This window comes from Chenopodium quinoa, unplaced genomic scaffold, assembly GCF_001683475.1.
Source record: "Chenopodium quinoa cultivar QQ74 unplaced genomic scaffold, ASM168347v1, whole genome shotgun sequence".
NCBI lineage: Eukaryota > Viridiplantae > Streptophyta > Magnoliopsida > Caryophyllales > Amaranthaceae > Chenopodium > Chenopodium quinoa.
The window spans coordinates 6522501-6594589 of NW_018744693.1; positions in this window are offsets into that span (position 1 = coordinate 6522501).

Below are 72089 nucleotides of genomic sequence, written 5' to 3' on the forward strand. Positions count from 1 at the left end.
TTGATCAGGTCAGCTCCAAGTAGTTCAATTCAGTAAATGTGAACATACCCTAAAACTCCAATCTTTCATTACAAAATTAATAGTATGTACTAAAAAAAATTATTTTATATTTAAAATTCATTGTAAAAGTATTTTTAAAAGCAGAAACAAAAATATATAATCTTACCTTTGCTCGGTCTTCCCAAAACATTCTCATCTTTTCGATTATTCTTAAACATTCTCACCTTTGACATCAATGATCTTCTTTTAACAATCCCTAACCTTTTTGGTGCACTACAAGAATTGATCCCAATGGCCAAAATTTATCGATAAACATACCAAAAACCATAGGTATCATGTTTATCGATGGTTTCCATCGGTAGTTGGCCAATGGAGATCCATTCGTCGAAAAACAAGAAATACAGAAGAAAAAGCCATTGGTAAAAGTGATACCAATTTTCTTAAGTTATATGCCAAGTGTTGAATTTTAATAGAGTTATTTTCTAATAATTAAAAAAAGAACCCTTTCCTTACCTTTGTGCCGCCAACGACCTAAATGAATACCCCTTTCCTTTACTCATCTCCGCCCTAGCCTTCTCCGACAACCCTACCCTCGTGCTTTCGAAAAAGGAGAAAAGATGGGAGATTGATGGGTTAGGGATGGTGTTATTGGGTTTTAGGGGGTTTTGTGGTGGGGGTGGGGGTGGGTGTTTTTGGGGTTTGTGATTTGGGTGGTGGTTAGGGTTTTCGGCATAGGTAGGGGGTAGAGGTGGGGTTTTCATGGTTAGAGTTGGGTTTTTGGTGTAGTTAGGTGCTTTTTCGGCATAGGTAGGGGTTTTTAATGTCAAGATTGGCATTTTGGGTTCGTAATTAGAGGGTTTTTCATCGTGGTAAAGAGTTTTGTGGTGGTTGAGTGGGGTTTCGGGGTAAGTGGTTGTGGAGCTAGATGTTTAGGGGGTTTTGGGGTTGGTTGTGGTTCTATCTCAAGTGGTAGTGGGTGGGGACCGAATATGAAGGTTATGGTGGTAGGTAGCCATGGAAGGGGGTGGGGTGGTGGGAGGAGAGAGATTAAAAAACAATTTGACATTTTAAACAAGTTGCAGGTCACATAGATTGTTTAAAGAAGAACCTTGTCAAAGATGAGATTGTTTTGGAATAATAAAAGAAAGGTGAGATTATTTCGGGAAGGCTTTGCAAAGGTGGGATTATTTATTTCATTTTTTTCTTGTAAAAATTGTCTCTACCCCTTTGTTTTTTCTAGATACAAAAAAAGTTACATTCACGATAAAAAAAAATTGGTTTTAATAATCTCAACTTTGTTCGATTTTCTTTTAATAATCCAAACTTTGGATTATTCTAGAATAATCCTAACCTTGGGGTTGTTTAATTTCTTTAATCCTAATAACCGGTGACATGTTGAATAGGGTTTTTTTAATGACAAGTGTCACAACTTAATTGGTTAAAAATTAAAAAAAAAACAAATTAAAGATTTAAGAAAAATAAAATTAAAAACCCCATGATGAGTGTCATTTATGGCACTCATTTGATTCTTTTTATGATGAATTTCATGCTATTCTATAGCTCTTTTACTTAGCTTTTCCTTGATTTTACTCTTTATTTCTTTTAGTTTGCATTTTCTTAGTTTGATTTCTTTCTTTATGCATTTCTTGGTTGATTTTGTTATTTTCTCTTTTATTTGCTTGTTTTCCTTTATTTTTCAGGTTAAGGTCGTTTTCCAAGTTTTCCGAGCCTCTTCCCGAGTTTGGCATTGATTAGGATGCCTAGTGGTCTCCATTTGAAGCTCAAGCATAGAGAAGTGCAAGTTCCTAAAGACCTTGAGCTATGCATTCAAGCCGTGGGGGCTTGATTTCTAGTCTTGAACCCACAAACATGGAGTTTAGAAACTGCAAGGTTCCGTGTTTATCAAGAGCATTAAGTGGAACGCACGAGGAGCATCGGAATGATAGGGAAGAAGGCTCCCCTGCTCCCAGGCGCGGGCGTGCGGCCTGGTGGCGCGGGCGCGCCTGTCTAGGTCCCTATTACGTACCCAGTTTTGCGCGGCCACGCTCCCCCTTATTGTTAGCCACGCCTGCATGGGTTTATTTGGGGACGATCTAACTAACTTCTCTTAGTTAGTTTTACTATATATAGATTTTCTTTCTATTTTTAGAGAGAGGATAATTAGCGAATGATTAGACAGAATTAATTCAGAAATTAGGTTAGATTTTTAGAGAGAGAAATTCTAGATTGTAGAGAGAGAAGTTCTTGATTGTTGATTGATGTTTAAAGATTGTTAATTCTAGCATTTCCTCCATTGTATTGAAGCAAGTTTGTAAGGATTTCTTTTACTTTAATGCAATTTTCAGCTTATCATTTCAATTGTTTTGTTGATTTTTCAAGTTTGAATTGAATTTGTGATTGAATTAGTTCTATTGATATAATGATGATGAAATTGTTGATTAGCTTAGTTTTGATCTTAATTTCAATGGATTGTGAGTAGTTCTCTTGCTAGGGGAATGGTGAAGCATGTATGAGTGATGGATTGATGCTAATTGGGGGAAATTGATGGAGTTGATGTTGTTATTAAATTGGTTGATTGAATAAGTGCATGTGTGTGATTAATTAAAGAGTAGCTAACTTTGATTTGTTACACTAGAATGCATTGTAAGCTTGCATTGATACGGAAAATTGATAGGTGGCTTGCTTTTATCGATTGAGTAGGGTTGCAAGGCTCCTAGTTAGAGTCTCTCGTAGTTGGCGCTAGCTTGATCTCTAGGAGATTAGCGTACCTTACTCTCTTGATTGCTTGGTTGATTTTCCCTCGCAACACTTGACTTAGTCATCTCCAATCCCAATTAGCTATGTCCATTCCGAGTACATGCGGATCCTAACCCTAGTGCTTGTTAAATTTGATTTCATTTGATTGTTTGATTGTTTTGAATACACACACCTCACTCTATTGCTTCGAAATAGTTTAGCTTTGACTTTAGCATTCATTTCCCATTCCTAGTGGTTCGACCCTCGACTTACTCTATGATTTGGTTAGGGGTGTGTTGAGAGATTATAAATTTTGTTTCGACTGAGGGTAGATTAGTTTTCAATGACCTAGTCTCGCCCTAAATAAAAAATGGCGCCGTTGCCGAGGAATGACATAGATGATTGCTACTGTTGTTGAGTCTATTTCACCTTATTTGCAAAAATACAAAAAGATTTTCTTCTTTAGGCTACATTTGTAGTCGTGCTACTAATAATTTTGTTTAAGATTGTGTATGAAAGTGAACATGGGAGAACCTCAAAGGGTTACATTAAAAGAGTTGGGTACTCCGGGTGCATACAAGTATGAGAGCGGGATTTCTCCATTATTGATTCCGGATAGTGTGAAATCAAGCTGACAATGATTACCTTGATTGAGAGGCGACAATATATAGTGGTGCATCGAATGAAAGTCCTCTCAACCACCTTAAGGAATTTGAAAAATATTACAACACTATTAGGGTGAGTGGGGTTGCACAAGAGTTTATAAGGCTTAAATTGTCCTTTTCCCCTCATAAGGCGAGCCTTCGAATGATTGGACAAGGAAGTCAAGCCGAATTCTTTAAGAACATGGGACGATGTTACCAAAGGATTCTTATCCCGTTTCTACCCTCAAAAGAAAACGGCGGAAGCAAGGGCTTTGATCCAAAGTTTCAAGAAAAGGCCTAACGAAAATCTTTATGAAGCATGGGAGAGGTATAAAGAATATCAAAGAGAGTGCCCTCACCACGGAATTCCAACTTACCAAACAATTCAAATTTTCTATGGTGGTTTGAGTCCTCAAGGTAGGTCGAGTTTAGATGCCGGAGTCGGAGGCCCAATCATGAACAAGACGGTGAAAGAGGTTGTTGATGTGATAGATGACGCAGTGAGGAACTAAATGAGTTGGCAAGAGGTTGAGGAAGAGTCAATAAACGAGTGTGCCTCGGTTGATCAAGTCAATGCCATCAACAAATTGTCTACTCTACTTTCGGACTTGGGGAAGGAGGTGGCTTCTATTAAAGTTAAGCTTGAAAATTCATCTTCACAAGAACAAGATCTTCCCTCCCAATTTAAGGGGAGAGGTATATCTTCTTACTCTAACCCTCTTTTCGCTTCTTGTTGCATGATTAGAGAATGTTTGGCTTGTGATTTATGTGGAAGAAATGATTATGATATTTCTAATTGTCCAAATGTTCCTTGTGATGGATGGGATGAATACGATGAAAATGAAAATTTGCATGTGAATTATGTTGGTAATAGTGGTTTTGGATCTAGAGTTAATGCTCGAAAGAATGTTGGAAATAGGAACTATCACAACCATGGGAGCTACGATAATTATAACCAAAATAGTGGTTATAGGAACCAAGTAACCCAAGGGTTTCGTGGTAACCATAACAACTTTGGTTGTAATGATCAAAGCTACGACCAAGAATATGGAGATCATAACCAAGGTTATGGTAATCATAATCAAAATTCCAGCCAAAATCTTAGTAAGGGTACTTGGAGTAACCAAATTAGAGGAAATTTTCAAAATGATGCTCAAAGGGGTTCCTCACCCAAATGTACTCCAATAACTCAATGCCAAAGTGATGATTCCTATGATCAACAAATTCAATTTATGAGCAGGCTAGAAAATTTTATGGTAGATCAAGCCAAGAAGTTGGACGATTACATATCCTCTAGTGACAAAATGTTTCATGGCCTATTAACTCATGGAAAGATGATTGAGAACCAAATCATTCAACTAGCTAACCCTTTGAAAGATTGTGCTAGCCCATTGACAGGCAAAAGTCGTATCACCTAATCAAAAGTAATAACTAAAACCACTAACTAAAATAGATAGGGAAGTAGGATCGAATCCACAGGGAAACTGGTCTTTCTATTCCTAACTAATTCAAGCAATCTAAATTATAAAGTAACCAATATATTATAATCAAAGGAAACTAAGCTACGGAGATTAAGAGTAAAGAGAAAACAATGAATAAAAGGCCTAGGGCATAGGTTTACCAATAAATAACATTCCAGGGTAAAACATAATAATCAATCATAAATGCATAATTAACCAGATCATAAAGGGCTTTCGCTACGTATTACAATCACAGAATTAATCTACCGGTATTAAATCTCATCTCTCGAATCTCTACTTAACCATTTATAAATTAACCTGCCTATTAAAACTAGATCTAAACATCAATTCTCATCTCTCGAATCTCGAATCAATATTATCAAACCATGCATAAAAGATCAGGCCTAATCTAGTCACAGAGCATTAAATCAATCAATAGGAAATTAATCTAGCATTGATAATCAACAACAATAAATTACCCCTTCATATTATTTATGGATCCCCACAAACCCTTAAAAAGAAACTACTCACGCATAATTAAATCTAAACTAATCAAAGCAATAAAATAAGACATGATCAAAGAAATAAATAAATAACTGAGATTAAAGTAGAAGAAATCGTTACTAAAGTAATCTGGAATTAAGAGTAGAATTAAGAACAAAGTATTAGAGAGAGAAACTAATCTAAAAGCTAAGTAGAGAGAGAAAATCTAAGAGAAGAATTAAGAAAGAGTGAAAGGAAGATCCTAAACTCGCTTAACGGAAAAGTATTTATATTAAGTAAGAATCCTAAACTAAAACAAACTTAAACGACGATTAAACCGCCTAATAATAACACGTGCCCGATCGGGCGTGCCTTTTTCCTCTCAGGTATGTTTCTCGCGCCCAACCGGGCGCGAGTTTGGGCGCCAGCTTTGCTTCCCCCCACCCGGCCGGGCGCGCCTTCGGGCGGGACCTCTAATGGCCGGGCAGCACTCTTGGGCCACTCTTTGGACTTCGATTGGGCTCCAATTCTTCGGGCCAATCTGGATTTCCTTTTTGGGTCTTGAATACTCGATCCAAATGCCCTGGTATCACATATACCGAGCCCTTAATTACCGGTTCGATACTCCATAAAATCCTGGGAAAATGCTCCAAAAGTGCAAATCCCTACAAAAGTCAACCAAATCTACGAAAATACTAGAAAACACCAATTAGTAAATAAAGTGGCTCTAAAGAGCCAAAAACACTACTGATTATAACTAAGGGACGGGGGTAAAATACTATATAAAATGGACATATCAAACTCCCCTAAGCCAAACCTTTGCTTGTCCCTAAAAAAGATCTCATCAATGAATAAATAAATATGCTTCACCCCAAAAAGTAAAAATCAAGCACAAACCATTCAGGGTAAATCTAATAAACATGCTTCAAAATCAACCAATCTCATCCATCCAATTACTCTTCCTCCCTAACAATTGTCAAATAGAGCAAACCATAAGAGCTTATAGAATTCAAGACTAGTGCTCACACACTCAACTCTCATTTATGTGGCGAGTAAAAGATGTACTCGATCGCTCTCCAACCAACCCCTTTAATGTGAACAATTCCCTCCCAACCCACACTCTCGTGTGTATAAAAAAAATGTACACTCAACCTACTAGTCGACTCGAAATATGTCAAATCATAACTTGCATTGATAAACAACACTTTCACATTCATACAACTCTATGCACAGAGGTCGGAAGGTCTTTAAAGCTTGTAATGTAAGGCTAGGGTAAAGGGTAGGAAACATTTAGGAATAAGTGAGAGAAAAGCTATGCTTAAAGGGAGCAAATCCTAATAAAAACCATGATCAAAATAAATAATGATCAACATCTCCAACATAACCAACTCCAACAAAAATCCACCAAATATACTCCAATCATAAACAACAATCCCAACACTTACAAATTTCACTCATAAGATATAATACTGAAGAACTGAAGTGAATAAACAAACTTTATTTTCCAAACTTGAATTTTTCATTGAAACTAAATTTTTTTCTTTCCTTTGATTAACCTCCAACTAGAACATTTGAACATTGAACAATTTTTTTTCCTTTTGCTCTTTTTTTTCTTTTAAAGTTCACTTAACATCATACTTTATTTTTTTCAAGAAAATTTAACTTTCAAACTCATCAAAAATAAACTACAATCAAGAACAAAATAACTTCTCAAAACCCACCCAAATTATGCAAATAATAAGCACACCACAAACTCCCTCGCCTCACTCACTAATAGCTCCCCCAAGCCAAGCTTGGAACTAGTAACCAATGGGGCAAAATAGGATTGTAATGTGGCTAATAAACAACAAAAGGGCACAAGCAACAACAAGGGTAACAAGAAGGGAACTAATGTATCTAAATCATCTGAAGGCCACCTAAAAGAACAAATGCCTTCGTCCTCCACAATGTGCATAATAATGAGTCATATAAACATTACTTATAGTTGCAAATCAATACTCAAATTCATTAACATACCAGGAACTATCACACATTCCTAACCAAATCAACTAGTCAAGCACTATATTCACAAGCAGTTGGGCAAAATTGACGCATGTTAGGACATCTAAGCAATCAAAATTTAAATCATGGTCAACAAATCCACAATGCTTATTATCATATATCAAGAATCAAAACAATATTTTCCAAGTATGTGGCACAGGGAAGCATGATTTATTATTCATTGGAACGTATTTTTGGATTATTTTTTTTTTTTTTATTTTTTTTTTATTTTTCATATAAGAAAGCAATAAAACTAACCTAGAAAGCAATAAATCTAATCTAAAAAAACACACCATAAACAAAAGAAAAGAGAAAAAGAAAGATACCAAATCCAAAATCTCCCCCAAGCCAGAATCAGACAATGTCCTCATTGGCTCGGGAATTAGCCCAGCATGGCTAGTCCTCATCATCCTCATCCATGGAGCCGAATCCTCCACCTCTGCTGCCACCTGCACCACCTACACCAGAAGAGCTACCACCAAAATAATCAGCGTGAAAACTCCCCCCCCCCCGCCGGTCCCCCAAAAGGAATGTCCTGGCCGTACCCATGGAAAGTAGAATAGTTAGTATAAATAACATTGGCAGTGGGATCCCTATCGTATCCCTGGGGTGGAGGCTGAAACCAGTCAGGGTAAATGGCATCGTCGGGAATGTTGCCCCGACGAGCATAATCATCATACATAGGGAAGAGAGCTCTACCCTGGTTCCTCTTAAGGTACCCTAATCTATGGTCGATGGAGCCTACCATCCTCCTAAGGTCAGTGTGGGAATGCTCAATACGGCCTAAAGCCTGACCTATACTCTGAAGGTCTCAAACTGGATCAGAGTCAACATGGGGGACAGAGTGAGACATGCGAGGTGGTGAAAACGCTACCTTGGGCTCAGGCTGGGGTGGTGGAACTGGTGGTGGTACTGGTGGTGCTTGCCCCCTAGCATGGGAAACTAAAAGGTCGTACGTGTAGGACGCTTGCTCGGGGAGAAAGGCGGTCAAGTTAGGACTAGGTAGGGAAAAGATGGGCAATGACTTCTCGGTCCCAGTCCTAATACACCAGTGGGGGGATCTGCTCACTATCCAGTCGTACCCAACATAACTCCTCAAAATACCTAGCAGTCATATAGGTATCCGATCCACAGTTAGTCATCTGGTGGGGTCCACTCTTAACAAACCTTCCTTTTTAACTGCTATCCTAGTGATAAGGAATCCTATACGAATAGGGGTACGAGACTGGGTACTGGCAGTGGCATGTCTACTCAGGTAGTGGATGATGTATCTACCTATGTTTAGTTTACCAAACCCGTAGACATAGTGTCCAATAACAGCTAGTTCGTTGGTTTGGGCGTTGTGAGGCTCGTTCCTACCAAGAAAACACAATCCTGCAAATCTTTGCCAGATTTTTGGGATAGGGTGATGGATAGGTTTTGTACTAGCATGTTGGGGGTCAGGGGTCGGCAAACCAGTTAAAGCATGATAAATATCACCCATTTTATAATCAGCATGCCATTGAAAAGGTAATTCAGAATTCAATTCAAATAATTTACAAAATTCAACATATGTCAAACTAATATTCCTATTGTTCAACCTAAAAAATAAGTTCCGTCCATTTCTACTATTTACAACTTTCAAAGAAGACAAAAATTCACATGTTAATTCACGGTATGTAGGATAGTGCATGACAACGAATTTTCTCATTCCTATATCATTAAAAAATTGTTTAACAAAATCATGCAAACCATAAGATTCAAGAGTAGGGCGGTGTAACCACCGTGAAGGAATTACCTCCCGCCCGGCAAGGTGTTCTAGCCGTTCCCTTTGCTCCTGGCTAGCAATTCGGATTGTTGGCCAATAGGAGAGTTGCAAATCTAGTTCGTACTCCTCCCTCAAACTAGAACTCCTCCCAAAAATTGATTGAGCCCTCTTTGAAGCCATGATAGAAAAATGGGTATGAAAAATATTTGATTGAAGCTTGAAAATTTTTATATAGGATTGTAGAGGATGAAGAGAGGATTAAGAATATGTAAAAAAATTATAAGATTTGGGTGAGAAATGGAGAAGAAAACTTAGAGAGAAGGTAAAGGTTTTAAGGTTTTAGAGAGAGAAATTTATGAAGGAAAGGAGAAATGAAAAAAGAAAGAAGAAAGAAGAAGAAGAAAATGGGACGACTGGTGTCGCGCCCGGTCGGGCGGACTATCGCCCGATCGGGCAATCTAGGTTTTTTTTTGTCGCTGCTCTCGCTCCCGGTCGGGCGAGCTTCGCCCGATCAGGCGATCTCTTGCCCAATTTTTCTTCTACTCTCGCGCCCGGTCGGGCACCCTTCGCTCGATTGGGCGATCTAACGCCCAAATATTACTCTTCTCTCACGCGCGTTCGGGCGCCCTTTGCTCGGTCGGGCGGTAAAAATGTCTGTAAACGTCAACTTTGAAAATCACAATTTTTGAACCCTTGCTCTCGCGCTTGGTCGGGCGAGCTTCGCCCAATCGGGCCCGAGGCTAAATTGGACGATTTTTGTCTTTCTTCTTTTCTTCAATTTTTGGCTAACTCTTTTCCTTCAAACCTGTACAAAAACTCATAAAACTCATTAAATTCCCTCCTCTCTCTTCTCACAAGAAAAAGAAAGAAAAACTAGTCTAAAAAGCATTAAAATACGGGTTGCCTCCCGCAAAGCGCTGGTTTATCTAGGTCCCGCACGGCCTTTTTACCAAGTACAACAACTAGGACCCTTGGCCTAACGCTTGATCGGGTGGTTTTTCACCCGTTCGAGCGGTGTTTAGGCCACGACGCGACTTCCTTACATACCCTGTGGGACGCCAATTCACCTTATCTGGTGGATCCTCCTTGACTTGGGCTGGGGGTTTTTCAATGCTACGCACTAAAGATCCCTCTTCGATCGATGGTTGCTTTAAATTGTCATTACATTTAGCACTTGCAACTCGATCTGGCGGAACACTTATTGAGGCTCAGTTTCCACAACTTGCTTGTTTAATTCCACCTTCTCATCTTCGAAGCCAAGACCGACAGTGTAGAGGGCTCTTTCTATTACATCAACTTCCTTCTGTCATTTGTCTATCTCATCTGTAGAAGACGCAACACAAGATATTGCCGCCAAGGGATCTTTTACAAGAGCTTGGGGCTTGTTAGAATAATTTTGAACCACATCAACACTAAAACACTTCTCCTCTATCATGGGGCTTTTGGGGGTACTATTAAGATTATTAATAATTTTATCATCACTTACTAGTAGTGTTAATTTGCCACATCTCACATCTATAATTGCTCCTGCGGTGTTAAGGAATGGTCTACCCAAAATAATTGGGGTTTACATATCCTCAGCCATATCAAGAACAACAAAATCAACAGGTATATAAAATTTACCTACTCTAACAAGAACATCCTCTAAAACACCTAAGGGGTATTTAAAAGAACGGTCGGCCATTTGTAGAGTAATGTTAGTAGCTTTTAATTTACCCATATTTAGCTTAGAACACATAGACAATGGCATAACACTAACGCTAGCACCCAAATCACATAATGAATTATCAATCATTAGATTGCCAATATGACAAGGGATAGAAAAACTACCTGGATCTTTTAGTTTAGGTGGAGATTTATTTTCAAGTACGACACTACATTCTGCAGTGAAAGCTACTGTCTTTCTTTCATAACTTTTGCATATACAGGAATTTGTGTAATTAATTCAGTGAAGGGAAGTGTTACCTGCAAATCTTTTACCATCTCCAGAAACTTACCAAACTGCTTATCCAAATTTGTTTTCAAGTGACGATTGGGGAATGGAAGTTTTATAACTGGCTTTGGAGCATTACTGCTCTTATCTGGAGCTGCTACTTTCCCTGGGGTCGTACCCTGCAATGTAAAATAAGATATATTAGTATTACTTTTTAGCTTTGCAGGCCTGCAGGGCTATTAGCTACATTGTCAAGTTTAATGGAATCAAGATTAGCGTTATTTAATAAAACAGGTTCATCATCTCTGGGCATAGGGGGCCCTTCATAGTGTGAACCACTCCTTAGAGTAACTGCATAGGCTTGATCCGTAGGCCTGGTCGGCTGTGCTTGCAGGGCTCCCTGTTGAAGGGCTTGTAGAGTAGCAGAAATTTGCGCAATTTGATTATCTACAATTTTATTATGTGCTAGGATCGAATCAATTTGGGAATCTCTACTCCCCATGTGCTTCTACATATTAGCCAGCATCGCTCTGATTTCTACCAGAGTAGGGTTGGAAGATGAGGAGGGTTATTGTGGTTGGTTCTTCTGGCCAGCATTGGGGTGGTAATATTTCTGCTGAGTTTGTTGTGGCGCCTGTGATTCTTGTGGAGGTGGTGGATTTTGAACATTGGTGCTCCGGTAGGAAAGGTACGGATGATTCCGGTACCCAGGATTGTAGGTGTTGGAGTATGAGTTATTCTGCCTATAAGCTTGAAAGGCATTGACTTGCTCCACGGAACTCCTGCAATCTTGCTCCCAATGACCTAAAATTCCACAATTTTCACAGAAAGCCTCATTAGCATTATTATTAATTGCGAAAACATTAGCTACATTTGCAGTACTAAGATTATCTAATTTCTGGCAGATAGAGGTTAATTGAACTTGTAAAAAGGATACAGAGTCGACACTATGTTTCCCCTTGTTAGCAAAATCTCTAGGATTCCCATATTGGGAGTTATGTATCGCCATATCTTCGATAACTTGACCTGCATCATCAACATTAAGGTTCATAAACCTCCCACTAGCTGCAGAATCCAATATTATTCTAGATGAATTTCCAATCCCATTGTAAAAAGCTTGGATCAACTGTCATAGTGGCAAATTATGGTGGGGGCATTCTCTCTGTAGGTCCTTGAACCTCTCCCAAGCCTCATATAAAGTTTCATCGACTTCTTGGGCGAAGTTCTAAATTGCACTCCGTAGTACAGTTGTTCTCTCTGCAGGATAATATTTATTATAAAAATTCAAAACAAGAGTTTCCCAGTCAGTTATACCAAGTGTAGTTCTATTTAAACCATTAAACCATAATTTGGCTTTTCCGCTTAAAGAGAAAGAAAAGAGAATCTCCTTGATTTGGTCTTGTGTGACCCTAGCTTGCCTGATGGTATTACAGTACTGACAGTAGTCTGCAATATGAAGATTTGGGTCTTCACCCTTAGCTCCACTAAATTGCTTCCTTTTTATCATCGTTATAAATTGGGGTTTAATCTCAAAATGTACCCCATCAAGAGCTGGAGTGGGAGTAAGTTGTGGAAAATCTGTAAGCTTTGGTTGTGAATAATCACTAAGCTTATTAGGAACCGCCATCTTTGATTCTGGATTTAAAGATACCTCTGAGTCGCTAGAATCAGATGGAGGGTCTCGGTGATTATTATTATCACCAGAACCCGCCAGAATTTGCTTATAAAAATTCTTCTGTCTATGGAAGGATCGTTCGATCTAAGGATCGTTCGATCTCAGGATCAAATGGGATGTAATCTGATCTGGAACACTTGGGCATAAACAAAGAACTAAAAGCAAATATGAGACTTGCCTCAAAGAACTAACGTTCTCTGAGACAAAAAGAAATAACCTAGACTACAAAAACAATCAGAAATAAAAATAAAACCGTTTCCCCGGCCACGACGCCAAATTTTGACAGGCTAAAGTCGTATCACCTAATCAAAAGTAATTCCTAAAACCACTAACTAAAATAGATAGGGAAGTAGGATCGAATCCACAGGGAAACTGGTCTTTCTATTCCTAATTAATTCAAGCAATCTAAATTATAAAGTAACCAATATATTATAATCAAAGGAAACGAAACTATGGAGATTAAGAGTAAAGAGAAAAAAATGAATAAAAGGCCAGAGCATAGGTTCATCGATAAATAACATTATAGGGTAAAACATAATAATCAATCATCAATGCATAATTAACCAGATCATAAAGGGCTTTCGCTACGTATTACAATCACAGAATTAATCTAACGGTATTAAATCTCATCTCTTGAATCTTGACTTAACCATTTATAAATTAACCTGCCTATTGAAACTAGACCTAAACATCAATTCTCATCTCTCGAATCTCGAATCAATATTGTCAAACTCATGCATAAAAGATCTGGCCTAATCTAATCACAGAACATTAAATTAATCAATAGGAAATTAATCTAGCATTGATAATTAACAACAATATATTACCCCTTCATATTTTATGGATCCCCACAAACCCTAGAAAAGAAAATACTCACGCATAATTAAATCTAAACTAACCAAAGCAATAAAATAAGACATGAACAAAGAAATAAATAAATAACTGAGATTAAAGTAGAAGAAATCGTTACCAAAGTAATCTGGAATTAAGAGTAGAATTAAGAACAAAGTATTAGAGAGAGAAACTAATCTAAAAGCTAAGTAGACAGAGAAAATCTAAGAGAAGAATTAAGAAAGAGTGAAAGGAAGATCCTAAACTCGCTTAACGGAAAAGTATTTATATTAAGCAAGAATCCTAAACTAAAAAAAAACTTAAACGACGATTTAACCGCCTAATAATAACACGCGCCCGATCGGGCGAGGCACCGCCCGATCGGGCGCGCCTTTTTCCTCTCAGGTATGTTTCTCGCGCCCGGCCGGGCGCGAGTTCGGGCGCCAGCTTTGCTTCCCCCCACCCGGCCGGGCGCGCCTTCGGGCTGGACCTCTAATGGCCGGGCGGCACTCTTTGGACTTTGATTTGGCTCCAATTCTTCGGGCCAATCTGGATTTCCTCTTTGGGTCTTGAATACTTGGTCCAAATGCCCCGGTATCTGTCCCTAAAAATGTCTCCCCAAAACCAAACCCGATAATGAACAACCTTTCACCGCCATTATTGGTCGGGTTGAGTATTTAATTTTTGGAGTGCTTAAATCCATATTTCCATTTCATAAACCAACCCAATTCCTATCCCATTTCCCCAAACCATAACTTATTTTCCTCTTTTCGTGCCTTTAAACCCAAAATAATTCATTTCGTGTCCTTTAAAATCATTCATTTCGTGTCCTTTTTATAAAAACGTTTGATCCAGTTTATTTTGGTCCATAATCTGGGTCCAATAATTGAATAGTTGGATGGGGCTTGAAAAGATCTTTCCAAAGATATATTATAAGCCCAAATACGAGTATAACGAATAAGTTATGGACAAAATATTAAACGAGCCCAAACCGAACCTAAGCCCACCTTACCTACGACCCAATGATCATGTGGAGGGTCCAAATTATTTAATCCCATTCCCAAACCAATTAGGATTAATTGGAAGCTTCTATAAGTTTCTAAAAGATCTTAATTATCCTTTTTGAAAAGATAAGATTAAATAGTTTGAAATTGAATAAAACTCCTTTTTTTTTTAAATCCTATTTATATCCGAATTGAAAGACGTTCAAAGATAGACAAATATTATTTAATTGAATCATAGTTTTTATCCAAATTTTATATGTTTGGATAGACCTTGAAATTATCTTTCCAATGATATATTATAATATCAATTCCGAGCTATAACGAAAAAGATATGAATTAAATAAAAAAACTCTATCCAAAACTAACACCGTCCCAATATTTGTGCCATATCTTTACTTATACAAAATATTTTAATCTGATTCTAATTGGATTAGAAAGAAGACTTCAAGAGCTTTCCAACGATATCTTATTTATCTTATTCTGATTTCTGGATCAAAAGATATGATAAAAACAAAAACCGCAAAAACTGTTGTCTATTGCAAGAGTTTTAATCTGATTCGAACTCGATCTTTTCTTGATTCTTCGACCCTCTTTTTTCCTTATAAATAGAGGTCATATCACCCCTTTTTCAATCATCAAAAGCTTGATCATAAAATAATTCTCTTCTCCCTCTTTAGCCTAAATACTATCCATCCTATTTTCTCAAAATACTTCCCCTAATTAAGCACTCCAAGGAGTTCATACAGTACCCAAAGTTCTATACTTAAACCAAGGCGTGAAAGGTATAATTGACTGAGGGTTTGGAACAAATCAACTCTACTTTAATTTAATTTCCATTTGATTTATATTTTTATTGAAGTTACTAACAGTTTATTCATGATGTAGCAATTTAAAGGAACGCGCGGAATGTGAGTAATTAATTAATTTAATTACTCTTATTTTATTTTAATATTGCTAGTATCATGATTAGGGTTATTTTATATTTGATTTGACTAACGCTATTATTGTTAAATTGCTTCCAATATTAATGTTTCTTCTATTATTATTATGATCACTATATTACATGTTTAAAGGGAATATGTAATTGAAAATCACGCTTAATAATATAATTTGGACAACCGGTTTAGGTTCCTTTTTAATCTTGTTATTAAATCAAGTGATCACGATATTTTAGAATTATGTGTTGCATTAATATTTAACCAATTTAGCTTAATAATAGTTTGGAGCAAATTGAATCTCTGTTTGTATGCCTTTGAGATCGCAGGCATCACTTTTCACTATAAGAATCGAGTAGAGGCCAATACGGGCGAATGTGACTCCATGTCTCACTTCGTACCATCATCCCCGATCCTCCTTTCATGGTTGCGAATCATATGGAGTTAGTAATCTCATGGATTATGAATGGGGTGTAACCTTCACGGGTCAATCGTTGTTGCCTTCGTTGTCCCTTTATCGTGGTTGCCTTTTATGATCCGTGAACGGTTTACAAGTTCCTTAAAAACTTGTTGGAGGCTCCCTACTTTCCTTGTCCCTAATCGTATATGTCAGTTCCCACTTCCTATGAGTGCCAAGCATATTCACAACATGCTTTAACGTAGGCGCACTTCAAACGACGCCTACAGTATCACATATACCGAGCCCTTAATCACCGGTTCGATGTCTCTAACCGTCCCTGGGCTATGAAGGATGGTCGTGCATCTCCAATGCTCGTAGATACTCCATAAAATCCCAAGAAAATGCTCCAAAAGTGCGAATCCCTACAAAAGTCAACCAAATCTACGAAAACACTAGAAAAATACCAATTAGTAATAAAAGTGGCTCTAAAGAGCAAAAAACACTACTAATTATGACCAAGGGACGGGGGTAAAATACTACATAAAATGAACATATCACCCATCTTCTTTTCCCTCGCAAGAAATTGATCCTAAGGAACTGGTTTTTTTTCTATCACCACTAGAAGTGATAAGGACCTTGAAGAGAGTGTTCCTAGGAAGAGTAAGGAGGGTGAAGAGGAGAGTGATTTGAGCAAAGAGAATAAGCATGAAGAGTCTAGGAAGATAAGTGAGAAATCTAATGAAGAGCCAAAGGAGAAAGAGAAGAAGAAAGATGAGGTTTACAAGCCCAAACTTCCATACCCCCAAAAGTTCAATAGGCACAAATTGGATGAGCAATTTGGACAATTCATTGAGATACTTAAGAAAATTCATCTTTCTATTCCTTTCACCGAAGTGTTGGAACAAATGCCAAACTATGCTAGGTTTCTTAAGGAAATTTTGAGCGGTAAAAGAGATTGCAATATGGTGAAATCGGTGAATTTGGGGGAGTGTTGTAGCGCCTTTATCCATAATGACTTACCCCAAAATTTGAAAGACCCCGAGAATTTCTCCATCCCTTGCAAAATCAAAGGAAAATTGTTCCAAAATGCCCTTTGTGATCTCGGTGCTAATGTGAGTATCATGCCTTATTCCGTCTTCAAGAGACTTAAGATAGGTGAGATCCTCCCATCCAACATGACCCTTCAATTAGCCGATAGATCTATTAGGTTCCCAAAGGGAAGAGTTGAGGATGTTCCCCTTAATATAGGTGAATTCACAATTCCCGTTGATTTCATTGTGTTATAGATTGCGGAAGGTGACCATATTCCTATCATTTTAGGGAGACCTTTCTTAGCTACCTCGGGAGCTTTGATAGATGTCAAGGGAGGCCAAATTACTTTGAGCGTCAGTAACAATGAGGAAAGTTTAGAGCTAAAATCGATGCATAAGTCTTTGTCTTACGTGAAAGGAATCATGTATGTTAATTCCCCTCGCTCTATTGATAATGTATCGATGATTGATACTTCAACTAACGATATTCTTGAGAATTGTGATGATGTGCCTTTGATTTTTGATTGCAAGAGGGTTAGTGAAGAGAAAAAGGAGTTTCCTAATCTCATAGACGAGGAGGAGATTAATATTCCTCATTGGTTTGAGCTTCACCCTCAAGAGGAGGACGATGATCCTAAGAGTGTTGATGGTGTGAAACCATCTACAAAGAGGAACAAGGCAAAGAAAAAAGCACGAGCTTCTAGGAAAAAGAGAAAGAGAATGAGGTTATGGAAAGAGAAGCTTGCTTTTGAGGAGTTATCGAATGAAGTCTCATCAGGCAACAATGAGAAGTTACTAGAAATTGAAGATAAATTTGCTCCTCCCGTCACCTTGGACAAGGTGGTGTTCTTTGACCCTCCGTGATTTGGAGGAAGGGTTGAGCTAAGGACCTTAAGCAAGCGCTTCTCAGGAGGCAACCCGGAGATTTCTAACCTTTTCTTTTTTATTTCAATTTTTCTTAATTTTCTTTCTTTTAGTTTCTTTTCTTTTCTTTCAGTTGTTTTTACTTTGGATTTATAGGTTGAATTCTTGGAGTTGGATTACATCAAGTGGAACGAGCTATGGAATGGTGTTTTGCGGGTTTTGATGTGTTTATGTTCAATTTTATTGAAATTTTGAGGTAAAAGGGGTAAGAATTGTTAGGAAGGTAAGTTAGGAAATTTGTGCTTAAGTTTGAAGAAATTGGAACTTGGTGAGTTCATCATGGTGCTACCATAATATGGGGTGTTAAACCAACATTTTTCACATTTAGAAACTGATTGTTATGATGGGGTCAAAAATCCCGGAATGATAGTTATCGATGTAACCACGCATGAATGCACCAAGGAGAAAGGCAAGAAGAGAAACAACTAGCGCGGCCGCGCGCGACACTGGCACGGGCGCGCTGCCAGGCCGCGCGGCCGCGCACCCCCTACCGTGCCTTTCTTTTTCTTCTTTCTTCTTTCTTTTCCCTCATTTCACCTTCACCCTCATTTCTCACGCACACAAACTCCTTCACCCTCATCAAAACTGCACCATTTCCCTACTCACATTCATCACATTTTCACTCAAATTCCACCAAATTTCCATCACAGTTCATCAAATCCTTTTGTAATTTTTCCAATTTGAACAAATTTATACTAAATTTCACCCATAACAACCACCATTCTCTCCCTCCATTGTTGAAGCTTATTTGGGGATTTTCGTGTGGGTGGAAATTGGTGGCTAAGGATTTCTCTAACTTGCTTCTTGCATGGTATAATCATCTACTCTTACTCTTAATTGCTTTATTATACCATATAATTGCATGTTTTAGTTAATTTATGGGAATGAATAGTAGTAGTATGTATTTTGATGGTTTTGATGTTTGAAATTGGATTTTGGTTGGCTATTTGTGTTGTATAATGATTGTTTATTGCTTACATTGTGTTGTTTGTTGTTTGTGTAGCAAAATTGATCGTTATTGTTGAGAATTATTGTGATCGGATTTTTGGTAGTGGTGCTTCGTTGATAATGTTGAGCCTTAGTTCTTGATTTCATTGTGCTTGGTATATGATTTGAAAGCATTTGGTGGGTTGAATTGGTGGTAATTGTGTGTATTTGGGATTGCTCAACTTTGGTAGTAAGTTGCTGATTGTCGATTTTGGTTAAGGAGTTCGATTGAAGCATTCAAGATTGTTTGTTGGAGTTTCTTGGGGTTATTGTGGTGTTTTGAGTTGCTATCTTTGAAAATCATCATGTCTAAACACATCAAAAGCCTTTTCAAGAAACGAAAAACCAATTAAGAACCCGCTCCTTCTCCCTCTACCTCACAACAACGTCAACCTACCCTTATACCCAAACTTAGAATTACCGACCCAATCCAAAAAGCTAGACACTCCAAGCTCAAAGAAAACCGTTCCCTCAAGCCTTCCCGTCACTACTTTCAACCGGATATGATTAAATTGGGGATTGATGAAGACTTGTGGGAGTTTCTCAACAACCTTCGCATGGGGTCTTTTGTTAGCAGGAGCTTCCGTACATATGTTCAACCAACTTTGGAGTTCTTGGCCACGTTTGATCTTACGGTGATTGAAGGTGGTATCTACCGTGTTCGATTTCAAATCTTCAACATTCAATTCTATCAATCTTTGGAAGAGTTTAATGCGACTCTTGATTTTGATCCATATTTTGATATTTTGGATCCCGAGTTCTTCTTCAACGATGAGTATGATCAGAATTCGTGGTGGGACAATATTTCTAGTTGCGGTGACTTTGTGACCCGGTATGTTAAGATTAGTAAGGTATACCAACCATGTCTCCGGGTTCTCCATAGGCTATTGGGATATTCGGTGTTCCCGAAGCAAGAATTGGGAAAGATGAGCCAATTGGAACTTCGGATTTTATGGGTTGCCACTCGTGCAGAGTACCGGGGTCGCCTAAACTTGGGGTACACTTTTGCAAGCTATTGACAAGGGTCGCAAGATAGGGAATCCGGCGAGATCCCTTGTGGGAGCATGGTCACTAGGCTAGTGACCAACCTTGAGCTAGGGCATTATTTGCCATCTTGCACTCCGGTGGGGGATGTTGATTCTCTTTACCTCGACGTCAAGCAATTAAAGCAAATCCATTTCTTGGTGAAGAATGATGATGAAGAGGTATTTGAGTGGCTAAGGGATAATGAGAATTGGTGCTATCTCCCTATCCCTCCTTGACTTCTCTCCACCGAGAGAATGTAGCAAACATTTGGCATGTCCCCATTAGTCACCGTCCGCCCTACTACGATGATGATGAAGAAATGGGTGAAGAAGAAGAAGAAGAAGAAGAAGAAGAAGAAGAGCCGCAAAAACAACAACAACAACATCAAGAGCAACATCATCAATATGCCAGCTCCGACTTGGATGCCCTTAGTGCTCAAATGAAGGGCATGCAAATCCGGTTGGAGGGAATGTACGATCAAGATTTTGAGGCCCTCTATACCTATATGAGAGGGATTTCGGAGATGCAACAAGGTATGTTTCTCCAACAACAACACTTGTATGATGCCGGTACCTACGTACCCATATTGGAAAGGACCCCCGGGGTCCAACACCGAGACTCGCTCATTCCCCGATGAGCACGGTATCTACGATTACCGTGTTCCCGGTGGGAGCGACTATAGGGGTGATCCTAACTACCCCTACGTACACCCCGATCATCCACTACCGCTCGCCTTGCGCGAGAAATTCACTCCCCATGCCCCTTGGCAACAAGATAACTTTAGGGGTCATTATGGTTGGCTACCCGGTTACACTGGGGGATGGGATCCTCATGGTCCCCCATCCGGGTTTTCCTATGATGGATAACAATGATGGCTCCGGGCCGAGTGGTAGTGGTTGCTAGTTCTCTCATTTTTGTGCTATGTGCCTCCATCCCTTGTCTTTTGTGTGCTTGCTTTGTATTGTTGGGATGTTTAGATATATCTTTGTGTAGCTTGGGGGAACTTTTCCTTTTCTTAGGGGTTTTGTCTCGGTGGCCAATTTGTTGTTGAAACTAACCTTGTTTCTCTTGATTCTTTGCATGATGATCTCATTCTTGATTCTACTTTGATGATGTTTGCTCATTCTCGATCTTGTTGTTGTTGTTGTGATGATAGTGTGTGTTTGCTCCCTTGTATCCAAATCCCATGAATGCAAACCCCTTGAATCCAAATTTTGTAGTTTAGTATTTTGTTGTTTAGTTAGTTCTTTAGTTCTTATTTTCTTATTTTTGTTTTCTTGATAGTTTTGTTTTGCTTATTTTTGCTTTTTATTTTCTTTCCTTTTCGTTTTCTTTTCTTTTATTTTCTTTTTGTTTTGAAGTTACTAACCATTTTCTTTGTCTATAGTTTTCTTTTCCATTTTTTTTCTCACATGGCTTTGATGATGATACTTTGATTTTTGGAGCTTCATGAGGTGGTTGATTCTTCACCTTACTATTTTAGCATTGCTTGGAAGCCGGTGAGATCTTTCTTATTTCCCTTTATTCTCTTTTATTTTCTTGGATGCATAGTTTAGGATTAATTTTAGGAAAAGTTGAATGGTTCGAGGATGGATGCTTTTAACACCTAGAGTGTTTGGGATCATTAACGATGTTGTCATTTGATCACTTGTTTGTCGATTGGGAATTACATGTTCTACTTGCATATTCGTTCCATTCTTCATTTTCCTTCTTTTCCTTTATCTATGTTTTTCTTTTATTTTCTTTTCTTTTTATTTCTTTTTGTTTTTGGATTTTGATATGTTTTTGAGGCTTTATTTGTCACCTTTTTGTTTTTCTTTTTTAATTGGACTATAAACAACCGATTTTTACTTTTGAATGAATATCTTCCTAATTGGTATGGATATGCACGGTTTGAGAATATGCTTGGTTGACTCTAGGGTAGGTGTATGCTAAGGTAGCATGTTCTAGAACTAGGAGGATCATGAAACCGGATTCTACTTGTTTGTGGCATGTTGGTAGTTGCTTCCTACGGTCGATTTGACACCTATAATGAGTTTTTGCTACATCCATGTGAGATTCTTCATTTTTTCAAGCCTTCTACATATCTTGCATGAGTGGCATGGATCCTTGACTATTGCAGACCTAATCTTGAATCTTGACTCGTAATTCTCAAACACGAGACCGAACTATCTAGGAGGACAAAGGCATCTTTTCGGGCTGGTAATTTTTATTTTTCTAGGTTAATCTTTCTTTATTTTAGTTCTTTGGGTTTACATTTTCCCTCTTGCTAACCATTTGAGCCTTTTCCCTTATTTTCAAGCCACATCTTTAGAATTTTGAGCCTTTTGTTTCTTTTTGTTCCATTTTTTGTTTTTGTGAAGTAAATGGTCATATTTGTGGAGTTTGTGGTTTATAAGTATGGACATTGGTTCCTTTTGTAAGCAAGCTTGTGTTTTGTAAATATTTTGTGAATAATGGCAAAATGTATGATAGAAAAAGCCGTCCTAAGTAAAAAAAAAAAGGTAAGGACATAATAAATGAAAAGTTGTAAGAGCCGTCCAAAGTTAAAAGAGGCGAGGATGATTGCTTTGAATATTTTCCTGAAGAAAAAAAAAGAAAAAAGTTGAAAATAGGAAAAATCAAAAATATTTTGATGTGATTCTTTTCCCTTTTCAAGCATCGAGGACAATGCTTCCTTTAAGCTTGGGGGAGAAGCGTTTACTCTTTTTGTAAATATGATTGTGATTATGGCTTTGAATAAGCTTGGGGGAGTTAGTTTGTTTTTGTTTGGTGACTACTTGATTGTGATTCCAAGAAAGGGCCCTTTCTTTGCTTCACTATTAGGGATACCACCAAATTTTAAAATTTTAGCCTACCCCTAACCCTTTTTGCCCTTACGTTACAACCATGGGAAAGACCTTTCGACCTAGAGGTTGAGTCAAATTTCGAGGGAGGGCATTATGAGTTAAAGCCTAAAGAGAGGGGATACATAGCCAAGACGTCGTGTAGCCCAAAAGTGTTTCTTTTCCGATTCCTTCGAGGAGCTATTGAGATGCTCATTAGAGGAAGATTTGAGACTATAGGGAGAACGCGCTAAGATTGAAAGGGATGAAGGTGAATTGTGATAACTAGTTCTCTATGCTTAGCATACTCTATGTTTCAATCAACCTCGGATATCTTGACACGTGCATACCTCTATTGCTTAAGAAAGATGTTTATTCATTTGAAATGTGGTCATTTTATGAGGTCCAATTTTTAAAGGTTTCAATTTTGTTTTTCTTTCTTTTACTTTTCTTTTTGTGGTTTGCCTCATGTATGTTGGTGGAGAGTTATAGGTTAAGCTCCTAGGAAACCTTTACAAGACCTCACTCGTCCTCATAGGCGACTTTGGGGTTTAAAGGGCTTGTTGTAGCTAAAAACAACCGTGATTCCTACGATAGTGAGTCTTAGTGTATATTCCCGTCTTTTGTCTTTCTTTTTCTTTTTGAATAAGTTTTTCATCCTTATTCTTTCTTGCTTTGTTTTTCTCGAGGACGAGCAAAAGTTTAGCTTGGGGGAATTTGATGAGTGTCATTTATGGCACTCATTTGATTCTTTTTAGGATGAATTTCATGTTATTCTATATCTCTTTTACTTATCTTTTCCTTGATTTTACTCTTTATTTCTTTTAGTTTGCATTTTCTTAGTTTGATTTTGTTCTTTATGCATTTCTTGGTTTATTTTGTTATTTTCTCTTTTATTTGCTTGTTTTCCTTTATTTTTTAGGTTAAGGTCGTTTTCCAAGTTTCCCGAGCCTCTTCCCGAGTTTGGCATTGATTAGGATGCCTAGTGTTCTCCATTTGAATCTCAAGCATGGAGAAGTGCAAGTTCCTAAAGACCTTGAGCTGTGCATTCAAGCCGTGGGGGCATGATTTCTAGTCTTGAACCCGCAAACATGGAGTTTAGAAACTGCAAGGTTCCGTGTTTATCAATCAAGAGCATTAAGTGGAACGCACGAGGAGCATCAGAATGATAGGGAAGAGGGCTCCCCTGCTCCCAGGCGCGGGCGCGCCACGACCATGGCGCGGCCGTGCGGGGGTGCGCGCGATCATGGCGCGGCCGCGCGCGACCATGGCGCGGCCGCGCCTGTCTAGGTCCCTGTTCCTTACCCAGTTTTGCGCGGCCGCGCTCCCTCTTATGGTTGGTCGGGCCTGTATGGGGTTTATTTGGGGACGATCTAACTAACTTCTCTTAGTTAGTTTTACTATATATAAATTTTCTTTCTATTTTTAGAGAGATGATAATTAGAGAATGATTAGAGAGAATTAATTCAGAAATTAGGTTAGATTTTTAGAGAGAGAAACTCTAAATTGTAGAGAGAGAAGTTCTTGATTGTTGATTGATGATTGAAGATTGTTAATTCTAGCATTTCCTCCATTTAATTGAAGCAAGTTTGTAAGAATTTCTTTTACTTTAATGCAATTTTCAGCTTATCATTTCAATTGTTTTGTTGATTGTTCAAGTTTGAATTGAATTTGTGATTGAATTAGTTCTATTGATATAATGATGATGAAATGGTTGATTAGCTTAGTTTTGATCTTAATTTCAATGGATTTTGAGTAGTTCTCTTGCTAAGGGAATGGTGAAGCATGTATGAGTGATGGATTGATGCTAATTGGGGGAAATTGATGGAGCTGATGTTGTGATTAAACTTGTTGATTGATTAAGTGCATGTGTGTGATTAATTAAAGAGTAGCTAACTTTGATTTATTACACTAGAATGCATTGTAAGCTTGCATTGATACGGAAAATTGATATGTGGCTTGCTTTTGTCGATTGAGTAGGTTTGCAAGGCTCCTAGTTAGAGTCTCTCGTTGTTGGCGCTAGCTTGACCTCTAGGAGATTAGCCTACCTTACTCTCTTGATTGCTTGGTTGGTTTTCCCTCGCAACACTTGACTTAGTCATCTCCAATCCCAATTAGCTATGTCCATTCCGAGTACATGTGGATCCTAATCCTAGTGCTTGTTAAATTTGATTTCATTTGATTGTTTTGAATACATACACCTCACTCTATTGCTTCGAAATAGCTTAGCTTTGACTTTAGCATTCATTTCCTATTCCTAGTGGTTCGACCCTCGACTTACTCTATGCTTTGTGTAGGGGTGTATTGAGAGATTATAAATTTTGTTTTGACCGAGGGTAAATTAGTTTTCAACGACCTAGTCTCGCCCTAGATCACCCCACCCAACCCCTCGTCCTTCCAGCCCCATCCCCTCCGCCCTAGCCCTACTGGAAACCACCCCTTCCGTTCTCCACCTCCTAACCTGACCCACCCCAAAACCCGACAATTATACTGACCAACCACCTAACAGCAGCTACACCATCCTCACTCATCAAAAATATCCATAATCTCTAACACCCACACACGGCGACAGTAATATTTTTAGTTATTCCCTAAAATAAGTTTTATTTAGAGTAAAATGATATTTAAAAGGAGAAAATTTCCAAGGTATTACAAATGAAATGTGGTGTTATTTCTGGCAAATTAGCCTAATTTTTAAGGCTAGTTTTTGTAGACACTAGTACTACACTTGAGCATTCAAATACTATTAATAGTTATAAGTTACCATTCTTGCGGCACTCTATACATAGAGATGAATATACTTGATTAATACTTAAACAAATAGTTTTTAACAACTAACTTTTATTAAAAAAATATAATATTTCACTAGAGAATTCAACTTTTTGTAGACTAGATAACTAAATCATAAACAGTAATTGCATAATAATTTTCTAATCAAAATTTATTTTTAATTAACATTCAAATTATAGAAACAAGTTGGCATCCATTTAGTCTAATCATAGCAAAAATCTAGACATATCAACATAACTCTATTACATATTATGCCTTAAAATCATTCATATTTGGTCGTGATTTTTCCTTGTCCCTAAATCCATAATCGAAGTATCCTTGAGTAGTACTTCAAAATCAGTTTGACGAACATATTTTAACATTAATATAATTCTGTTTGTAGCTAAATCTTCAATTTGATTTCACTATCGTCAACAATTTCGGAATAGTCTCAACTTTGTCCGATTTTCTTGTAATAATCCAAAATTTGGATTTTTCTGGAATAATCCTAACCTTGGGGTTGTTTACTTTCTTTAATCCTAATAACCGGTGACCTGTTGAATAGGTTTTTTTTAATGACATGTGTCTCAACTTAATTGGTTAAAAATTAAAAAAAAAACAAATTAAAGATTTAAGAAAAACAAAATTAAAAACCCCACCCAACCCATCGTCCTTCCAGCCCCATCCCCTCCGCCCTAGCCCTACTAGAAACCACCTCTTCCGTCCTCCACCTCCTAACCTGGCCCACCCCAAAACCCGGCAATTATACAAACCAGTCACCTAACAACTATTGAACCATCCTCACTCATCAAAAATACCCATCATCTCCAACACCCACACACATAGTAATATTTTTAGTTATTCCCTAAAATAATTTTATTTAGAGTAAAAAGATATTTAAAAGGAGGAAATTTTCAGGGTATTACAGATGAAATGTGGTGTTATTTCTGGCAAATTAGCTTAATTTTCAAGGCTAGTTTTTGTAGACACTAGTACTACACGTGAGCATTAAAATAATATAAATATTTGTGAGTTACCATTCTTACAGCACTCTATATATATATAGAGATGAATATTTTTTTTATGCAAATGACAGGCCGAGCCCCGGGAAATAAAAAAACACGTAAAAAAAGCTATGGAGGAACTAAACGTGGCAAAGCCACCCCTACTATATCATTATGTAAAATACGTCCTAAAGTTATAGGAAGGAATTGAATCAACTTTATTTTGTTGTTCTAAGAAACACCTTGATTGGCAAGACAATCAGCAGCTCGATTCGCTTCTATGTATATATGGTGGACTTCAACTCTCCATTTAGGGTCTTCTAGCAGCTTCTTGCAGCTTCTGATGATGTGAACACCTTCCTCTTCATAAGTGTAGTCACGGAGGATGCCTCCAGCTCCAGCTGGCCTAGGTGCGCCCTTTGCTGCTCTATCTGTGTTAAGAGCTAACCAACCATAAGGAGGGGCCTGCCACTTTTATGTAAACTTCCTTTCTTGCATTCAAACTCAGAGTTGCAGTACTTGTATCCTCACCAAGTACTCTCCAGGTTTCTTCAAATCTTGCTAAAAGAAACTTGCTAAGTTTTAAAGGAATATCATTAGTATTGCCAAAGCCAACACAATTCCTCCACTTCCATATCCTCCACATAACAATAGCAAAATATGTAGGCAAAATTTCAGGGGAAAGATCATTACAAACTTGTACCTTTATATTACGCACCACCCACTGCTTGAGAGATCCTTGTCTAAAACTTCTCCTGGTTGTTAGACCCCCTACTTGCCTCCAAACATCCCTTGCCTTGCAATCCCACAAGACGTGAAGGATGGTCTCCTCCTGACCACAAGTTTTACACCAAGGTTCAGATGCAATGCTAGGTTTCACCCTATTAGCAATTGTTAAAATCATGTCATGTAGTACGAGCCACAGGAACACTCGAACCCTCTGCTGGACTCTTAGTTTCCAAATTAACTCCCAACTGCCATCTTTTAGTTCGGGTTGGTCTTGATGAATGATCTTATAGATAGATTTGATAGTGAACTTGCCATTTGAGCTACCTCCCCAATACACCAAGTCACCAACATCCGGGTTAGTTCTTAACACATAAGCATCAATTAACTTCAGGGTAGAAGCAGGGAGCAAGTCCGCAAATAGGTTCCACTTCCACCCTTAATTTTGATCCCACAACTCTTCAACCTTAGCTCAATTTATGTTCTCAGGAATTGTTGCAATGGCTTGGTCACGCAAAGGGGTAGCAATAACCCATTGATGGTCCCAAAAGAGGGTGGAGCTCCCATCATTAACAACTGTTCGAGCACCTTGATGTATAAATTTTGCAGCTTCAGAAATCCCTTTCCATACATTTGACATACTTTCCTTTCCTTCGAACATATTTAAGTCACATCGAACTTTACAGTACTTATCCCGAAGAACCCTTGACCAAAGAGCATTGGGTTCCAACATCATACACCATCCTAGTTTTGCCAGAAACACATCATTTGTGTGCGTCGCATTTTGGATTCCAATTCCTCCTTGTTCTTTGGGAAGTTGCAAGCAGTCCCAAGACAGCAAATGAATTTTTCGATGCTCTTCAGTCCCTCCCCATATGAACCTCCAAGTTTTTTTTATCTAAGTCATCACAAATTATTCTTGGGAGCTTGGCAGTCTACATAGCGTCGGAACTTATAGTGTTGAGGGTGGATTTTGCTAACGTTATCCTACCATCCACAGATAGATGTTTAGTTTTCCACCCAGCTAACTTTTTATCCATTTTTTCACAAAGATAAGCAAAAGTACTTCTCGTTATTCTATTAGTGAAGGTTAGGATACCGATATAGGTACCCAAATCTTCTGTAATTTCAATAATTAGAGCTTCACTAATATCTTGTGCAATATCATCCTTCATATTTTTCGAGAAATATACTCTTGATTTTGGGAAACTGACTTTCTGGCCTGAGGCACAATAAAATCTATCAAGGCAGCTCTTAATGATTCTGGCTTGCTCTACATTAGCTTCCGCAAATAAAATAATATCGTCAGCAAAGCAGAGATTTGAGAGTTTTGGACCATGTCTACTTGCATGAACTGGTTTCTAATTATTGCCAATAATTGATTCTTCAATAATATGGTTTAGCCGCTGCATACATAACACAAAGATATACGGGGAGAGGGGATCTCCTTGTCTTATACCTCTCCCCGGATTAAAAGCTTGGGTAAATTCCCCATTCCATAGGACACGCATTGACGTTATGGTAATACATTCCATTATAACCTCAACAAGAAGACAAGGAAAACGACATTCAAGCAGAGTGTCTCGAATAAATTCACACCTTAATCTGTCATATGCTTTCTCGAATTCGATTTTAATCGCCATCATACCCCTATTTCCTTTCTTGTTCTTCATTGTGTCGATTACTTCTTTCACTATGACTATATTGTCGCTAATTTGTCTCCCGGGAACAATGCTCGTTTGGGTATAGGAGGTGAGATGCGGCATCATGGGTTTAATTCTGTTTACAATAGCCTTAGTTATAATTTTAAAGGCTACATTACAGAGGCTTATTGGTCGAAAGTGAAAGGCAAGCTCTGGCGTATCCAACTTTGGAATAAGAACAAGAAAGGTTTCGTTCAACCTATCAGGCATGCCTTTACCAGCTATGACATCGAGAACCACCTTGTAAACATTATCTGCTACCATATCCCAGTGTTTTTGGTAGAAAAGCGCTTGATAACCATCTGGTCCAGGTGCTTTAAGGGCACATATTTCATTCACCGCTCTTTCTACTTCACACTTAGCAAAAGGATGAGATAGAGCATCATAATCTCTATTTGTGAAATCTGGAAAAATACCAAAGGGGATGTCAGCATCCGTGCGCTCCTCTTCATCGGTGAATAAATTTTTGAAGTAATTCACAATGGTGTCTTGCACTTTGTCCTTCTCATAAATCCACTCTCCATCACTCGAATCTTTCATAGCAGTAATTTTGTTTCGCCATCTTCTTACTATAGTGCTCAGGTAAAAAAAAGAAGTATTTCTTTCTCCATCTCGAATCCAGTCAACTCTTGACTTTTGATACCACAAAATTTCTTCTTGCTCTAGCACTTTATCAAGCTCATGACACAACTTTGCTTCCAGTTTAATTAAATCACGAGATTTTTGTTGTGCTAAACACTTTTGCACCCCTTCAATTCAGGCCTTAAGGTTCCTCTTTCTTTTAAGATGTTATGAAAAATATTTTTATTCCATTCTTAAAGATCTTGTGCAAGTTTTTCAATCAGAGGGATCAAAGGAGCTTGCCTGTCCCATTTATTCTCAATAAATTCACGAAATTTTTCATGTGTTAGCCATGCCGCCTGGAATTTAAATGGCCTATTAATCGATGCTAATGGAGTAAAATCAATAGGAGATATTAATACAGGGCAGTGGTCCGACTGTAATGCAGGAAGATTTTTTGCTTTTGCATTTGCAAACCGTAAACTACATTCACTGTTACATAAGGCACGGTCCAATCTAGCACTTGTCCACATATCAATAAAACTCCCTCGAGACCAAGTGTGGCATGGACCACTAAACTTGACTTCCAGTAAACTCATATCCTCAACCCATTCATTGAATCTAGCAAATCTCCTTGAGGTCTCTAGACAACTTGAACTACGTTCATGAGAATATCTCGTGTCATTGAAATCCCCTGATAACATCAAAGGTTTATTATGGGATGCTGCAAAGTATTTTAATTCGCGCCAGAGCTCAGCTCTCTTCATAGGGCCCGGACTTGCATAAATGGCAGTGAAATACCAAGGTTCACATCCTACCCTTTTGATATCCATGGTAATGAATTGGCTATGCTTATGAATAGGCTTAATTGTGACTAGTTCTGGTTTCTAATAGATCCAAATGCCCCCACTACATCCCTGGGCATCTACTCTTGTATTACCAACATAACCAATTACATTAGCTATATGTTCTGCTTGCTGTCCACCTATATGGGTTTTAACTAGGGCGATAACATTAGGATTATTAGTTCTAACAATATCTTTAAGAGCAATTATAAAAGCACGACTTCCTACACCTTGCACGTTCCAAACTATGCAAGAGATAGGCATTGAATTTTGTGCTAGATTTGGGGTAGCTTCATCCATAGAAACAAGAATAGATGGGAGTGAACTCACATAAGCCTCTCTTAATAATCGATTAACTTCATTGGGTAGACGAAGAGTGAATACCAGTTCTAGTGGTTCCAATATCGGCCCCATTCATGTCCCGATTTGGACCTCCAGAATGTGGGTCAGGGGTTCTGCAATGCCCAGATAGGCCGCTTCCATCGGTTGCCCCACACACAAAATCTTGTCTGTTGGGATCTTCAGTGGTATGACATTCGAAGGTTGGGGAAATATGTAATTGTTCCATTGAGCTTGCATCTTGGCTAATCCTCAAAATATCCTCTTTGTCTGCCTCCTGTTTCTTCGTAGTAGCTTGATTAATACTCAAATTTTCCTTTCCCACGGTTTAAATTTTTGAGGGAATTTTAATAAAGCAATAAAATACTTACATTCAATGTATGTAAAAATCATATCACCTTTTAATTTCCACCTGTGTTTCAATCACTTCACAGACCCATATAGCCTAGGCTTCCATCAAACATACGAATGATGAGGGTGCTTCTCTAGGGTTTGCGCATTGCCTTTTTTTTCTATCTTAGTAAGCAGAATGACAGGGTAACGCTCACTACCCTCAATTCCATCAGGCGGTTCATCATTATCAGATACATCATCATCATCCTCATCCTCAACCTCAAACAGGTTGACTGCACCACCCTGGGGAGTCATTTAAGTGTCTCAAACTAGATCCCTAAAATATTTGGCAGTCGGAACAGGGTTAGCAGTAGGTTGCAGGGGAGGTGTATCAGCGAGCACTTCCTCTGGTTGAACGCCATTATCAATCTCCATCTGATTCTTTTTCACGGCATCATCTTGGCCAAAAATCACATGTGTGATTTTAGTTTTTGGCTTCTTGTTTGATCTGGCTAGTTGATCAAGGATTTCAGGGGGGTTGGGGGGAGCTATTTTCGCTTTGCATTTCAGAGAGGAATATACTTGATTAATACTTAAACAAATAGTTTCTAACAACTAATTTTTTTTAAAATATAATATTTCACTAGAGCATTCAACTTTTTGTAGACTAGATAACTAAATCATAAACAGTATTTGCATAATAATTTTCTAATCAAAATTTATTTTTAATTAACATTCAAATTGTAGAAACAAGTTGGCATCCATTTAGTCTAATCATAGCAAAAATCTAGACATAAAAACATAACTCTATTACATACTATGCCTTAAAATCATGCATATTTGGTTGTGATTTTTCCTTGTCCCTAAATCCATAATTGAAGTATCCTTGAGTAGTAATTAAAAATCAGTTTGACGAACATATTCTAGCATTAATGTAATTCTGTTTATAGCTAAATCTTCAAATTGATTTCACTTATCGTCAACAATTTCGGAACTATTCTCCTTACCCCCCTTCTTCCTTGCCACAACTTTTACCGCCTTTTGACCAATCGTACGTCTATCTAACATTTGTACATCATCCTTTTCTCACTAGTATCATAGTTAGAGGAGGAACTTTACGTACCTAAACTTGATAACTTTGTTCTTTTTGATGAACTTCTTTATGTTTTGAACATACTTGCCATATTGGATAAGTGTGTAGGACTTCCCAAGCATGTAGGTTGTTTATGCAAATTTTTGTCAAGTGGGATTGTATAACAAAATCTAGGCTACGGATCAACTAAATAAAACCAAGGATAAAAGTAAAGCAAAAATAAGGAAATGACACGAGGAATTGGTGATGCGGAAAACCCAATGAAGGTAAAAACTACGGGTAGAATAAGGATCTACCAAACTTTCACTATGGAAATATGTTTAGAATCGGATTATGTGCTTAGAGTATTTTTTTAGCTAGTTTTCAATGTGTATCTCGTTTGATGATGCCTTCCCTTTATATAGAGGGTGCTTATGATTAATCCCTGGCCGTTGCAAGGGGATATACTTTGCTTCCTTGATTTTCGGAGTGAGCTTCTCAACTTCATTATTCCAAATTAGTCCACTAACGGCAGTGTCCAGTTGGGAAAGGATTTAGGATCCTATATTTATCCCTTCCTGGAAAATAGTAAAGCAGTTGGAGCACCGTTCGTCCATCGAGACTGGCTTATCTTCGTCGATCAAGTCTTAGTCTTCGTTCAAGCTTGATCCCGTCGTTGACACTGGCTGACTTTTATTGACTTTGACTTACAAAATTTTACCCATAACAATTTGCCTCTAATTGTTTTATATGGACAGCTATGTACATTTTTGGCAATCACAAAATAAAGAATTAAATAAAAAACGAAAAGAAAAAACTATAAATTCATAAAAGGAGTTACTTGGGGGCAGATCTGTCTTTGCGCTTGATGCACTATCTGCAGAAGTTATTTAAACTTCCCACTCTCTCTAACCGTCATTTTTTCCTCCTTTATTACTGCCACACATTTCTCGCTTCCCAAAATTACCACACTCTTCTCTTTCTTGCTTTCTCTCAATTATTTCTCTCTCTTCTTTCTCTCTTATGCAGAACAACTCCGGTGATTCTAAGGTGGTGCGCGGCTGTTATCTTGAGCTTTTCTTAGCATCATTCGACAGGTAATTACTTCAATTTTCTACTTTATTAGTTAATTTGGGAAAATGTCGAGCAAAACGCCCAAATTTAGATATAGGTTTTCTCTTCGCGTTGTTAAAAAAAGAGGGACGATTGTTTCACAGAATAAAACGATGGTGCCTGATATGATGGCTGGCTTCGTCGCAATGGCGAGGTTTCCATAATTTACCTTTTCTTATATTTCGGGTCCGAGAAAGAAGGTGGAGGATTGCCCTAAGGGCTATGTCATGTTTTTTAGGTACCTATTCTTGGAGACAGGGGTTAAATACCCTTTTTCACCTTTGATTTGCTCTTTCTTTAAGGTGTTGGCACTGAGTCTTGGGCAGCAAATGCCTTCTGGTTGGAGAATTTTGTCATTTTGGAGAGAATACTAAAATTGGGACAATCCTTTTACTTTGGATGATTTGGCAGTAGCGTATGAAATTAAGATGAAGGAGGATGGGTTTGTCAGTTTTTTTTTTTTTTTGGTAAATAGAATACTTGATTACCAAAAGGAACAAAGTTACAGCTTACAAAGAGCTAAGCAATAACTAGCCACCAAACACCACAATGCCCAAAAACAGGGCAAACACCACCACACCAGTTCCAGGATCACACCTAACCACCTTCTAGGAAGGGTTCTAAGCTGAACCAGGAACAACTTCCGCACTCAAGCAACTGACCACCTTCTAGGAAGGGTTTTAGAAGCCTAGACCAGACAAAGAAACTAGGAAAACCAAAACCCGAAACTACAAGATAACAAGCTATATCCGACATACAAATAAACCCCAATTACAGTAAAAGAAGATGTTTGTCTACAACATAATATCTACAAGAAACTCTAAGCACAATATCTCTAAATACAACATCTATAGGCATACAGGAACTTGTAAACATAGTATTATTCCTCACAATCCAAATGGCATAAACTATTTTAGCAAGAAACATCATATGCAGTCTGCCAGCAGCTCTGAACTTCCTGCAGAACCTGATGCTCCAGTTTACTTCCTGAAAAAAAAGGTTGCACAGCTTTCCTGCATTTCATAAGAGTTAACACTTTTTGCTAGATCTGTCTAGAGTAGGAGCATTCAAAAAACAAATGTAGAATGTCTTCAGCAGCATTCACACACAAGACACAAGTGGGATCACAATGGATATTCCATGTCATCACCCTTTCCTTGGTAACAAGCCTATTATGCAAAGCCATCCATAGAATGAACACACTCCTTGGAGAAGCTTTGTTGTTGCAGACAAGTCTTTTCAACTAAATTTTTGGGGCTTGGGGTCTTAGGAGGTTATATAACTTCTTAATTTGCATTTCCCTTCCATGCTTCACCAAATCCCATCCCCCAATATCATCAATAATTTGTCTACATTTTAGGATCCTTTTTAGAACCCCAAGAGCTTTTCTGAGGAACAAAAGCTTCCAAAACATTCCTATTCTTGAAATAATATATGTGCACCCATTTCACCCATAAAGAATCAGCTTTATGAGCAATATCCTATAAGAGCTTAGTGATAGCAGAGATGTTCCAGTTACGGAGAGAGATCACATTCCACCCACCACTAACTTTAGGTAGAAAAACTGTATTCAGGGCAACTAAGGCTTTCTTTGAGGGGTTAGATTTCCCAGTCCAAAGAAAAGCCCTAAACCTAGCTTCAACCTTGGAAACACAAAAATCCGAGACCAGTAACTCTGAACCCCAAAAAGAATACTCTTCACCAATTGGATCCTACCAGCATAAGAGAGATGAGTAGCACTCCAGCCAGTGATTCTTGCAGTAACCCTGTCCACTAAAGCCTTACATTGACCAATAGTAAGCTTTTTTGAAGATAAGGGAACCCCTAGAAACCTAAATGGGATGGTACCTAGAGAAACCCCAAGAACTTGGAGAAGAACAGGTTGATCATCAACAGACACCCCATCAAAATGTGCCTCACTTTTATCCAAGTTTGTAGACAAAACTGAAGCCTCTAAGAACTTAGAGAAAGCATGATAAAGTAGCTCTATAAAAACTTTATCAACTCTAGAGAACATGAGAAGATCATCTGCAAACATGAGATGAGTAAGCTGCATCTTTTCACATCTTGGGTGATAATTAAAATCGGGGATTTAATTAAACTCATGCAAACATCTTGACAAATATTCCATTCCTATAGCAAAAAGGAATGTAGACATGGGATCTCCTTTCCTAAGCCCTTTTTTAGCGGGGAAAGGAGGAGCAGGAACTCCATTAATAAGAATAGTAAAGGAGACTGTGGAGAGACAGCTCATAATCCATGTAACAAAGATGCCAGGGAATCCTAACTCTTCCATAACCGTTTTAAGAAAACTCCATTCAATAGAGTCATAGGCCTTTTTAAGATCCACTTTGACCATTGTAGGGAATATTTCAAGCATTACCCCAAACTTGAACCCCACTATGATCATACACTTAAGCATGGTGGTGTCCAAAGGGAAGGAAGCTAGAGCAAAAGAGTCACCAACAAATTTTGGGAACTTGTAAACCGTTCACATGGTGAAGGTTACACCCCTTAACGATCCATGAGATCGTCAACTCCAATAGGTCCGGAACCAAGACTGGAAGTTCAGGGATGAAGGTACAAATTCAATCTAAAAGAGAAAGAACCTACCCTAATAATAGGCCTCTACTTTATTGTATTCATGTGCGCTTTATGACTAACATGTAATCAATAGGTTAACCCTGAACCTGTTTATCTATTTTGGTTGAATATTAATGCACAAATAGATCTATTATTGGCGATCACTTGAATTATAATCATATTAACCCTAAACAAGATTATTAATTATCTTATTAAGCGTGATTACAAGTACAAATTCCCTTTAAACATGCATAAAAGGCATGATCAAGCAATAATAACAAATAATAAACATCAAGCAACATAATAACAATCATCATAATTGAAATAACAATCATAATTAACATAATCATGTTAAATCATAATAATAGCAAGATCCTAGGCATGATACTAACAGGATTAATAACAAACCCTAGCATGTCACTAAACATTAAAGATCAAAGCTTTAGCCCTAACATGATACTAACATGATATTAGGAAAGAAATAGGAAGCATTCTTTTAATCATACTTGATATTAGGAACTTTTAGTTGTTACCCTAAACATGATACTAGGAAGTAATAAAACATCCTAACATGATTTCTATATCATAATATCAATTAAAGCACTTACTTGGATGCCTCGTATCTCTTTCTAATAAAAAAATACACACGTTAGTAACTTCAAGGAAAATATAAAAATTAAACAATTAAATTAAATAATTGAGATATAGATTTGGGACCAAACCCTCAAAAATATCAAACCTTTCACGTCTAGGGCAAAGGCAATTCGAATTATGCTAGGTGTGTCTAGATCTTGTGAATGCGGAATTTTGTTTGTAAAAGGGTGATTTAGAAAGGGAGAGGGAATATCAAGAAATTCTTGATGAGAGTTGGTGATTAAAAACGGAGGTCTAAGGACGCTATTTATAACGAAAATAGTCCGGATTTGATAAAAAAGAATCAGAGTTCGAAGAGGAATAAAACACGTTGTTGTCGCCGCAACTGCCCTTGTTGTCGTGCGACAGACCTGTCGTCGGGCGCTGCAAGACAGTTTTTACGGATTTTGTTTTATCATATCTTTTGATCCAGAATTCCAAATAAGGCATATAACATGTCATTGGAAATCTCTTGAAGTCTACTTTCTTACCCTATTAGAATCCAATTAAAATCTTTTGTAGATAAAAAGATATGACCGAAATAGTGGAAGGGTGTCAATTTTTGATATAGTTTCATATTCCATTCATATCTTTTTCGTTATAGCTCAGAATTAATATTATAATATATCATTGGAAAGATAATTTCAATTTCTATCCAACCATATAAGATTTGGATAAATATTATGAGTTATGAAAATAAAATCTGAATATATTTCATTTCGTACAAAACAAGGATTCTTAAAAGGAGTAGTTTTACTCAATTTCAAACTCTTTGAAACATAATTATCAATCCTAACTCCATTAGGATTTAAGAGAACCTTCCAGATTATTCTAGAAGACTATAATAAATCCTAATATCTTTAGGAATGATAATTAATAATAGGTCCTCCTCTAGATCATTGGGCCGTATGTAAGAACCAAACCGGGTCCAGTTTAGTATTTTGGCCATAACTTCCTCATTATTCATCGGAATTGGGCTTATAATATATCGTTGGAAAGGTCTTTTCAAGTCCCATCCAGCTACATTATTATTGAACCCATATCATTGACCAAACTAAACTGGAATATGCATTTTTCATAAATAGGGTAAAAAAAAAGAAATATTTTCAAAAATAGAAAGAAGAGATATTTTAATAAAAACATCCTCATCACTAGACTTTTCACACTTTCACTTCGTTACATAATCAAATGACATGAAAGGTATTCTTCACTGGGTTTGATTTTGGGGAGACACAAATGGGTGTCTACAACCATACACCTTGTGGTGATACACTTATTATCATACCCCTTAATGAGCTCATTAGCAAGCAAAATATTATCACAGATATGTTTTCCAGGAATGAGTCTTGCCTGATCATCATCCACCACTTCCCTAATAATCTTAGTCAATCTAGCAGTCAGAATTTTAGAAACAATCTTGTAGAGAACAGAACAACAAGTTATAGGTCTGAAATCTATAGCATAGGAAGGATTTAACACCTTAGGCACCAAAAAGTGACTAGTGCAATTCCAATCCTTAAACATCTTCCCAATATTGAAAAAGTGAAGAACATCATCATAAACATCAGTTTTTACAATTTTCCAAAATTTCTAAAAGAAAAGAGAATTGAAACCATCAATGTCAGGGGCTTTAGAAGTATCAATATCTTGCTTAGAAACTAAGGCCACCAAAAGTTGCCGAGAAGAAAAGGATAACTGCCTACCCTTCCTTAACACCATAAGGTCAACAACATGTAGAGTACTAGTAGCAGACCCCATTAGCTTCTTATAGTTACCAATGAATTCCTTCTCAATATTCTCATGCTTCTTTAAACGAACCTAATCTTTAGTGAACACAAAATCAATTATGTTCCTCCTAGTTCTAGTCTTCATTGCAGCAAAGAAATAATGAGTATTGAAATCACCAAGCTTAATCCAATCCACTCTAGATTTCTGTTTGTAGATACATTCCTGAGTATTCCTCTAGTATTTCAAGCTCTGAATGCAATCATTTTCTTCATCAAACAAGCTTGAGCTGAAACGAGATTCAAGCCTATTCTGAATTTCCTGCAATTTATGATGAGCATTCTCAATTCTGATATTAACATTACTAAAGTGTTTCTTATTAAGATCTTTCATTTTCTCTTTAACAAGCTTAAGCTTATTCCAAACATTTATCACATGATTGTTGTAGAGAATATTTCAAGCATCCCACACTTGAGCCCCAATGTGATCATACACTTAAGCATGGTAGCGTCCAAAGGAAGGAAGCTAGAGTAAAAGAGTCGTCAACAAGTTTTAGGAACTTGTAAACCGTTTACAGGGTGAAGGTTACACCTCTTCACGATCCATGAGATCGCTACGTACCCTTCCACATTTCCTTCGAACTTTGAATATAGAAAGAGGCATTTGATCTCCTCTTTAGTTATCTTCCCTAAGTCTTGTTTATAGAAACAAGCATAGCTCATGATTCTCATGAAGATTCGAAGAACGGGGTGGATGATGTGGCTAGCATGGCTATACCGGGTTGTGAAATTGGGATACCCCGAAATGGTATTCCACCAAACTTGCTCCTCATAGCTTGAGAAGTAATTACCATTGGGGTCATAGATTTGGTTAAGGGCGGGCCATTCAAAAATTTCGTTCAATCTCATTAAGGTTAGGGTCCTCTCGTTATTGAACATTCTAAATTTTATCTCACACTCTAATGGCCCCCCCTCTAGGTTTATGTGCTTCATAGAGACCGTTGAGAGGAATTCAAGAGTTAGGGACTTATAAGTTTCCTCCCTATTGTTCAAGAAGTTTAGCCAATTGAAGTTTTAGGCTACCCTCCTAATTCCTCCATCGACCCCTAGAAGTCGCATTGACTCTTGATGATAAAATCGGGTTGGGATAATTTTTCGTTGGGAGAGGTCATTGAAAGGCTTTTTATATCGTTTTAGTGTTGGAGGTGGGTTAGGGTTTTATTGTTGTGAAGGGGATGAGGATGCTTGAGGTTCACTTGTTTTTCTTTTCTTAATCCCTCCAATGAAGTTCTTCATTTTTAGTTTAGAAAAGGTTATTTAGGAAGATCACTCAACAACAAACAACTCCACACCACCCTTAACTTCAAACTCCCTTAAAAATCCAATTACCTGTTTCACAATAGCAACACAACCAACAATATATCCCAACACACCATTTTTTTCAAGCACAATGCACTTCACCAATTTCACACAAATCACAATAACAAATTCACAAAGTTTATGCAATTTTCAACCACAATTTCAACTACTCCAAAAATCATTCACAAAGTTTTCTAACAATTCTCCATAAACAACAATATTTGTTTAAATTCACCTAATCATGCAATTAATTACACAATCTAAATGAAATCAACAAGAAATAAGAAATTTTGAAGAAGAAAGTTGAGTAAAGAAGTAGATTATACCAAATAGAGTATGAAAATACTCTAAAATCCTCCAAGACTACCCAAATTTTGCTACTCCTTCTTCAAGATTTCACCTTTTTCTCTTGTTCTTCAATGGAGAATTTGTGGGTTTTTGAATTATTTACCAATTTGTGAAATTTTGTGATTTTTAGATAGAGAATTGGATTGAGATTAAGGATTTGTGAATTTTGAGTGAAAAAAAGTGAGGGATTGATGATGATCTTGATGAGAGAAGGTGTAGAATGTGAGGGTTTAGAGTGAGAAAGAGGTGGGTAAGGATGAGAGAGAATATTAAGGAGGTGAGATGAGAGGTGAAAGGTGAAAAAGGTGAAAAAGAGATAAGAGGGAAATCCTCCCTCTTTTTTTTACCCGGACTGATGAGGAGCAGACGTGCTCTCGAATTGGAGTGCCCACTCCTCCCTTTAAAATGGGCTACTAGTTCTCTTCGTCAATAGGAGCGGGCATGAAGGATGTTAGAAGCACCCGCTCCTATAATAAAAATTTCTCCTTAATTAGTTTCGAACAGAGGAGCGGGCGTGCAGAGTTATTGGAGCGCCCGCTCCTTTTTCTTCACAAACCTTCTGATTTGCTTGTGCATGGAGGAGTGGGCGTGCTATACACTCGGAGCACCCGCTCCTATACTTGGTTCGACCTTCTGACTCTTTCAAAAAAAAAAATTTAAAAAAATTGAACTGATGAGAGGAGCGGGCGTGCGGGGTGTTAGGAGCGCCCGCTCCTATCACTTGCTGTAGATTTTGCCTACTTCTGTTTGAAGTAGGAGCGAGCGTGCACTTCATTTGGAGCGCCCTCTCCTAACACTTGCTACACCTTCTGCCTTATTCTTTTTGAAGGAGGAGCGGGCGTACACACCATTTGGAGCGCCCGCTCCTAAGTTGACCTGAAGGTTTTGTGCTGTTGATTCTGATTACTGCAGAACATATAAGAGCGGGAACGCATCTCTGTAGGAGAGCTCGCTCCTAACTGAATTGTTGAATCTGCCCCTTCCCCTTTTTTCTTAAATTAAATAACTCTTTCGAACATACCTACAAGTATTAAAAAGGGAAGAGTTAGTGAAAATAAAAATTGAGAGAAGCAAAAATAGGAAAGGAATATGGGAGAAGGATGAGAAACTTGGGTTACCTCCCGGAAGCGCTATTTTAACGTCACTAGCTTGATGATTCTCCGATCACATCAATCGGAGTTGTTGAATTCTTTCATTTTGATGGAGTGAACCACACCTCTTTTGTCACCCTCATAATAGACCTTGAGGCGTTGATCATTCACCTTGAACGTTCCGGTGCTCTCACTCAAAACTTTAATTGAACCATAGGGAAATACCTTAACCACTTGAAAAGGCCCATTCCACCTGATTTAAGCTTTCCGGGAAAAAGCTTTAATCTTGAATTGTACAGAAGGACCATATCACCTTCTTTGAAGTCCCTATTTATGATGTATTTGTCATGAAATTCCTTTGACCTTGTCTTGTAGGAACTTGCACTATTGTATGCATTCATTCTCAATTCTTCTAACTCATACAAGTCTAACATTCTCTTTTCTCTGGCACTTTTGAGATCAAAATTCTAGGATTTGATTTCCCATTGAGCCTTGTGCTCCAAATCTACGGGCAAATGACATGACGTTCCATAAACCAACTTGTAAGGGGTGGTTCTAATGGGAGTCTTAAAAGCCGTATGGTATGCCCACAAGGCATCATCTATCTTTTCCGCCCAATCCTTCTTGCTTCTAGCCACGGTCTTCTCAAGAATGAGTTTGATTTCTCTATTTGAAACCTCCGTTTAGCCGCTTGTTTGAGGATGGTAGGACAAACCAACCTTATGGTGAACTCCATACTTGGCCAATAAGGCTTTGAATGTTTTATGAGCAAAATGAGACCCTCCATCACTTATCACAGCCCGTGGAACGCCAAACCTTGGGAATATGACCTTTTTAAACATCTTCATCACCACCTTTGAGTCATTCTTTGGTGATGCAAGAGCTTCCAACTATTTGGACACATAGTCCACCGCTACAAGGATGTAGAGATTACCGTAGGATGAAGGAAAGGGACCCATGAATTCGATCCCCCAACCATTAAACACCTCCAATTCCAAGATCGGGTTTTGAGGCATCTCATTCCTCTTCAAAATGTTCTCGGTTTTTTGGCATTTGTCAATAGTCTTCACAAATACCCATGCATCCTTGAAGAGAGTAGGCCAAAATAACAAACGTTGCAACACTTTTGCCGCCGTTTTGTTTGCTCCCATATGACCACCACATTGTGATGAGTGGCACATATGAAGCACATCTTGAATTTCATCATCGGGAACACATCTTCTCAAAAGGTCATCCACCCCTACCTTGTACAAAATGGGATCATCCCATATGTACCTTTTCGATTCATGCTTCAACTTTCTTCTTTGTTATGGGATGAACTCCAGCGGAATTGCTTCACAAGACAAGTAGTTCACTATATCGGCATAATAAGGCAATGACTTTGCTTGGATAGCATACAAAACATCACCTTTTAGCTCATCATTAATCGGAAGTTGATTAACATCTTCATCTCAAATATCCAACCTTGACAAATGATCCGCTACCGAATTTTCCGTCCCCTTCTTATCTTTCACCTCTATATCGAAATCTTGCAAATCAAGCACCCATCTCATCAACCTAGGCTTTGAATGCTTCTTGGACATGAAATACTTGATTGCTGAATAGTCGGTGTAGACAATGGTCTTTGAACCCAAAAGGTAAGAACGAAACTTGTCAAAAGCATAAATTACCGCAAGAAGTTGCTTTTCGGTTGTGGTGTAATTATTTTGTGCATCATTCAATGTTTTGCTTGCATAGTGGATCACGTGCACCCTCTTTTATTTATTTTTCCCCAACACGGCACCAACCGCCGTGTCACTTGCATCACACATTAATTCAAAGGGGAGGCTCCAATCCGGAGCTTACACTATTGGTGCCGAGACCAATGCATTCTTCAACCTACAAAATGCATCTAGACAAGCATCATCAAATACAAAATCACACTCCTTTTGAAGAAGTGTAGTAAGAGGTTTGGCTATTTTAGAGAAGTCCTTGATGAAACGCCGATATAAACCGGCATGTCCCAAGAAAGATCTCACCCCTTTCACATTTGGAGGGGGGGGGGCTTCTCTATTAAATCTATGTTAGCCCTATCAACCTCAATCCCCTCATGAGAGATTTTATGGCCAAGAACAATGCCTTCTTGAACCATAAAATGACATTTCTCCCAATTGAGGACAAGGTTGACCTCTTCACACTTTTTCAAACATCGTGTGAGATTAATTAAACAATCATCAAAAGAACTTCCCCCTACGAGAATTCATCCATAAAAACCTCTATTTCTTTTTCAATCATATCCGCAAAAATTGCCATCATACATCTTTGGAAAGTAGCGGGGGCATTGCATAAACCAAATGGCATCCTACGGTAAGCATAGGTGCCATATGGACAAGTGAATGTTGTTTTCTCTTGATCATTCGGGTGAATTGGGATTTGAAAGAACTAGGAATAACCATCAAGATAACAAAAATACTTGTGAGCCGCTAGCCTTTCCAACATTGATCAATAAAAGGCAATGAGAAGTGGTCTTTCTTGGTGGATGTGTTTAGCCTACGATAGTCTATACACATCCTCCAACCGGTAATAGTTCTCGTAGGGATGAGCTCACTTTTGTCATTTTTAACGACCGTCATCCCCCCTTTTTAGGGACTATTTGCACCGGTGCCACCCATCTACTATTAGAAATAGGATAAATGATACCTGCGACAAGTAGTTTAAGAACTTCCTTCTTGACCACTTCAAGCATTGGAGGATTAAGCTTTCTTTGTCTTTCAATTGATGATTTAGCATCATCCTCTAATAAAATTTGATGCATGCAAAGCATTGGGCTTATACCTTTCAAATCATCCATTTTATATCCCAAAGCTTTGCGATGCATCCTCAATACATTCAAAAATTTTGAGGTTTGAACCTCATCCAATGAAGCATTAACAATGTCCGAAAAAGTAGAAGATGAACCAAGAAACTCATACCTCAAGTTAGATGGTAGAGGTTTTAGTTCTACACTTGGACATTCCTTACCATTGTCGTTCATGAGTTCTTTCTTCAATTCTTCTTCTCCAATCACAAGGTTTGCTTCTTCCTTGTCCACGGGGGTGGAGTCAAGATTCTTCTCAATTGGCTCCATCTCCATGTCTTCATCACAAGACCCTATCTTTGCTTTCAAGTTCACACTCAAGAGAATCATTAGTATTATGCAAATGTCATTTTATGGATTCATCAATAACATTCTCAACAATATCAATACTCATACAATCATCCATGTTGTAAGGACATTTCATAACTTGGTTCAATTTAAAATCCACTTTCTCTTTTCCAACAAGAAAAGATAATTTATCATATTTCACATCAATAATAGCACCTGTCGTGGCTAAGAAAGGCCTACCTAGAATTATGGGGACATTCAAGTCCTCATCCATATCAAGCACAATAAAGTCCACTGAAATGTAAAGTTTGCCCATCCTAAGGGGGACATCCTCCAATTTTCCCAAAGGCATCTCACTACTAAAAAACAAGGTTTTTGCGACCGCCTCTAACGGTCGTTGAAAATAGCAAAAACAGTCGCAAAATATAATTGCGACCGTCAACGGTCGTAACGCGTGGTCGTTATTCATATGGACGCAAAAAAAAATTATTACGACTGGCTGACGGTCGCAATTTTTATTGCGACCATTTTCTTTATTTTTAACGACCGCATATGAGACAATCGCAAATAATTATAATTGCGACCGTTCTTTGCAGCAGTCACAAATTTTAACATTAACGGCCGCTTTTGGCCGTCCCTAAAAATTTAAAAAAAAAAAAGAAGTAAATACCGCACTCACTACCAGAGTGCCATTACATGTTTCCAGCCCCACCACCGCCACTTACCACCACCATCCACCATCGCCGCCCACCCAAAAGAACCCAAAACATTTGAATTTATAAAACAGACCCACAAAATCATTAAAAATTAACAAAAATCAACGCAAAATTATCAAAAAATAACAAAAGTATGAACAAAATCAATTAAACATGAACGAAATCAATTAAACATGAACGAAATCAATAAAAACAAAATCGATGAATATATGTACAATTAACCGAAATTATGAACAAAATCAAAAAACATAACAAAATCAACTTAATTATGAACAAAATAAAATTAAGAACAAAATCAACGAAAATTGGAATTTGGGTACAAAGTTCACGAAAATTCAAACAAAAACGCAAAATCAAACCCAAAATCAACATAATTCAAACAAAAATCGAAAACAAACTCAAACATAAGAAACGAAATAAAAACCACATACCTTTCCCAATATTTTTTCCTCTTGGGTTTATATGGTCAAATTCAACCATAAAAACTCCAGATCTGGATTTTTTATGGTCGAATTTGACCATAAAAACCATAATTATTCATTTGTTGACGAAAATGCAAACACCCCTACCCGTTTGTTGATGAAAAATCGAAGAAAAAGAAAAAAATGAAGAAGAAAAGGAAAAATGAAAACGGAGGAAATGGTTCTCTGAACAACGCCAGTTAAAGAGAAGAAGATCAGATGAAGGGAAAAGAGGAAAGAGGAAAAGAAGAGAAGAGGAAAGAGAGAGAGGAGAGGAGAAAGGGAATGCATGAGGAGAGAGAGAGGGGAAAGATAGTAGACGACTGATTAAAATATTAGGGTTTGGTTGGATCTCCTTTTATACCCTTTTTTTAATTTAAAAAAGCACTTTTGCGACCGGTATGGCGGTCGTAATTTTGCGACCGTTTCTCAAACGGTCGTAATTAACAACTTTTGCGACCGGTATGGCGGTCGTAATTTTGCGACCGTTTCTCAAACGATCGTAATTAACAACTTTTGCGACAGGTATGGCGGTCGTAATTTTGCGACCGTTTCTCAAACGGTCGTAATGAACGACATTTTGCGACCTCTACTAACGGTCATAACAGAATTATTTAATTTTAAATAAATTTTCACATGCATTTTATTTTAAAAATATATTTTAATACCTTTGCGACAGTTTTATAACCCGAAAACGGTCGCAAATATCAGTTTTTGCGACCGTTTTCATGATGGTCGTAGAAAGACGGTCGCAATTCGGCCGAATTTTAGTAGTGATCTTAACCAAACGATCGGCTAATTCAAGGGAAATGTTAGTGGGCTTTAACTCTCCTAGGCCAAGTCTTTTGCACATAGAGAGGGGCATCAAGCTTATGCTAGCACCTAGATCACACAAAACACGATCAATTACCATTTATTATGATGCTTATTTAGTTATTTATTATTCTAATGATTGATTATTTATTATGATGCTTATTTACTTATTGTTTGGTCACACCTTTTATGTATGTTTAAAGGAAATTTGGTATTTATAATCATGCTTAATAAAATAATTAATAATCTTGTTAGGGTTAATTGTGATTATAATTTCAAGTGATCGCCAATAATAGTTTATTTGTGCATTAATATTCAACCAACATAGATTAAACAAGTTTAGGGTTAATCCTATTGATTGCATGTTAGTCAGAAAGCGCACATGAATACGATCAGAATAAAGTAGAGGCCTATTATTAGGGCAGGTTCAATCTCTTTTAGGTTGGATTTGTACCTTCATCCCCGAACCCTTATTTGGTTCTAGACCTTATGGAGTTGACGATCTCTTGGATCGTTAAGGGGTGTAACCTTCACCCTGTGAACGGTTTACAAGTTCCTAAAACTTGTTGGCGACTCTTTTTCTCTATCTTCTTCCCTTTTGGACGCCACCTTACTTTAGTGTATGATCACAGTGGAGTTCAAGCTAGGGGTTTAACGCTTGAAATCTATTCCCTACAGTTTTTGGCGACTCCACTGGGGAGGATTTCTATTTTAATTCCTGAATTTGTTTCGGCAATGATTTAGAATGAGTGGATGAGACTCGAAACGTTATAAGTATTTCATGTGCGTAATTTTGATTAACATTATTGTCATATGCATAAAAAAGATCTCATTGGAAAGACCATCCGTAATGAGTTAAAAACATAGGATTTTACACGTAGGAAATTTGAGAAATATCTTTTACAACTAGGACCGAAATAACACCGCGCGAAACTAGAAAATTTTATCGAGCACAGAAAGCTGCTGAGGCATGTGGGAAGTAGTGTCAGGGGCCAGAGCATTGGCGCCAGTATTTTAACCGTAGGGCCAGATGCCAGCATTGGCGCCAGGTGCTACAGCTAAAAGCTGGCGCCAGTCTCTGATTGCTGGCGCCAATTTCCCCCAATACCGAGCCAGAAATATGCGTTCTAATTTCGACCAGTTTTTTCGTATTGTTTGCTCGATCCTACTTCCTGATTGAATTTTTTCTCATTTTTCTGAAACCCATATGTGTTCTACATATGGAAATAACCCTCTGGGAATTCATGCTCCATCTACCCGATTGAACGCTCCGTGCAACAAAGGGTACATCCGAGATGTTGAATTCACCAAACCATGGAAGCGAGTTTTTTTTTTCTAAACTCGCGGTGTCTCATCCACTCGCGCCAACCCTTCACGGTTAGGCTTCCGCGCGGTGCATCCAGACAATTAACCATGGACCCTGTATTGACTAAACCATATCCCGAACTTTAGAGAACTAGAGCCATGGTTAGGTTGCAAACTCATTGCATCATGTTGTGACTACTTGACTACTTGTGCATACTTATTATGTGACTAAATTAATCGTTTGGTTTGACTTGTGTTTGTAAATAAGTCTTAATAAACTAATTAATGACTAAAGGACTTTGTTTAATTAATTAATTTGAGCTAAAAAAAATAAACTTAAAATCGAGTCATAGTCCCTTTAAATCAACCCGGATTTTTATTCCCGTATACTGCACAAGCGTCCACTTGTTTTGGTCATATCCGGAGTTCTAGGAAGAGTTACGAGTCGTACAACCTATGGATATGTAGCCCCGAGTTTTTTCTTTAATTTGGCGTTGGTTTCATCCCAATCAGAGTCGCAGATAAAAAGTAATGCCTATCCAGTTCAATTCATATACGTGAGGTCTTAACTTAGTCTTTGCTTGAGTCTAGTCACATAGTCTAACCACATAGTCATGACACGAGTCTTAACGTACCATCTACACTCACTAGTATTAGCACACACTTTGTACATACTCTTTTCACACCATGACTATGTCTTAGGTTCATGCATGAGTCGGTCTTTTCCGTCATTTGAGTTGGGGGGTATATTCTATTCCTAATTCTTCATACCCCTCCATCTACATCATTTTTCTTTCACATTCTATTCCAATATTTCTTCACTTCCTCCATCCATTGCATGTTGAATAAAGCTTGAGTTAAATAATTAACAATACGTATCCCCAAATTCCTTTTCCACAGTACTTGGTCGAGGAGGGAAGGGCGATTAATCAAGGACAACCTCTTTATTCAAGTGTCACATTTTGATAAACCGATTCGACAAAAGAGGAAGGCTAAGAAGATAATGGCAACTCACAAGGAAGTCAATGAACTTAGGAAGCAATTGGTTACCGTGACTGAGACACTGAAGCTACTCACACTCAAGATCGATGATCCCGTGAAGCAACAACAAATGAACCTCATGCAAGAAAGCTTGAGCAAGCTATCTAGTGACTACAAATTTCAGGGCATGAGTTCACAAGGGGTCTCGCTGGACAAGGAACTTCTTCCACATAAGTTCAACGCCACTGACATCCCTAAATTCAAGGCAACAGATAACCCTTACTTTCATCTAAGAGCTTTTGAAACTATAATGAACATTAAGGGTATCGATAAGAAGGTTTTCCCCTCTCTGTTCTCTCTATCTCTTGAAACCGTTTGCCAACAATGGTACTTCTCCCTTGACAAAGAGAAAACCTCTACCTGGGAATCGATAGTAAACGCTTTCGTTGATAGATACAAGTGCAATATTCAAGTTGAAACCGATCATAGACAACTTGAGATGCTAAGACAAAAAGAGAATGAAGGTTTTACTTCTTTCTTTAATAAATGGAGGGAAACTTCCGCCAAGATGATTGAGGTCCCCACCGAAAAGAAGTCTGTGAGGATGTTTATCAAGAATCTCCAAGAGAAGTATTTAAAGCACCTAAAATATCAACACAACTTGAATACTTTCAAGGCCGTTTATGACATCGGAATTGAAATCGAAGATGACTTCGCAAAGCAAAAAGCTACTAACAATAGTAACCACGGTGGCTGGAAAGGAAAGAAGACGACAATCCTTCTTCTTCAGAAAACGCCCACTCTAGTAACAATGTTAGTACATTTGATCTCAGTGAAGTTTTAGCCATAGATAACCAAGGATCTAAGAAGAAACTAAGGAAAGACTTCACCCCCATTGGGATGAGCTACGACACTGCCTTCGATCGAGTCCATGCCAAAGGACTCATTACTCCCATAGGACCTATTCAAGATCCCGCACCTGAAAAGAGATTGCCTAGTTGGAATCCAGAAGAACACTACAAGTACCATCAAGGTAGGGGTCATATTACTGAGAGCTGTTGGAAGCTAAAGGAGGCTATCCAACATTTTATTGATAATAACAAGCTTCCCATGCCTCCAGTTAACAAGAAGAGCGAGTGATGATAAAGGAAACAACACAAGACAAGAGGCGAGCTTCAACGACAAGATTTCGCGACCTCTTTTTTTCTATTTCTTTTTTATTTACCCTTTTCCCTAATAAGTCTAGCATAGGCACCTTTTTATTCTCCTTAGATTTATTTTGTAGGATCATTATATATTTTCTTTTTTAATAAAATGAGCATTAATTTCCTTATATATGATCATTTCATTTCATTACATTGCATAAAAAAAATGTCGAATCAAGCACAAGGTATACCAATGATTTAAGGCACCCCTTGTAGCCACATCATATCTCCTTTCACCTTTCAAATATGCAATTCTTTCTTCATAAACCACTTTGAGCCTCGTCTAACGATAGACCTTTCTTTTTTCAACCTACATCTACCTAACCTCAGGATGAGATGGTGTGTAACTTATGCAATTCTAAAAAAGAGCTTGAGTAATGCAAAAGAACAAAATAAAAATAAGCAAAAAGAAAATAATCATAAAAGTGTACAAAAGGGTAAGTGTTCCAATGTCTTTGATATGAAAATATCTTCGATAAGAACAGGTCTCAGATTGTGTCTCTTATCGAGTGCTCGGTACCGTGCCTGAGAAACATGAATGCCAAGTGAGTGATAGACCGCATGATCGGGATTTCCCACACTTATAAAAATGAAATAAATGTTAAAACAAAAGATAAAAGAGAGCTAAAAAAAAGAGTAGAAACTCAAGCACGAAAATATAAAGATTCGAAAGCGAGGTTGCACACCTTGGGGCTTATCTAGGGTCTTGAGCCTTTATCCCCTTCTTCTTCAAACCCTTAGCCTAACCACGTTACAACCCTTAAAAGACCTTTTTGAGGTATACACACACTTGTGCGAAGTTTGGCTAGAGCTACGTTCGGCCTGATTTCTAACGGATACGTAGGCAACCTCACATCGAGGTGCGGCCGTAATAAACATGCATTCATATTCACATTCACACACTTACACCATGATCATATCAAGGGATCTCCAATGCTCATCCCTATTCACTTAGAGCTAGACTTGGGGTCTTGATCCCTACATCATTAGCTTACCTAGCCTAAGAGTCACCACCATTTGACTCTTTTCAATATATTTTTCCACACACTTAGCCCTTGCCGCCTAACTTTAGTGTCACTTTCACACACCGCACAGATACATGACCAAATATACTTCCCTTAGGAACCCTTTGTCATGAAATCTTAACATAACGATGAAGCATGCCTTGTCACATCACTCATCACTCATAATTGTCATTACATAGAAGTATGAAGTGCTTAGCCTCCGTTCCTAAGTTACCCAAATACTTTCATCATTGAGTCAACCATTGAGATAGCCTAGGATGGATTAATCCTTGCACCTTGAGAGACAGTATCAAACAACATACTAAGCTCATTCAACATGCATCTTCAAACTTCGCTTCTTCTTTTTCACGTCTTTCTTTTTCGGGAGAAAGTCGATACCCTCCACAAAAATGACGGAAATTTTTTGCTTTTTTGCATTTTCGAGTTGCATAATCAACACTATGCAAACACGGGTCATGAGTCTAACACATGTGTCATTTCACTTTGAGTCGAGTCAACCTCAAGTCAGTCAATCAGCGAGTCAAGTTTATACCTTGAGTCGTGTCAAGTGGATGAGTCAAGCAACATTAAACCTTAGGTCAACCCTAAGATAATTTTAAGCCTTAGGTCAACCCTAAGATGGCTAAAGAGATTGGAAAATTTCTATAGTCAAAAATAAATACAATGCAGCAGAATAGGGAGGACCCTACTCCAATTCTTGGCGCCAGAGATATTTCAGCAGCGACAGAGCTCGAAGCCTCTCAAAAAGGTGATTTCGACCTCATACAACAATTTTGGGTTCCTTAGTACGCCAGTTAGCCCCTATAAGCAATTTGACATGATTAAGTAGTCATTTTGATTACAATTGCAATAAGTGATCGACCTGATGAAAGATCGTATCACTTAGCTTAAAGCGCCTAATCACGGAGACACCGACATACTGGTTTTAGCAGAAATAAAGTTCAGGCGAGCTTTAGAGATCGACAAACGTTTGTCTTTGGAAAATTTTTCTTCAAGACATTATCGCAACAATCGTTCAAGTACCAATGCTCTATCGTTCAGAGATGCATGAACATTTCCATCAAGCTCTTTTGCTCCAGAGACGCGTGGGCATATCATTCAAAAGCTCTTTTGCTCCAGAGACGCGTGGGCATATCATCAAAGCTCTTTTGTTCAGAGAAGCATGGACATTTCATTCAAGCTCTATTGTCCAGAGACGCGTGGGCATATCAATCAAGCTCTTTTGTTCAGAGACGCGTGGACAATCCTTTTCAAGCTCTTTTGCTCAGAGACGCGTGGACATTTCCTACAAGCTCTTTTGCTCAGAGACGCGTGGGCATCCTATTATCATTCTCTTCGTTCAGAGACGCGTGGACACATCATTTAGAAGTTCATATTAAAAAAGAATATAATAAAGAAGATCTTTGTTCAGAGACGCGTGAACATATCAAAAAGAAGTTCTTTGTTCAGAAACAAGTGAACATCGAAACAGCAAGGTGGCGTTCCCTGGATTATGGAGAGTTGTCACAAACAACTGAGGATGGTTTCAAGAGAAGCAATCTTCGATAGTATTCCCTTGGACGTGGAATATTATCAATGCGGATGAGGATTGTTTCAAGAGAAGCAATCTTCGATAGTATTCCCTTAGATGTGCAAAGCGGAAGAGAATCGTTTCAGGCAAAGTGTCTTTTATACTGGAAGCAGTTACGGGCGTAGCAGTTTTCAAGCGGGATGGCATCCTCTAGCTTGCAGGAGGTCACCAAAACAACAGTAAAGCGACAGCAAATCGGTTACTTTCAGAGACGTGTGCTCGACGGTGCAAGATACGCGTTTCTTAACTCTTTTATCTGTTTAACTAACTTTAGTTTGCAGGTATCGGCGTTACAATATTGGTTTAGGATCGCAGAACGTTCTGAATCATTCTCCGTCCCTATCGATACTTTGACTTTTGTTTTCGAAACTTGCGTTTCTCCAAACTCAGTCAAAGTGGGGGCTTCTGTAGACACCCATTTGTGTCTCCCCAAAACCAAACCCAGTGATGAGTACCTTTCACGTCGAATCATAATCGAAGGAAGTGAAAGTGTGGAAAGTTTAGTGTTGTGGATAGTTTTAATTCTTTTTTTCTTCTCTCTATTTTTGAAAACGTATTTTAAGAAAATAGTCAATCCAGTTTGGTTGGTCCATGATAATGATCCAATAATGGTGTAGTTGGATGGGGTTTGAAAAGACCTTTCCAACGATATATTATAAGCCCAATTCCGATGAATATCGAGGAAGTTATGGCCAAAATACTAAACTGGGCCCGATTTGGTTTTTATACGCGGCCCAATGATCTAGAGGAGGGTCTATTATTAATTATCATTCCATCCTAAAGCTATTAGGATTGATTATAGTCTCTTAGAATACTCTAGGAGGTTCTTTTAAATCCTAATGGAGTTAGGATTGATAATTATGTTTTAAAGAGTTTGAAATTGAATAAAACTACTCCTTTTAAGAATCCTTGTTTTGTACGAAGTGGAATATATTCAGATTTTATTTTCGTTCCTCATAATATTTATCCAAATTTTATATGGTTGGATAGATCTTGAAATTACCTTTCCAATGATATATTATAATATTAAATCCGTGTTATAACGAAAAAGATATGAATGAGACATGAAACTTTATCCAAAACTGACACCCTTCCACTATTTTGGCCATATCTTTTTATCTACAAAATATTTTAATCTGGTTCTAATTGGGTTGGAAAGTAGACTTTAAGATCTTTCCAACGACATATTATATAGACTTCCGGATCAAAAGATATGATAAAAACAAAAATGCGTGAATTTCTGAAATCAGTGCCAAACACCAGCTGTGGCGCCAGGCACCAGCTGTGGCGCCAGGCGCCAGCAGTTGGCGCTTGGCGCCAATAGCCTAATGTTGGCGCCAGCTCTGTTTCAGTTGCGCCAGTACTCTTTTTTGTTAATTTTATCTTTTTGGCTGATTTTCTCTATAAATAACGTCGTAAAAACTCCGTTTTAATTCACCAACTCTCATCAAGATTTTCTTGATTATTCTCTCTCTCTCTCTCTTTTTCTAAACTAGCCTTTTCTCAAATACAAAATTCCGCATTTGCAAGACTTAGATACACCTATCCATATTCGAAGTTGCTTTCGCTCTAGACGTGAAAGGTTTAATTTCCGAGGGTTTGGTCCCAAATCTCTATTTCAATTATTTAATTTAATTGTTTGTTTATTATTTTCCTTGAAGTTACTAACGTGTGTATTTTGTTATTAGAAAGAGGTACTAAGCATCAAAGTCAGTGCTTTAATGGTTTTAATTGATGTTATGATGTAGAAATCATGTGTACATTGTTATTATGATATTCCTAGTATCATGTCTAGGGTAATTTTAATATTAAATATGATTGTTACGATGCTTCCTATGTTCTTCCTAATATTTATTCATGTTAGTATCATGTTAGGGTTAAAGATTTGATTTTTATTGCTTAGTTACATGCTAGATTTTGTTATTAATCTTTTTAGTATCATGCCTAGGATCTTGCTATTATTATGCTTTAATATTAACATGAACATGATTATGATTATAATTGTTATAATTTATGATGATTATGAATATTATTATTATTATTATTTTAATGATGATTATTATTATTCATGTTTATTCTAATGATTGATTATTTATTATGATGCTTATATATTTATTGCTTGATCACACCTTTTATGTAGGTTTAAAGGGAATTTGGTATTTGTAATCACGCTTAATAAGATAAATTAATAATCTTGTTAGGGTTAATTGTGATTATAATTTCAAGTGATCGCCAATAATAGTTTATTTGTGCATTAATATTCAACTAACATAGATTAAACAGGTTTAGGGTTAATCCTATTGATTGCATGTTAGTCAGAAAGTGCACATGAATACGATCAGAATAAAGTAGAGGCCTATTATTAGGGCAGGTTCAATCTCTTTTAGGTTGGATTTGTACCTTCATCCCCGAACCCTTATTTGGTTCTAGACCTTATGGAGTTAACGATTTCCTAGATCGTTAAGCGGTGTAACCTTCACCTTGTGAACGGTTTACAAGTTCCTAAAACTTGTTAGCGACTCTTTTTCTCTATCTTCGTCCCTTTTGGACGCCACCGTACTTTAGTATATGATCACATTGGGGTTCAAGCTAGGGGTTTAACGCTTGAAATCTATTCCCTACAGTAACAATCATATTTAATATTAATGTTACCCTAGACATGATACTAGGAATATCATAATAACAATTTAAACATGATTTCTACATCATAACATCAATAAAAATCATTAAAGTACTTACTTTGATGCCTCGTACCTCTTTCTAATAACAAAATACACACGTTAGTAACTTCAAGGAAAATAATAAAACAAAACAATTAAATTAAATAATTGAAAGAGAGATTTGGGAGCAAATCCTCAGAAATTAAACCTTTCACGTCTAGGGCGAAGGCAACTTCGAAATTGGTTAGGTGTTTCTAGATCTTGCGAATGCGGAATTTTGTATGTGAAAAGAAAGTTTAAAGAGAAAGAGAAATATGAATTGATTAGGGAAATCTTAAGGAGAATTAGGGACTGATTAAAGAGAATGACAGAGAATTGAAAACTGATTGTAGGTGAATATAATTGAAAAGATCGATTGTTGATGCATGAAAACGGAGTTTTTACGTCGTTATTTATAGAGAAAATTAGCCAAAAAGATAAATTAACATAACAGAGTCCTGGCGCAACTGAAACAGAGCTGGCGCCAACCCTGGCTAACTGGCGCCAGGCGCTAACACTAGCGCCAGGCGCCAATGGCGCCGTTGCGCCAACCCTGGCTAACTGGCGCCAGGCGCCAACACTAGCGCCAGACGCCAATGGCTGGCGCTAGGCGCCAGGCCTAGCTCCAGGCGCCAATGCCTGGAGTCATGCGCCAGGCCTGTTTTTGACGCGTTTTCGAAAATCTGATAAGTTTGCCGTACTGGAGGATAAAATCGTATATTTTCCTCAAAAATGCTTTTTTTTATTTTAATCAAAACTCTGAAAAGTTAACAAAAGTCAATTTATCAATGCTAATTGAATTAGGAATGAAAAGAACCTTCTAGAAGAATCTATAAGACTAAAACCATTCCTAATTGCATTAAGAATGATAAATCATATTAGGCCCTCCCCTATATCATTGGGCCGCATATAAGGCTCAAAACGGGCCCAGTTTGGTAAATTGGCCATAACTTCCTCAATATTCATCGGAATTGGGCTTATAATATATCATTGGAAAGTTCTTGTCAAGCCCCATCCAACTACACTACTATTGGACCCATATCATGGACCAACCAAACTGGATTGGCTGTTTTCTTAAAATAAGTTTTCAAAAATAGAGAGAAAAGAAAAGAAATTAAAACTATCCGCAACACTAGACTTTCCACACTTTCTCTTCATTCGATAATGATTCGACGTGAAAGGTAATCATCACTGGGTTTGGTTTTGGGAAGACACAAATGGGTGTCTACAGAAGCCCCCACTTTGACTGAGTTTGGAGAAACGCAAGTTTCGAAAAACAAAAGTCAAAGTAGTGATAGGGACGGAGAATGATTCAGAACGTTCTGCGATCCTAAATCACTCTTGTAACGCCGATACCTGCAAACTAGAGTTAGTTAAATAGATAAAAGAGTTAAGAAACGCGTATCTTGCACCGTCGAGCACACGTCTCTGAAAGTAACCAATTTGCTGCTTTACTGTATCCTTGTTTTGATGACCTCCTGCAAGCTAGAGAATGTCATCCCGCTTGAAAACCGTTATGCTTGTAACTGCTTCCAATTTTGAAGATTGCTTCGCCTGAAACGATCCTCCTCCGCTTTGATAATATTCCACGTCCAAGGGAATACTATTGAAGATTATTTCTCTCGAAACAATCCTCATCCGCATTGATAATATTCCACGTCCAAGGGAATACTATCGAAGATTATTTCCCTTGAAAAAATCTTCAGTTGTTTGTGACAACTCTCCACAAGCTAGGGAATGCCGTCGAAGATATCCTCGCTTGAAGTCATCCTCATTTGATGCGATAATTTTCCAAAGGAAATTACCGAAGATCTCCGCTTGTCGATCTTTAAAAGCTTGCTTGAACCTTGCTTTCTCTATGCCTGTACGTCGGCGCTTCCGTTGCTTTGAACCTGTACGTCGGTGCCTTTTGCTGATAGACCATTATGTCGGTGCCTTTTGTGAATGAACCAGTATGTCGGTGCCTTTTTTCAACGAGCCAATGCTTAGGCGCTTTAAGCTAAGTGAGACGATCTTTCATCAGGTCGATCACTTTATGCAATCAAGCCGATTACTAAAAATCATGTCAAATTGCTTAGAGGGGCTAACTGGCGTACCAGGGAACCCACAATATGTTGCAACAAGGTAGAACAGCCTCACCGAGTGGCTGAGTGTCCTGGTGCTGCGAAGTTGTTTGAGCATGTCAGAGGGAACTAATCCCCTTTGGTGATCTTGCACATCCCTTGGTCGATGCTATGCAGAGGAGCTACTGTCGTTGTTAGCTCCAGTTCCCGTACCGGCTGAGGATGTGGCGGTACGATTTTTCAGCACTTATCTTTTGTCAAGTAGCCCCCAAATAATGCTTCACTGACTTGGTTTTGCTTTGTCCGAACGATGCCGCTGAGTTCGTGCCACCTCTTATGTCCATCCACTATCAGGGGACATATGGGCCGATTTGGGAGATGATTTCCTCGGTCGTGCTTTGTAAAGTGGTCGATTCCTCGCCACCAGACTTGAGTAAGCTTATTTACCAATTTTGTCCACATATATTATGCATGTTTATTGACTTATTTCTTTGTCAGCTCTCGCGCGAGGTGGTTTGTACCTGTGCTTTATTATTTGACTTTGTATAGAACTTTGCCTTTTAGTTAAAACTCATTATTTTTGGACATATTTTGTATATACATACTTATTATGAATTTATTTATGTTTACTATTATTATTCTTATGTGCATGTTTGTGTGTGCAAGAAAGTGTGACAAACAATTTTGCGCAAAAATTCCGTCATTTTTATTACTGATGGAGGGTATCCGACTCTCTCCCCCAAAAGAAAAAAATGAAAAATAAGGAAAAGGCAAATAAAATGCTGGGTTTATAAAAACTTGGAAATTAAGCTAAAAATCCAAAAAGAATAATATAATTAATATAATAGTTATACTAATTAAAAAGAAGATGTTTTAGAAAAAAGATAAAAAAAAAAAAAAAAAAAAAAAAAAAAAAAAAAAGAAGTCGTAAAGTCATTAGCAGACTCGGATTAAGGTAAAAACGCAGTTTAAGAAAGCGCGGATGACGTGACAAGGTGGCACCATGCAATTGGGTGTAGCGCCAGGCGCTACACTTGGCGTGTGGCGCCAAGCCTTGGCGTCTGGCGTCAATTGCGGAGTCTGGCGCCAATTGACGTTGTTTCCGTATTTCATCCTGATTAAAACTGCTCGTAAATCGTGCATAAATAATCCTGATTAGTCTTGATGAATTGAAAAGGAACCCAAAAGCACCTTTTCGCAGCTCTCCAATTTTATTACAGGTAGAAAAATAATATTTTTAATTACAGAAATCAAAAAATATATTTTTGTATTGTAATAATAATTTATTTGCATTGCAGTTTTTATAGATGTGGCTAATGGAAAGGCTAGAATTAATTAGCCCTCCGGACAATATTGAGAAGTACACTCCCAATTGCTTCGTGAGGAGGAAGAAACGCTTCCCTAAAATTAGGCGCCATGGGTGGAGAAAGGTCTTCGAATCTCGCAATTTTGCTATCAAGTGGGTCGTCCCATGGTGGAAAATAGAAAGGATGGTTGGTGTCAATAAGCAACCTTTCTGTCGTCTTCCAAGTTTGTCTCGTATGACTTATTATTATCCCTGCAGGGTAAAAAGACAATACGGCTTGCTTCAGAATATTCCTTCCGGGGATCTTCGTCCTCCTTATGAGTACCCTGTTTCCCAAGAAGTAGACAGATTTGATGCTTACTGGAGTGCTAGACCTTTATGGGAAGTGATTACCCAAAAGGTTCCTCCTTCTTTGCCCAATGATGTGAAGAAGTGGTTGCTGAAGAAACCTTCGAAGTATTCGAAGAAAGATCAGGGTAAAACTGATGTGAAGAGTCGTCTAGGTGACAGGGTGATTCCTGCCAAGGAGCGCTTAGGTGCAAGAGTTGAATTCAAAACGCCTACAATGCCTAAGAAGAAAAGTACTACCAAAGATAAAGGGAAAAGGAAAGCTGACACCATAGAGAAAAAAGCTTGGGTAGAAAAGAAGCATGGAGTCCTAGCTGAAGGGGAAACCATCTACTCTAAGATTGAATGTAGGTCCTCTAAAGGATGCCTACTAGCTAAGGTTATGGATGACGAGGAAGAAGCAGACAAAAATTGGAAAAGGGCTAAGAAAGAAAAGAAATATTAGGAGCATTGCTTAATTTCAAATTATTAGACTTAGTTTATATTTTTCATTTAAAGTTAATTTATTTCAGCTTTATTAAAATTCCATCAATAATGTAATTTTATTTTATTAATGAAATTTCAACTTTAAATTACTTACTTTAAATTTATTTTATTAAAGCAATGAAAACCGAATAAAAAAAATTAATTTTTCAGAAATTCTTCGAGTACGGAAGTCGAAAATTTTCCGAAAAACACCGAAATTTGCCAAGAATTTATCTGCAAATTGGCGCCGCTTATTTTCTATTGGCGCCTACTAGGGAAGTCTGGCGCCAGGCGCTAATGCCAGATTCTTCTCTGCGACGCCGACATTTCGCCGATATTCTGTCGAATTTTAAATTAAGTCTGGGACGCGAGAAGGTCGAAAAATAAGGTGGTCGCACCCGTAAAGGGTAGCCTACGTATCCTTTCTTAAGGAATCAGGCCAAACGTAGCTCTCTTGAGTATCCTACTCAAGTAATTATGGGTAGTATTTCTTAAGTTGGTCAAGATTTGTCATGTTTGAGAACTCATTGCCATCCATGTCAATTAGTTTTGCTGCACCTCCTGACAGAATTGTTTTGACAATGTAGGGTCCAGACCAATTAGGTCTAAATTTTCCCCTTTGATCTAAAACATTTTTCCTTAGTGATTTTAACACCAAGTCTCCTACTTTGATGTTTCTTGTCTTGACCTTCTTATTAAAATGCCTAGCCATACAAGTTTGATAACACTGAGTGTGATGCAAAGCTTCTAGTCGTTTCTCATCGAGTAGAATTAATTCTTCATATCTTGCCCTAGTCCATTCAACTTCATCGAGTTTACTCTCTAACGCAATTCGTAGAGATGGTATTTCTAGTTCGACAGGTTGTACGGTATCCATTCCATATGCCAAGGAAAGTGGCGTATTTCCTGTTGATGTGCGAATTGACGTGCGGTAACCCACAATGCGAAGTGAAGTTTGTCAGGCCAATCCTTATAATTTTCCGTCATTTTCTCGATGATAGTCTTTAGGTTTTTATTAGTTGCCTCGACTGCTCCATTTGCTTGAGGCCTATAAGGGGAAGAATGATGATGTTGAATGCCGTATTTTTGTAGCAATTCTTCACATTCGGCTTGAAAATGAGTTCCATTGTCACTTATCATTTCATGTGGGACTCCGTATCGACAAATAATATTTCTTTCGATAAAGAGTGCTACATGTTTTGCAGTGAGTTTAGCGTATGATTGCGCTTTGACCCACTTTGTGAAGTAATCAATCGCGACTAAGATATATTCGTGGCCTCCTGTTCTTGGGGGAGTGATTTTGCCGATGATGTCGATTCCCCATGTAGAGAATGGCCATGACGATGTGTAGGTGTAGAGTAAGGATGGAGGAACATGTTGTAATTAGCATAAATTTGGCACTTAAGGCATCTTTTTACATACTGATGGCAATCCCTATTCATTGTAGTCCAATAATATCCTTCTCGCATTATTTTTTGGACTAGCATTTTACCGTTTATATGAGTGCCACAGATTCCTTCGTGTACTATCCTCATTGCTCTTTGTGCATCCTTTTTTCCTACACATAAGAGAGCTCGACCCTTAGGTACTCTTTTATGTAGCTCGTTGTCTATGAGTACATATTGGGAAGCTAAAAGCCTTAACGCTCGTTTTTCTCTTTTGCCAGCATGGGGAGGGTATTCTCCTTTGGTGACATAATTGAGTATATTTGTATACCACGGTTCTTCTTCTTCTTCTTCTTCTTCTTCTTCTTCGTCTTGGACTACCTCGTCGTCTTCTATAGCATGGATGTATGCCGGTTTGTGCCTTTTTTCTATGGTTAGAGGCATTTGCTCGATTTCCGTGGGAATCCTAACCATTGAGGCTAGTCTTTCCAAGGCATAAGCAAATTGATTTTCTTCTGTAGGCAGATATGTGTATTCTACCTTCTCTAACTGATCAGTAAGAGTTTCCAGATAGGTTTGGTAAGGGGCTAGACTTTCACTCCTTACTTTCCACCTTTTAGATATTTGGTTGATGATCAAAGAAGAGTCTCCAAATATCCTTAAATTTTTTACTCCCAATGCCAAAGCTGTTTCAAGGCCTACCACGCATGCTTCATATTCAGCAGAATTGTTGGTAACGTCGAGATCAAGCTTTATGGAGATTGGAACATGCTCTTCTTTAGGTGATACTAGTAACACTCCAACGCCACATCCCTTTGGTTCGAGGCTCCGTCGAAGTATAAGGTCCAAGTATCGTCTTCAGTAACCATTAAGTCTTCATCTGGAAATTTATTATCTTGTATTGGCGTTGAGTCTTCTATTGGGAAGTCTGCTAGAAAGTCTGACACCACGGACCCTTTGATAGCTTTTTGTGGCATGAACCTTACATCAAACTGGGCTAGATTGACTATCCATCTTGATATACGTCCATTGAGTGTAGATTTCTCGAATAGATACTTGAGTGGGTCTAATCGGGAGACTACGAAGACGGTATGCACTAGCATGTAATGTCTTAATTTGGTTGTGGCCCACACCAAGGCGAGGCACAACTTCTCGAGTGGTGTATAGCGCGCTTCGTACTCAAGCATCTTCTTGCTTAGGTAGTATATTGCATTCTCTTTGCCTTCTACTTCTTGTGCTAGCATAGCTCCCATTGTCTCTTTGGTAACCGTCAAATATAACCTAAGAGGTATTCCGGGAAGTGCTGGTGCTAATACGGGAGGATTTGCGAGATAGGCTTTGATCTTTTCAAATGCTTTTTGACACTCGTCATCCCATATTACTGGTACATTCTTCTTAAGCTTTTTGAAGATTGGTTCACATATTGTCGTCAATTTTGATATGAACCTACTTATGTATTGCAACCGGCCAATAAATCCTCAAATCTGTTTCTCCGTCTTGGGCAGTGGCATCAACATGATTGCTTTGATCTTGGTTGGGTCTACCTTTATTCCTCTAGAGCTTATGACATAACCCAAAAGCTTGCCTGAGGTGACTCCAAAAGCGCACTTAGATGGATTCAACCTCATATTGTATTTCCTTAGCCTTTCGAAAAATTTCCTTAAGGCTACTTGATGGCCTGGACGGTCTTTTGATTTTACAATCATGTCGTCGACATATACCTCGACTTCTTTATGCATCATGTCATGGAGTAAGGCAGTCGCTGTACGTTGGTAAGTAGCACCCGCGTTTTTCAACCCGAATGGCATTACCGTGTAGCAGTAAGTGCCCCATGGTGTTATAAAAGTTGTTTTCTCCATGTCTTCTTCTGCCATGAGAACCTGGTTGTAACCTCCGTACCCATCCATGAACGAGAGGGACGCGTGATTTGTCGTGTTATCTACCAGAATATCGATGTGTGGCAAAGGGAAGTCATCCTTTGGACTTGCCTTATTTAGATCTCGATAGTCGACACACATTCTTACCCTTCCGTCTTTCTTCAGAACTGGGACGACGTTGGCGACCCATTCGGGGTATTTGGATACCTTGATGAAACCTACAGTTATTTGTTTTTGAACTTCTTCTTTAATTTTAAGAGCTACGTCGGGTTTCATTCGACGTAACTTTTGTTTTACGGGTTTCATTCCTGAAATTAGTGGTATAGTGTGTTGAGCTATTTCTCTATTAATGCCTGGCATATCTTCGTATGACCAAGCAAATACATTGATAAATTCTTTAAGTAAGTTAATTAAATCGGTTCTTTCTTGTTTATTCAGTGTTAATCCGATTTTAACTTCTCTTTTATGGGCTGAATCACTTGAGATATCAACCGTTTCAGTTTCTTCAATTACCGTTGTTTTTCTTTTTGAGTGTTTCCATTGCTTTAATAATTTCTTTGTCTTTTTCATTGTTAGTTAAGAAATGATCGTCATCTTGGGTTAGAGAAGAACACGAGAAATAAGGAGAAGGAGAAATATTATTATACTCTGAGATCATTACATCAAAGAGTGATATGTCCTCAGGGACTTGATCACTAACTATTCTAGGAGAAGAAATAGGAGGGGAAGGTGCTACTACTAAAAGACTTAGAAGACTCTAGGAGGAAAGACTCTGACTCAGACTCTGACTCAGACGACTCTTCAAACATCGGCCCTTGCCCTGTCGTGATGGATATCTTCCTTCCACTTGGAGTAGTCACTTTGATAGTCTTGCGCCACCCTTGTAGTGATCCTTCAGCTGGAGTGATTAGCTTCGAGGGATCGAAACTTTCGCTTTGTAGGACTGTTTGAATGAGTGAGGAGTTATCCTCTTTATAAGTTGGCTCATTCTTTTCTCGCCCAAATAGTAATCCCATGACGTTAAAGTCAAAGCATGGGGGTGCTTTCTCCTTATGGACAGGAGTTGGGATTTCATCAGTGAAGTAGCAATCCAAAAAAGTCTCGAATCCCGGTTATCTTATGCCGTTTACAAAAAATGGCTCGGCAAATTCATGGCATGGATAGTCCTCTCCTTCTTTTATAAATTGACCATTAAGTGTAAGAGGGTACTGATCCATTGGGATTGCTTTCTTTTGAATGCGAGCGTCCCTACGTGCCTTTGACTTTTCCTGGGCTCGCTTGAGATCTTTCCGAGTCGGTTCGAAACCAAGTCCGAAAGTGTCTAACTTAGGGAGGCCAGGTGACTCCAGCGATTTCGTCATTCCTTTCTTCTTTCCTAGGGTCATCCCAGGAAAATGTCCTTGTTTCTTCAGCATGGCATTTACAATCATGTTGGAATGCGGATCATGGCAAAGAGGGGTCCTTTCATCCTCCTAGATTAAGGAGAATTCTTCGTTAAAGCCCCATAAATCTTCATCATCCTCGTCGTGCTCCACATTAATGATTTGATTCTTTATAGATTTGATCCTCATAGGCGAAGCATCGATGGTGATAGGAATTTCGCCAACTATAGCTTTTACTTGTTGGTGGAGAGATGAAGGGACGACCTTTAGGTCATGAAGCCAAGGGCGTCCCAACAGCAAATTGAACGAAGCCTTAATGTCTACTACTTGGAAAGTAGTAGCATGTTCTATTGCTCCCGCCGTTACATTCAGGGTAATTTTTGCCAAGAGCTTGACGACGAGTGTTGTCATAGGCCCTTATTCCTTGTGTAGATGGAGTTAAATCTTCGTCCCTTATGCCTAGCATCCTCGCAGTTCTAAGTGGACAGATGTTGATGGCCGATCCATTGTTTACAAGAGTCATAAGTACGTTCATCCTCTTGCAAACTACTGTGAGGTTTAATGCCTTGTAGTGTTTGTCACCTTCTAGGGGTAAATCCTTGTCAGAAAAGGTGATCAAATTAATTGGACTAGGAAGATCACTTGTGAGGAAGTTGGCTAATCCCTTAGGGGTAGTGTCAGAATCTATCCCAATTTTATCCAAGGCATTCATTACAGCCAACCTATGTTCTCGAGATGTTGCCAAAAGTTTCCATACGTTCATCTCAACTTTTGTCTTCTTAAGATGTTTAACAATATCATTGTTTTCAATGATAGGTATGGGAACTTGTTGTGTGGTTGGCATATGTTGTGTTGAGACGGGAGGTTGCATTCTCCCGGATCTTGTGAGGACGTCTATCGATGAGTCTTCTTCATCCCAAACGTCATCCGTTGCGTACGACACAGAAGGTGGAGATCCCATTATGTCTTTTAAGTAGACATCTTCTTCATCACTGTCCCAAACTCAATTAATGGTTGCATCGTCTTCTTGTTGCACTTGGACTAGTTTCTTTTCATCAATCATTTTCTGAACCAAATCCTTGAATTTGAAACAGTTTTCGATAGTGTGACCCTCTGATTGATGATACTGACAATAATATATATCCGTCCTTTTCAATGATTCGAATGGTCTCGGTTCGAGAGGTTTGATCTCGCCACTCTCGGAGAGCATTTCAAACATTTGTGCATATGGGATCCCAATTGGAGTGTAGATTCTATTACTCTTCTTGGGTTTTTCAGTGACTTGTAAAGGAAAACGCTTCGCCTCGTAAGTCGTTCTCTTGGGTGTAAATTCTCTCTTGGGTTCACCTTTCAGAAGTGGAACCTCGTCAAATTTCTTTTGGGGTTCCTTTATAGCTTTGAGGGCTTCACGTAGTAAATGCGATACCTCCATCATAGACAGTGCGAACAATTGTATATCTTCCTTACTTGCCGGTTCTGGAAGGTTATCCTTGACATCGAAGAAGGTTTCCTCCTCCTGTTCTGTGGCATAGATTTCTTCGACAGGTCTAATGAGAGACGAAGGGTCAACCTCGTTTTCCTCATCGGAGATAGCCAGGGTATGAGCGAGAGGTGCATTATCAATGCTTGGCTTCTTACTGACAGGGGGAAATGGCAGCTTGTTGTTGTCGATTAAGTCTTGGATAGCTTCCTTAAGCTTCCAACAGTTTTCGGTGAGATGGCCCCTACCTTGGTGATACTTAAAGTGTGCATTGGGTTCCAATTAGCTCACCTCTTCTCGACTGGTGGGTCCCCAAATGGTCCGATAGGAGTTATAAGGCTTTTGCATTTAATCGATCAAATGCGGTGTCATAACTCATGCCAATAGGAGTAAAGTTTCTCCTAAATGGTTTCTTTTGTCCTTGATTATTCATAGCAAGGACTTCACCTAAATTAAAAGTGCTAACATTATTTCAGTGGGTGGTTTTGGAAGAAGAAGGATTATCGTTCTTCTTTCCTTTCCAGCCACTGTTGGAGTTATTGTTGGCAGCTTTTAACCTAGTCAGGTCGTCTTCAATATTGATCCCAATGTCATGGACGGCCTTGAAGGTATGGAGATTATTTTGATACTTGAGATGCTTGGAATATTTTTCTTGAAGGTTCTTGATGAACAACCTCACAAACTCTTTTTCACTTGGCACCTCAATCATCTTAGCTGAGGTTTTTCTCCATTTGTTAAAGAAAGAGGTGAAGCCTTCGTTCTCTTTCTGTTTGAGGATTTCAAGTTCCCTATGGTCAGTCTCAACCTAAATGTTGCACTTGTACCTATCAACGAAAGCGTTTGCTATGGACTCCCAGGTAGAGGTCTTTTCTTTCTTGAGAGAAATGAACCATTGTTGGCAAACGGTCTCGAGAGATAGTGAGAACAGATAGGGGAAAACTTTCTTATCGATACCCTTAATACTCATTCGAATGCTCTTAAACGAAAATAAGTGTTATCAGTTGCTCTGAATTTTGGGATGTCGTTGGCATTGAACTTCTGCGGAAGAAGATCTTTGTCCACCGAGACCCCTTGTGATGTAAGCCCTTGAAACTTGTAGTCGCTAGATAGCTTGCTTAGACTCTCTTGCATGAGGTCCATCTGTTGTTGTTTCACGGGATCATCGATCTTGAGTTCTAGGAGCTTCAATGTCTCAGTCACGGTAACCAGTTGGTTCCTAAGCTCGTTGACTTCTTCTTGTGTTTCCATTATAGTCTTAGCTTTCCTCTTACGAGCTATGGGTTTGTCGAAAAGTTGGACTTGTACGAAAAGGTTGTCTTTGATTAACCGTCCTTCCTTTCTTGTCCACGCACTGTAATCAACTTGACTTTACGGTTTATTTTTAAAGAGGAAAAAATAAAAAATGGGTGCATATTTTTGGCAAAAATAATGTACATATTTTTAAATTGGAGGATTAATATCCGACTTACCCCTCTAAAAAAATGACGGAAAAAACGCGCACACAAGACCCTATTAGACATGGTCAAAGTATGTGTATCGGTGTGTGCGTTGAGTGTAAGTGACATGCTTGGACTCTTGTGTAAGACCATGGGACTTAGTGTCTAAACTCGATTAACGACTCAACCAAGTACTATTGTCAGCAAAACTTAACCGAATTAATTAGTAAACTGATTAATTATATACTAGGTGACGACTCGGCCAATAATCCGAACTGTCGGCCAAACGACAGAACTGGCGTCACACTGTGTAGCTTGGCGCCAGACGACAGAGCTGTCGCTAGGCGCCTCACTCCACAGTGTGGCGCTACAGCTCAGACTTTGGCGCCAATATTGGAGCTTCGGTCTGGGACTGTTTTCGGTGTTATTAGTCAACTGGGGTATGCCTAAAGTCGTACTAGGTCAATTCCGATTAAAATATTAGACTTTATTGACTCAAATTAATTAATTAGGCAAAGTTCTTTAAGTCATTAATTTATTTAATCTCAACACAAGTCAAACAAACAGTTAAGAGAAACATAAAATATATGCACAACAAATAATGCACAATTAGTCAAGTAGGCACAATATGATGCAATGAGTTTGCAACCTAACCATGGCTCTAGTTCTCTAAAGTTTGGGATATGGTTTAGTCAAAGAGGGTCCATGGTTAATTGTCCGGATGCACTGCGCGGAAGCCTAACCGTGAAGGGTTGGCGCGAGTGGATGGGACACCGCGAGCTTTAGAACAAACTCGCTTCCACGGTTTGGTGAATTCAACATCTCGGATGTACCCTTTGTTGCACAGAGCGTTCAATAAGGTGGATGGAGCATGAATTCCCAGAGGGTTATTTCCATATATAGAACACATATGGGTTTCAGAAAAGTGAGAAAAAATTCAATCAGGAAGTAGGATCGAGCAAACAATACAAAAAACCGGTCAAAATTAGAACGCATATTGCTGGCTCGGTATTGGGGGAGGTTGGCGCCAGCAATCAGAGACTGGCGCCAGTTTTTAACTGTAGCGCCTGGCGCCAATGCTTGCGTATGGCGCTATGGCTAAAAGTCTGGCGCCAAGGCGCTACTTCCCACATGCCTCAGCAGCTTTCTATGCTCGATAAAATTTTCCAGTTTCGCGCGGTGTTATTTCGGTCCTAGTTGTGAAAGATATTTCTCAAATTTCCTACGTGTAAAATCCTATATTTTTAACTCATTACGGATGGTCTTTCCAATGAGATCTTTTTTATGCACATGACAATAATGTTAATCAAAATTACGCACATGAAATACTTAGAACGTTTCGAGTCTCATCCACTCATTCTAAATCATTGCCGAAACAAATTCAGGAATTAAAATAGAAATCCTCCCCAGTGGAGTCGCCAAAAATTGTAGGGAATAGATTTCAAGCGTTAAACCCCTAGCTTGAACCCCACTGTGATCATTCACTAAAGTACGGCGGCGTCCACAAGGGAAGAAGATAGAGTAAAAGAGTCGCCAACAAGTTTTAGGAACTTGTAAACCATTCACAGGGTGAAGGTTACATCCCTTAACGATCCAAGAGATCGTCAACTCCATAAGGTCTAGAACCAAATAAGGGTTCGGGGATAAAGGTACAAATCCAACCTAAAAGAGATTGAACCTGCCCTAATAATAGGCCTCTACTTTATTCTGATCGTATTCATGTGCGCTTTCTAATTAACATACAATCAATAGGATTAACCCTAAACCTGTTTATCTATGTTGGTTGAATTCAATGCACAAATAAACTATTATTGGCGATCACTTGAAATTATAATCAAATTAGCCCTAAACAAGATTATTAAATATCTTATATAAGCGTGATTACAAATATCAATTCCCTTTAAACATGCATAAAAGGTGTGATCAAGCAATAACAATAAATATCATCAAGCAACATAATGATAATCATAACAATAATAATCATGACAATAATAATTATCATCAAGATAATAATAATAACATTCATAATCATCATAAATTATAACAATTATAATCATAATCATGTTCATGTTAATATTAAAGTATAATAATAGAAGATCCTAGGCATGATACTAACAAGATTAATAACAAACCCTAGCATGTCACTAAGCAATAAAAATCAAATCTTTAACCCTAACATGATACTAACAATCATAAATATTAGGAAGAACATAGGAAGCATCGTAACAATCATATTTAATATTAAAGTTACCCTAGACATGTTACTAGGAATACCATAATAACAATTTAAACATGATTTCTACATCATAACATCAATTAAAATCATTAAAGTACTTACTTTGATGCCTCGTACCTATTTCTAATAACAAAATACACACGTTAGTAACTTCAAGGAAAATAATAAAACAAAACAATTAAATTAAATAATTGAAAGAGAGATTTGGGACCAAACCCTCAGAAATTAAACCTTTCGCGTCTAGGGCGAAGGCAACTTCGAACTTGGCTAGGTGTTTCTAGATCTTGCGAATGCGGAATTTTGTATGTGAAAAGCAAGTTTAAAGAGAAAGAGAAATATGAATTGATTACGGAAATCTTAAGGAGAATTAGCGAATGATTAAAGAGAATTGAAAACTGATTGTAGGTGAATATAATTGAAAAGCTCGATTGTTGATGCATGAAAACGGAGTTTTTACGACGTTATTTATAGAGAAAATCAGCCAAAAAGATAAATTAACAGAACAGAGTCCTTGCGCAACTGAAACAGAGCTGGCGCCAGGCTAACTGGCGCCAGGCCTAGCTCCAGGCGCCAGGCCAGTTTTTGACGCGTTTTCAAAAATCAGATAAGTATGCCGTACTGGAGGATAAAATCGTATATTTTCCTCAAAAATGTTTTTTTTATTTTAATTAAAACTCTGAAAAGTCAACAAAAGTCAATTTATCAATGCTAATTGAATTAGGAATGAAAAGAACCTTCTAGAAGAATCTAGAAGACTAAAATCATTCCTAATTGCATTAGGAATGATAAATCATATTAGGTCCTCCCCTAGATCATTGGGCCGCATATAAGGCTCAAAACGGGCCTAGTTTGGTAAATTGGCCATAACTTCCTCAATATTCATCGGAATTGGGCTTATAATATATCATTGGAAAGTTCTTGTCAAGCCCCATACAACTACACTACTATTGGACCCATATCATGGACCAACCAAACTATATTGGATGTTTTCTTAAAATAAGTTTTCAAAAACAGAGAGAAAAGAAAAGAAATTAAAACTATCCGCAACACTAGACTTTCCACACTTTCGCTTCATTCGATTATGATTCGACGTGAAAGGTACTCATCACTGGGTTTGGTTTTGGGGAGACACAAATGGGTGTCTACAATACGGCAATTCATATTCGGTGGCTGCAACAATAAGATAGCAGATATAATCACTAAAATTAGTTCACCTTCTAAAGTTCGAAGATAAAAATGAAAAACAAGACACTAACTTAAAATATAACCTCCCATACACTTCAACTTGCTGCTTAATAACCTCACCCTTTATCTTCACTTGATCACCAACACTAATAGAATCATCCTTGACAATATCAACATCATCAATTTGAAATGGTTCGTTTTAAATTTAAATTGGGTTCAAATAAACTAATCAAATCAATACACTATCTATCAATAGCCATACAATAAACAATTTAGTTTAGAGAACTTTAACTTGAGGACTTGCTGAATCAGTCCTAACCTGTACAAAAAATAATTACACAAATCCACTATGCACTAACCAATTGACTACACTGAACACATTTTCAATTGGAATTGAAGACCAAACTATTCTAATTTACCATTCCTGGAATCCCATGACGTGTTTTTTAGAATTTTCGCATTATCTCCAATTGAGAACCTAGAATCATTCCAAAATCAATACGCTACATCATTTATTATGACCAGATTATTCAGCTTAGCCTTTCAGCACTTCATCAATTGAGCAATTTAGCAATTCAGAAATCAAGCAATTAAAAAATAGAGCATTTTAGAAATTGAGCAAACTAACGGAGCAATTCAGCTTTTGAGCATTTCACCAATTTAGTAAGGCCATAGATGTTTTAGTATTTGGGACAGGTCGTGTTAGTTGGTCTTACTATCTTCATGTTTTTGTTAAATAAGTGAAACAACATAAGTTTAATATAGTGACATGTGGTGTTAGTATTTAGGATGGGTCAGTATTCTTAGGATTTAATTTAGGAAGGTCATAGATCAACGAGTTTCTAGGAAGGGATGCAGCATAGGATAAAATAGGGGATGTGATCAGATAGGGGCATTGATTGGAATAGGCCCTAGTGGTGAAGATGATGAGATTGTTAATACAGACAAGCCGGACAATATTTCCCTTACACCAATTGGGGAGACCTCTTCCCCAATTGGGCCAATTTAGACCATTCAGACCCTTGAAACTGTTTCAACAAATAAGGTCTCTGTATGACCTCTGTTAAACCTTCAAAAGTTGGAATGGTGTTAAATGGTGGGCAAGAAATAGAGGAATATTATAAATCATACGTAGAGCAATGTGGCTTTGGAGTTAGAAGGGTTCAAAGTGAATTTACGATTAAAAAAAGAGAAGGGGAATGACCTGGATGTGTGAATGTTGGGGTGCCCCAAATATGAGGGCAAAGCATGAGGCAAAGAAATCCTAGAATCATTATAAATCTAGTTCAACCTCCAAAAGTTGCATTTACAAACGAGTTTTTGAGAATTTTACACTACATCATAAACCAGTTATCATGATCAGCTTAGGAGGATTATTCAGCCTAGCATTTCAGCACTTCATCAGTTGAGCAACTCAACAATTTAGAAATCAAGCAATTCAATAATAGAGAATTTCAAAAATTGAGCAAACCAATGGAGCAATACAGCTATTGAGCATTTCAGAAATTGAGCATTTCAACAATTGAGCCATAGAAGAAATTGAGCTAGCCAACGGAGCAATTCAGCAATTGAATCAAGTTAAAACAACATGCAACTCATTGACATAAAGTTCATCTCAAACAACATCTACATACCTAATAGCCATAAATACATACCTTAAAAGCGACGAACTACTGACAACAACACAGCGAATATTTCAAGCTCAGCGAACAACTCAAGCACAAATCAAGCTCAATATTGCGAAATCTCAGTCAATTAACAACCGAATGTTAACAACATTACGATCTCAAAATTAGTGGAAGGAGGCCAAAATCATCCTACACCAAGAAGATTCAAGTATTGCCCTCGCCTTCTCGCTCCTAGGGTTCGATTTCTCAGCTGAATGGTTTTTGTGGTTTTCCACGTTAAAGTTGCTCCGTTAGTTTGTTAGTGTAAGTTAATGTTGCAATGACAACTTCACCCCCATACTTTATGCTATGCTGACGATTTTAGCCCTGAAATTAACATTTTATGTAAATCACCGAGAGCAACTTGTATTTACCGAAAAAAATACTACCTTCCCTCCTTTGAGGTTACTTTTATAGTTGTACTTTGCGCTTGCACCTCTCTATCTATCATTCCCTTTCTCTCTTCCATTGAAGCG